At 44.6% G+C, this 71249-nt stretch overlaps 4 protein-coding genes and 2 pseudogenes across 6 annotated transcripts; 5 read left to right on the top strand and 1 right to left on the bottom strand.

Moving 5' to 3' along the window:
- The first annotated feature begins 5849 nt into the window (after nt 1-5849).
- Nucleotides 5850-7517, top strand: LOC103640385 (scarecrow-like protein 6; annotated as a pseudogene).
- A 4066-nt stretch (nt 7518-11583) lies between these two features.
- LOC103640384 (uncharacterized) lies at nt 11584-13132 on the top strand. 2 transcript variants are annotated; one of them, XM_008662976.3, is made up of 4 exons: nt 11584-11879; nt 11971-12080; nt 12171-12258; nt 12339-13132. In XM_008662976.3, exons 1-4 carry the CDS (start codon nt 11871-11873, stop codon nt 13128-13130), a joined length of 999 nt encoding a protein of 332 aa, XP_008661198.1. In that variant the 5' UTR covers nt 11584-11870; the 3' UTR covers nt 13131-13132. The 2 variants fall into 2 exon arrangements, 1 of the variants encoding a protein (XP_008661198.1); XR_004852813.1 differs by having other exon boundaries at nt 11833-12063.
- A 333-nt stretch (nt 13133-13465) lies between these two features.
- Nucleotides 13466-19475, top strand: LOC103639374 (uncharacterized; annotated as a pseudogene).
- A 4410-nt stretch (nt 19476-23885) lies between these two features.
- On the top strand, nt 23886-26883 carry LOC100276436 (uncharacterized). Of its 2 annotated transcripts, NM_001150227.2 has the most exons (3): nt 23898-24162; nt 25308-25620; nt 25722-26882. In NM_001150227.2, exons 1-3 carry the CDS (start codon nt 24082-24084, stop codon nt 26672-26674), a joined length of 1347 nt encoding a protein of 448 aa, NP_001143699.2. In that variant the 5' UTR covers nt 23898-24081; the 3' UTR covers nt 26675-26882. The 2 variants fall into 2 exon arrangements, 1 of the variants encoding a protein (NP_001143699.2); NR_158546.1 differs by having other exon boundaries at nt 23886-25620; nt 25722-26883.
- Nucleotides 26884-34512: 7629 nt separating this feature from the next.
- On the top strand, nt 34513-35028 carry LOC109942659 (RING-H2 finger protein ATL67). The gene has a single exon (XM_020544791.1). The coding sequence runs from the start codon at nt 34513-34515 to the stop codon at nt 35026-35028; it is 516 nt and encodes a 171-aa protein (XP_020400380.1).
- A 23643-nt stretch (nt 35029-58671) lies between these two features.
- Nucleotides 58672-62684, bottom strand: LOC100191434 (Senescence/dehydration-associated protein-related). The gene is made up of 4 exons (NM_001136867.1): nt 61356-62684; nt 60152-60318; nt 59835-59919; nt 58672-59033 (listed from the first exon to the last, which is right to left on the bottom strand). Exons 1-4 carry the CDS (start codon nt 62375-62377, stop codon nt 58844-58846), a joined length of 1464 nt encoding a protein of 487 aa, NP_001130339.1. The 5' UTR covers nt 62378-62684; the 3' UTR covers nt 58672-58843.
- Between the last annotated feature and the right edge of the window lie 8565 nt (nt 62685-71249).

The following is a 71249-nucleotide window of genomic DNA, read 5'->3' as shown; positions in this document are numbered from 1 at the left end:
TCGCTTAACTTGGGTGTTCTTTTTATAGGAAAAATCTCATACCCAAGAGACCATAAAGGGATTCTTAAGACGAGCTCAAAACGAGTTCGACTTAAGGATCAAGGAAATTAGAAGCGACAACGGGACGGAGTTCAAGAACTCACAAATCAAAGGCTTCCTTGAGGAGGAGGGCATCAAGCATGAGTTCTCTTCTCCCTACACGCCACAACAAAATGGTGTAGTGGAGAGGAAGAATCAAACTCTACTGGACATGGCAAGAACCATGCTTGATGAGTACAAGACTTCGGAGGCCGAGGCGGTCAACACCGCCTGCTACGCCATCAACCGGTTGTATCTACACCGAATCCTCAAGAAGACATCATACGAACTCCTAACCGGTAAAAAGCCCAATATTTCATATTTTAGAGTCTTTGGTAGCAAATGCTTTATTCTTGTTAAAAGAGGTAGAAAATCTAAATTTGCTCCTAAGACTGTAGAAGGCTTTTTACTAGGATATGATTCAAACACAAGGGCATATAGAGTCTTTAACAAGTCCTCAATACTAGTTGAAGTTTCTTGTGACGTTGTGTTTGATGAGACTAACGGCTCTCAAGTATAGCAAGTTGATCTTGATGAGATAGGTGATGAAGAGGTTTCGTGCGTCGCACTAAGGAACATGTCCATTGGGGATGTGTGTCCTAAGGAATCCGAAGAGCCTCCAAATGCACAAGATCAACCATCCTCCTCCACGCAAGCATCTCCACCAACTCAAAATGAGGATGAGGCTCAAGTTGATGAAGGGGAAGATCAAAAAGATGAGCCACCTCAAGATGACGGCAATGATCAAGGTGGAGATGCAAATGATCAAGACAAGGAGGATGAAGAACCAAGACCGCCACACCCAAGAGTCCACCAAGCAATCCAATGAGATCACCCCGTCGACACCATCCTCGGCGACATTCATATGGGGGTAACCACTAGATCTCGTGTTGCACATTTTTGTGAGCATTACTCTTTTGTTTCCTCTATTGAGCCACACAGGGTAGAGGAAGCACTTCAAGATTCGGATTGGGTGGTGGCAATGCAAGAGGAGCTCAACAACTTCACTAGGAACGAGGTATGGCATTTGGTTCCACGTCCTAATCCAAATGTTGTAGGAACCAAGTGGGTGTTCCGCAACAAGCAAGACGAGCATGGTGTGGTGACAAGGAACAAAGCCCGACTTGTGGCCAAAGGATATTCACAAGTTGAAGGTTTGGATTTCGGTAAAACCTATGCACCCGTAGCTAGGCTTGAGTCAATTTGTATATTACTTGCCTATGCTACTTACCATGGCTTTAAGCTTTACCAAATGGACGTGAAAAGTGTCTTCCTCAACGAACCAATCAAGGAAGAGGTCTATGTTGAGCAACCTCCCGGCTTTGAAGATAGTGAGTACCCTAATCACGTATATAAACTCTCTAAGGCGCTTTATGGGCTCAAGCAAGCCCCAAGAGCATGGTATGAATGCCTAAGAGATTTCCTTATCACTAATGGTTTCAAAGTCGGAAAGGCCGATCCTACTTTATTTACTAAAACTCTTAACAATGATTTGTTTGTATGCCAAATTTATGTTGATGATATTATATTTGGGTCTACTAACGAATCTACATGTGAAGAATTTAGTAGGATCATGACACAAAAATTCGAGATGTCTATGATGGGGGAGTTGAAGTGCTTCTTGGGATTTCAAGTGAAGCAACTCCAAGAGGGCACCTTCATTAGCCAAACGAAGTATATTCAAGACATTCTAACCAAGTTTGGGATGAAGGATGCCAAGCCCATCAAGACACCCATGGGAACCAATGGGCATCTCGACCTCGACACGGGAGGTAAATCCGTAGATCAAAAGGTATACCGGTCGATGATAGGCTCTTTACTCTATTTATGTGCATCTCGACCGGATATAATGCTTTCCGTATGCATGTGTGCAAGATTCCAAGCCGACCCTGAGGAAGCTCACCTTACGGCCGTAAAGAATCTTGAGATATTTAGTTCATACTCCTAAGTTTGGGATTTGGTATACTAGGGGATCCACATTTGATTTAATTGGTTATTCGGATGCCGATTGGGCGGGGTGTAAAATTAATAGAAAGAGCACATCGGGGACTTGCCAGTTCTTGGGAAGATCCTTGGTGTCTTGGGCTTGAAAGAAGCAAAATTCCGTAGCTCTTTCTACTGCCGAAGCCGAGTATATTGCCGCAGGTCATTGTTGCGCCCAATTACTTTGGATGAGGCAAACCCTTAGGGACTATGGTTACAAATTAACCAAAGTTTCTCTTCTATGTGATAATGAGAGTGCAATCCGCATGGCGGATAATCCCGTTGAGCATAGCCGCACTAAACACATAGCCATTCGGTATCATTTCTTAAGGGATCACCAACAAAAGGGAGATATCGAGATTGCATATAGGTATCATTTCTTAAGGGATCACCAACAAAAGGGAGATATCGAGATTGCATATATTAACACTAAGGAACAATTAGCCGATATCTTTACCAAGCCACTTGATGAACAAACTTTTAACAAACTTAGGCATGAGCTAAATATTCTTGATTCTAGGAATTTCTTTTGATGTCTTGCATACATAGCTCATAAGTATACCTTTGATCATATCTTTATATGCTACGACTAATGTGTTTTCAAGTATATCTCAAAACAAGTCATAGGTGTATTGAAAGGGAAATGGAGTCTTCGGCGAAGACAAAGGCTTCCACTCCACTCCATAACTCATCCTTCGCCGTCACTCTGAGCCAATTCTCCATCTTTGGTATAATCTTCACTCATGTTTTATTTGCCAAAGGGGAGAAAGTAGTTAACAAGGGCTTATATTTCACTCAAAGTATCCGTTTTTGGCGATTCATGCCAAAGGGGGAGAAAGTATTAGCCCAAAGCAAAAGGATCGCACCACCACCTTAGTTTAAAATAAGTTTTTCAAATTGGTATCTTATTCTATTCAAAAAGGGTCTTGAAATGATTGTATCTTTCAATTGATATCTTATTTTCTCAATTGGTATCTTATTTTCGAGAAAATAGCTCCTTCAAAAATTGGTATCTTAAAACCCTCTTGAATACTAAGAGGAGAAATTTATTGAAGGGGAGTTTTGTTCTAGTCGAAGGAAAAGCATTTGAAACAGGGGGAGAAAATTTCAAATCTTGAAAATGCTTCTCAAACTATTATTCATTTACCTTTGACTATTTGCAAAAGGACTTTGAAAAGAATTTACAAAAGAATTTGCAAAAACAAAACATGTGGTGCAAGCGTGGTCCAAAATGTTAAAAATATAAAGAAACAATCCATGCATATCTTATGAGTATTTATATTGGCTCAATTCTAAGTAACCTTTGCACTTACAACTATGCAAACTAGTTCAATTATTCATTTCTATATTTGCTTTGGTTTGTGTTGGCATCAATCACCAAAAAGGGGGAGATTGAAAGGGAATTAGGCTTACACCGAATTCCTAATTGATTTTGGTGGTTGAATTGCCCAACACAAATAATTGGACTAACTAGTTTGCTCTAGTCTATAAGTTCTACAGGTGCCAAAGGTTCACAGTTAGCCAATAAAAAGACCAAGAAAAGAGTTCAAACAAGAGAGCAAAAGACAACCCGAAAGGCACCCTGGTCTGGCGCACCGGACTGTCCGGTGTGCCACCGGACAGTGTCCGGTGCACCAGGAGACTCGAAGCCAAACTTGCTACCTTCGAGAATTTCCAAGTGCGCTCCGCTATAATTCATCGGACTGTCCGGTGCACACCAGACTGTCTGGTGTGCCAGCGGAGCAACGACTACTTCGTGAAGCAACGGTAGACTGCAACGCATTAAATGCGCGCCTGCGCGCACAGAGAACAGAGCAGCGCCAGAAGGCGCACCGGACAGTCTACAGTACCTGTCTGGTGCACCACCGGACAGCCCAGAGGCCCCACAAGTCAGAGCTCCAACGGTCGAACCCCAACGGTCCGCTGACGTGGCTGGCGCACCGAACAGTGTCCGGTGCGCCATGCGACTGCAGCCTTCCAACGACCATTTTTGGTGGTTGGGGCTATAAATACCCCAACCACCCCACATTTAATGGCATCTAAGTTTCCACTCTTCTACACCTTACAAGAGCTAGCATTCAATACAAGACACACCAAAGAGATCAAATCCTCTCCCAACTCCACACAAAGCATTAGTGATTAGAGAGAGTGATTTGTCGTGTTCATTTGAGCTCTTGCGCTTGGATTGCTTCTTTTCTTTCTCATTCTTTCTTGTGAAAACTCAATTGTAACCGAGGCAAGAGACACCAATTGTGTGGTGGTCCTTGCGGGGACTTTGTGTCCCGTTTGATTGAGAAGAGAAGCTCACTCGGTCCGAGGGACCGTTTGAGAGAGGGAAAGGGTTGAACACTACAACACATATAGCCTTCTATGACGAATACCTTGTGACAATAGATCAAAATGTCATAAGCCTCTCCTACTTATGACGTTTTGTAGGGGATGATTGACTTTAGTGATGAAAAGTAAAACTTTGTCATTAAGACCAATGCAAAATCGTTATAAATATGAAAGTGTCACATTTGTGACGAACACTCTTTCAATCTTATGACAATTAGGTAGTGTCACTATTTCATGACAATGTTGGTCGTCATAATTCTCATGTGAATTTCCTAAAAAGCAAAAATGTAGACGCCACTACATATAATGAAATAAATCAAAATGACTATGAAATAAGTTTGAATATGAAATTGTAAAGCCCAAAATTGATAGGAGAAATAAAATAAAATAAATAAATAAGTAAATTTATATGTGGATGTTTTGGGGATTCCTTGAATTCCTTTTTATTTCTCTTTGCATACTCAACTAATGGCATTCAATTATGCAAATAACAAATAAATAAATAAATAAATATGCATTTCATTCTGAACTATTTTGGTTTGTATAATCACTTTAAGATTGAAATTTTGAAACTAGATTTAAATTTATAAATAATATGAAGTGAAACTAGAAAACATAAAAGAAAAAGGGAAGAGATGACTCACATGCGCATGGGCCAATTCCTCCTCATCACGGCCCAAAAGCCCACTTCACCTGGCACCCCCTCCGCCTCCTGTGCGTGGATGCACTGCGCCACCGATCGCCAATGACCCGTGGGCCCAGGTCGTCAGGATCACCTTCCTCGCCAAAGCACGCTCACCGGCTCACCGCTATCCTCGTAACAGATTTTCACCGCAACAAACTCCGCTGGCTCCGCGCGATTTCCCAGATCCCATCCTCCTTGGACTCGCGACTTCGGAGTATAAAGCTGGGCACCACCCTCCTCTCTCTTCTCATCTTCTTGCGCTACCGTGGGGAGCAGAGGGATTAAGCAGAACGTTGCCGTCGTGTGGAGACCCAGCCGCCGCGCCTGGGATATCTTCGCGTTACCAGCCCTGAAGTTCTGTTGGACCGCGCCAGTACTCGCGGTACTCTCTCCGTGCTCACCCCGTGGTCTGGGCAACCAGAATTTCTCGCCGGGGGTCGAACTTCGTCGCGGATCCGCCTGCTCCCGTGGCCAGCCTGCTATATACATGATCAACGCCGGTACGTGACTACTACGAGTTCATTACACACTGCTATAGGCCTAGGACGAATCGGTTATGGGTAGGGCGCGCCAACTCGCCGGATCTATGCGTCGGTGAACTACAACGCCGCCGTGGGGAGCTCGGCTGCAGGCGTGAGGTAGATGACGGGTCGATGGCCGTTGATCCCATATCAAACGGCTAGGATTAGATCTAGACGAAATCAATCCTGAGCGACGGATTTAGATATGGGTGGCCACGATTTGCTTTGGCGTTCCTTTCGTCTCAATGAATCGTGGTCGTGTGTCGTGGATCTGGTGGATCCAGGGGGATCTCGACTTCTTTAAATCCCTGCCCTTGATTGTAGATCCAAGTGTTCCTGCTGCGTACCGGTTCGGGAGCGTAGGATTCTAATCTGAGCCGTGTATTGCTGATCGGATGGCTCAAAACATACGATACCCCTTCGCGGCTGCAGCTTTTCAAAAGAGTCCCTGTGCTTTTATAAAATAAACCCGCCGTCCTCGCGGAGAGTAGTCTGAGTCTGGTAGAGTTTTATATGTTTAACCCTAGGCTCTCTGATATTAGCGTCCTCGGTCCAGAACACTTAGGATATTCAGAAATTAATAAAGAAATAGGTTTTTAGTATAAAAATAAATCCAGCAACTTGTTTAATCCGTATTTAATCTCTACTACTCTATATGTTGTTAGTGTAGGCGTCCACAGACGTTGTTCTGCCCGCCGTGATTTCTCCACGCGCAATCCTCCGCGCCCCTGCGCCAAATCTGCGCGCAATCCGCCGCCTGCCATCCGCGCGTGCAATCCGCCCAAATCCGCCGCCACGCCCCTGCTCACCGATGGAAGGTCTCCACGTGCAATCCTTTCCATCCCTTTCCTCACGGTCTCCGCCCTAATCCTCTCCCTCCTAGCCTCTCACTCTCCCGACTGCCTGGCCGCCTCCCTCCCTGTCCATGCCACACATGCTCTAACGCACCAACGATGAGGGGAGCGCCGCCCTCCGTCGCAGATTGGGATCTCCCTCGCCCGCCCGACGACATGCTCTAACGCGGCGACGCAGCCGAAGCGACCCCACCGGATGGCCGGCACACCGGCGCCGAAGCTGCCGTCTTTCCCTGGACCTGTCGCCTAGGCGGGCGGCGGGTTCGCGTCCGCCTTGAAGCCCAAGGGGGAGGCGGGTAACGACGAGGCAGCCGCTGCGGTGGACCATCTTGCCGAGGCGGCCAGACTTGCCGAGGCCGGCGATGCCTTCGACGCCCGCGAGATATTGGCGCAGCTCAATTATCGGCTCCCCACCGTCCCCACGACCGGGACTCCGCTGCTCCGCTCAGCCTTCTACTTCAAGGAGGCCCTGCGCGTTGCGCTCTCCCCGACCGGCGAGGCCCTGGCGCCCCCGGTGGTGTCAACGTCGTACGACGTGGTCCTAAAGCTCGGCGCGTACAAGGCCTTCTCCGAGGTGTCCCCCGTGCTCCAGTTCGCGAACCTCACCTGCGTGCAGGCGATGCTGGATGAGCTTAGGGCCGCCGGCCGCATCCACGTGCTGGACCTGGACATCGGCATGTGCTAGGAGTGGTGTCGCTGATGCAGGAGCTGGCGCAGCGCTGCCCCGCGGCGACGCTTAAGGTGACCGCATTGGTGTCACCGGCGTCGCACCACTCGCTGGAGCTAAACCTCATCCACGAGAACCTGTCGGGCTTCGCCCGTGAGCTCGGCGTGTTCCTCCAGTTCGTGGCGTACAACGTGGACGCCCTGGACCCCGCGGAGCTGGTGGCCATCACCAGCGACAACGCCGTGGCCGTCCACCTCCGCGTGGGGTCGGCCCACGTGACAGCATTGTCGACCGTGCTCCGCCTTGTGAAGCGGCTCGGCGTCAAGGTGGTGGTTTCTGTGGACCGCGGCTGCGACCTCTCTGCACTTGGCGGCGAGATATATACAGGTTAGGACTAGGACGCTCCGGTTGCTTAGCCTCCTAAGCAAGTTGTGGCCGCGGGTGGCTTCAGCGAGGCTCTAAATCTACCTGTCCATTATCTCCCCCCACTCCCTCCCCCGTTGATTGTTCCAGTATCATCAGTCAGCTGTTCGCTAATGCTCCAGGCTGACAGAAGTGTTTATGACCATTATCTTGTTCCATCAGATGCTGCTGGTACCAAAAAAAACAAAACAAAAAGAAGAAGAAGCTAGGATCATTCACACCGCTAGGATGAAAGTTCTAATCCCTTGGGGTTACTGGATCCGTCCAATTTTTTTGCTTAAGTGAACTAGAGTACCTTTTGTTAAGTTGTATGATCTCACAAAAAGAGAGAAATAAGCTAGACTTGTGCAGTTAACGGACCCTCTGCCTTGGTGTGTGCACTGCACTGCACCCACCGCGAAGCTCAAAAGTGGGCGCATTACAGGCGAAGCAAAGTTGCTAAACCAAGCAAACTATGGGTTTCAGCAAGGATGGTTCAGGTTCAGGTCCCACCATCCCAAGTGTCCAGCCCTTCCCCCTCAAAAAAGCACTTATGCTTCCAGCTCCTATGTGGATTGACGTAGGATTCTACATGAACAAAGCTGCAGCAGGAGCCTCGACTTTAGCACACAGTACGTTCGCATGAGAGAGAACGGCGGCCACAGGGAGAGAACTCGACGCCGGAAGCCAGGCAGAAGATCCCACACCGGGCCGCTGAACCAAGAGAGCGTGGAGCCGTCCCTGTGCGGCCGGACCGCGCTGTGTTGTCTGTCCTTCACAGGTCAATATTCTTCAAGAAATAGATGATGGTGAACAAAATATGATGTTCCTCTCACTAATTTTCCGCTCTGCATTGTTTGGATGAATTTTAATCTAAGAGGAGGTGAAAAGGAGGTGAAAAGGTAAAACTGTCATGTTAAAGTAAGGGGTACAATTTTATTTCTATTTTTCATCTTGTGTCAGTTCAGCAGCTGCACAATCAGCTACTACTACCATTTGGGGGTATGGGGTAACTTCAGTTGCTTTTTGATTTGACTCATGGAGGATCATTTATTACGGTTGTAACAGTTGAAGGTGACGACACAACCTTTTTTTAGGAGATGACCTATTTCTGGTACAATATGTTTTCGTGTGTTAAGTCACAGTAATAATCTATTTTTGTGAAACATGACATGAATATGATATCATTAGCGTTCTCCTACGCATCATGTCTACCCTAACCAAACTTGCTTGAGGCCAAAGGCTTTGTTGTTCTTGTATTTCATTGATAACAAGATATCTCAGTTACATCTAACATACAAGTTTAATACAACAGGGACTTATCGATATCTCTAAAAAAATTAGATTAGTGTACAAGATGTCGACATTTGCTTATGATTAAACATTCTATATTTACTTTTTAGAAATAATTTATACGATATTGATAATGTTTGTTCGACATAAATTCAATTTATAATAATATTACGTATTTATATCATTCCATAACTATGTTTAACCACGGATTTTATCGTCAACATTGTACTCACGTTGTCCGTCGCCAAGGTCCTGAGTTGTTAGAGGCTCATCAATTTGTGTTTCGTAGCATCGCACGGGTACATACCTAGTAATTCATTTTAAGTCTAAATTGATCCATTCCAGTTCCTATAATTATATTTAAATATTATTAATCACTCAGTAATACTGTTTTAGCATGAAACCCATGATGAAATTCATCTCTTAATTAATTAAGTATTAAAGACATAAAACATTTAGAAATTCATCCATAACTCCAAATTGATTTATTACAGATGCATTAATTTTGTTTAAATAATGTTTATTACTTAGTACCTTTGTCTAACCATGAAACTTGTTTTAAAATTATTCACATGAATAACTCTATTTTAGGCATTAAATAACTTTAGAAAATCATGACTTAATAACTCTATTTTAGGCATTAAACATTTTTAAAATAAAAACTTTGGAATGTCGAATGAGTTTTAAATTTTTTCAGCACTAGTAATTTACTATGTTATATTTTATTTCAATGTTCTGCAGATGGATAGATCTTGGATCAAAGAAAGACTATTTAGCGATGCACATTTGGATGGGGTCAAAGAGTTCATGAATTTGGTTTCACAAAGATTTGATAAGAATGAGGAGGTACTATGTCCATGTCGAAGGTGTCTGAATCGAGTTCATCAACATAAGGGGGAGGTGTATGATCATTTACTAATTCATGGGATGACTAGCACATACACTAGATGGGTACATCATGGAGAATCATTTGAGGCTGAAATTAATGAAAATTATGATCATGTAGATGAATATATTGGTATCAATGAGGATGATAGTATGAACGAGAATGAAGAAGATGAGCCTGATAATAGAACTCATGATATGATTCGGGAGTTGTACCCAACTAATGACCAAAGTAGAGGGAAATCTATGTTTGCAGCTTTATTAGAAGAAATGAAGCATGAACTTTACCTTGGAGCACCTTACACGCGTTTTTTCTTTTTTGGTGAAGTTACTTCATATCAAGTCATTTTATCGAATCAGCAACGTTGCATTCACTGCAATACTAAAACTATTATCAGCAGCATTCCCAGATTGCTCTCTTCCTGCATCTTACCATGAAGCAAAGAATGTTATTAATGTGTTAGGACTTGGATATGACTCAATCCATGTGTGCCCAAACAAATGTGTTCTATTTCGAAAAGAATATGCAAAACATGATGAATGTATGGTTTGTGGTGCATCAAGATGGAAAGATAGTTCAGATGGAAAAAACATATTCCTGAGAAAGTACTACGACATTTTCCAATTATTCCAAGGTTGAAAAGGTTCTTTGCTTCCAAAAAAATATCAGAGGAGACACAATGGCATTTATTGAAGAGGAAGGCAGTGGAGAATGAACTAAGCCATCCAGTTGATGGTGAGGCATGGAAAGATTTTGATAGAAAATATGAGTGGTTTGCAAAAGATGGAAGGAACATTAGACTTGGTCTTGCTACGGATGGTTTCAATCCATTTGGCAAAATGAACTCTTCATACAACATGTGGCCTATATTTATTATTCCTTACAACTTTCCTCCATGGGAGTGTGTGGAGCAATCCAACTTCATGATGGGACTACTAATTCCTGGTCCATCATGTCCAGGAAAGGATTTAGATGTTTTTTTGGAGCCACTCATTGAAGAGTTGCAAGAGCTTTGGAAAGGTGTCTCTACTTTTGATGCGTTGGCAGGAAAAGATTTTGATCTACATGCTGTTGTTATATGGTGCATTCATGATTACCCAGCTTTGAGTACATTGTCAGGTCGAGTCACTAAAGGTTATTATGCTTGTGTGCATTGTGACAAAAAACCATGCTCTAGAAGAATAAAAAATAAGATATGCTATATTGGCCATCGACGTTTCCTTCCAGGGGACCATATATGGAGGACAAAGAAATGGTTTGATGGTAAGGAGGACCATCTTGAAAAACCAGAGGAATTTAGTACAGACGAGTTGATGCAGCAGTTGGAGAGGGTCAAGGATGTTAGGCCGGGACAACACCCTCAAAGTAAAAAGAGAAAGCGAGAAGTAGATGGTCAATGTTGGAAACGAAGATCATCATTGTGGGATTTGCCTTATTGGTCAAATTTGAAGCTACGCCATAACCTTGATGTGATGCACATTGAAAAGAATATTTGTGAGTCCATTATTGGTACATTTCTTGGCATTATTGGGAAGACAAAGGACACTATTAATGCTAGGCTTGACTTGGAAGAAATGAGCATAAGGAAACATTTGCATTTGAAGCGTGATGGAAATTCCTACACTGTTCCTCATGCCCCCTATGTAATGAATAGGAGCCAAAAGTTAGTTTTTTGTGACTTCTTGAGAAGAGTAAAATTTCCTGATGGGTATGCTTATAACTTAGCAAAATCTATTACTAGTGATGGATGTAACCTTCAAGGATTGAAAACTCATGACTGTCATATCCTACTCCAAAGAATTTTACCTGTTGCTATCCGAGGAATTATGCATAGGGATATATACGAAGCAATTGTCGAATTAGGTCAATTCTTTCAACAATTATGTGCTAAGACTCTAAAGTTAGATGTTTTGCATACAATGAAAGCTAAAATCCCAGTCATTTTGTGCAAACTTGAGAAAATATTTCCTCCTGCTTTCTTTGATGTAATGTTACACCTAGTTGTTCATTTGCCTGATGAGGCAATCCTTAGAGGCCCAGTACAATATGGATGGATGTACCCAGTAGAAAGACGATTGTTGACATTGAAACGGTTTGTGAGGAACATGGCAAGACCTAAAGGATCCATTGCAGAAGCATATGTCGCTAATGAGTGTTTGACAGCATGCTCAAGGTACTTTGATGATATTGACACACGACACAATCGTGAAGGAAGGAACAAAGAGCGTGTTGATTTGAGAAAAGGTGATTTTTCTGTGTTCCAGCATGGAGTTGATCTACTTGGAGCACCAAGGCTTACATATCTTGAAGATAATTATGACAGAATGGTTTGGTTTGTGCTAAACAATTGTCCGGAGGTTGAGCAATATTTGAAGTATAACACCCTGATATAATTCTAATTTATCTGTGTGACTTGCTAATTATTAGATTCGATGTTCGAATTAACTATGTTTCATAATTACAGGATATACAAGGAAGAGTTAGCGGATCAAGGAACTCCTTATGTTCAAAAATCCCATGATAAGCAATTTTCTTTCTGGTTTAAGAAGCATGTAAGTTTTATGCCAATATAATATTTATTAACAAATATAATTTGTGTTGATTTTCACCATATTATTATTCTATTGTTTAGATTGCAAAACTACGTTACGTGGATGGAGAAGACATTAGTGATGACCTATTTGCATTGTCATGTGAACCGGACCTTCGGGTTCGAATATTTTCAGCATGTCTTGTCGATGGGGTTCGATATCACACTATCGACCGTGAAATAAATAGAAGAACACAAAATAGTGGAGTCATGTGTGAGGGTTGCCATGGTGACGAAAATATCGAATTTTATGGTCGATTGAAAGAAATAATTGAGTTGCGTTATAACTCAGATATGTCCAAATGTCGCACAGTGGTTCTATTTCGTTGTGACTGGTTTGACACTTATAGCAAGAAGGTTAGAATGAAAGATGATGGATATTTTAGAAGCATCAACCATGGTAGTTGTTGGTACAAGGATGATCCTTTTATTCTATCAACACAAGCAACAAAAGTATTTTACTTGGATGACACTAAACACTGTGAAAGCTGGAGAATTGTTCAAAAGTTTACACATAGGCACTTATGGAATGTCACTGAAAATGAAAACGAGGAAACACCCATGGGCTTGGGACTATCATACCAAGATGAAACATGTGCAGGTTTTCATGTACAAGTGAATGAAGGCAATTTGAATGATGAAGTACTGGATAGTGAAGATTGTCACCACGTCGATACAAGTTTAGTTGACGAGTTTCGTAAACCAAGGCAAGACAATGTGCAAGGAGACGGGACAAGCGATGATGAAGATGAAACTATATGGCAATATGTTAGTGATGATGAAAGTCCAACAATTCTTGTCGAGGAGGATGATGATGATAGCGATGCCGAGTAAAGACTAGAGTAAGGTGTACCATTTTGTTTACATGTTTTAAATTGGCAAAATAATGCAAAAAGGATTGATATAAAAAATTCAATGAAACATACAAAATTTTGTTTACATGTTTTAAATTGGCAAAATAATGCAAAAAAGGGCAAAAACTATATCAAAGCAAGGATTCAAACCTGGCATCTATATTCTCTGGTAACCAAGGCATACCACTACACTACATGACACTTAGTGACGACGTAGCAAAGCGGACAATAGTTATTCGGTACGTTCGTCTGTTTATATGGATCAAAACCTGCATTTAGAACTTAGACGAACACATTCCCCATTCCCCACGACATCCCCAGGTAAATCGGAGCTCTAGGCTACAGCTCCCTCCCCACGCCGGCCACTCTCCTGCTCGCACATCGGCAAATCCGCTCGATCCACTCCCCCATCGATCCGTCTTCTGCTCGATCCACTCCGCCATCGATCACGCTCCTGCTCGCACATCGGCGAGTCTGCTGGATCCACTCCCTCGTCGGCTCAGCTGCTCGATCTGGAGATCACCATGACGCCTGGGCGTAAAACTACAGCAAAATCAACCAAACCAACAGGTAATTTCTTGACATCTTGCATTGGGATGATGAGGGAGAGGTCGTCCTTGTTGGGTGGTCATATACAGGCACCAGCGTCGTCTTCAAATTTCAGACCTAATTGCAGTGGCAAGCAAACTTAGTAACTCATTCTGAATGCTAGGGCCAAGATATTGAACATGAATTTCATCATTAGTGATGCGCTGAACATGTTGTTGTAGAATTGGGTCAAATTCAGCTAGCATTTCAATCAGTCCTAAAATATTCCCATTAGTATCTTGGTTCAATTTGCAAGTCATACCAAGTAGCCATATTTGTAAGATGTTTTGCATCACTTTCATGCTCTTTAAGTCTAATGCCAAGGTGATGCCAATCATTGAAACCCTCATTTGCTAGCTGACCCTTCACTTTTGAAATTATCCAGAGCACCCTTTTGAGATTGAGCTGCTGCTTCTAATTTTTGTTTCTTCTTTCGCTTTTGTGCACCAGAATCATATTTTCTATTCCTAGAATACATGATAATCAATATGATTTGGAGTCATGTTTGATAAATGAATTAATTAGGGCTTGGGCAAGATTAAAAAAACAAAATAGCCGCACTATGCACTTTGTAGATTAAATAAAAGGAACTTTCATCTAGTTGCCTACTTACACGTGGGGTGGGTGAGACTGAGAGCATAGAGCCAATTAAAAAAAATTGAAAGAACGTGCCTGGCGTCAGGCCAGTGGCGTGCTCGGTGCTTGCTAGTTAATTCAGACTCAGTACAAAGCAACTTGGACTTGGCGACTTCACACGGGATGGCAGGGCTCTGCTAAGCGACGGGGCTGCAGGCACACATGACATTCCCTGAACAAATCATATATAGAGGTTTCCATGGGGTCAATGATAATGCTGCATGTACATCTATTGACCATCATATTTAGTACACAAATAATTTTTATTTCATGTGCAGAAGTGCCACTAACAGAATATGAGAAATTGAGAGCTGAGAATTTGATGAGGAATAACCAAAAGTTGCAAAGACTTGGTGTCACTACACTAGCGTCAATACTTAACCATACTTCTGCAAAGAGCAAGGTTGACACTCGTGAAAAATCTGGATCTTTCTATGAGGTCCAGGAAGGTGAAGGTTCTGAAGATGAGGAAGTCAATCAGGTATTATTTTTCGTCGCATGTAGATATTTCTTCAATCTAATTTTCTTGTACATTTCAGCATACAAATTTGCTGATGTGGTTCATATTTTTTCCACAAGTGTGCAACAAACCGGAGAAACAGATTAAAGAGGGTCTTGGCACCTGCGCAACAAGATGAACCTACAAGATTTACTAGGCAGAATACAAGGGATTTGGCTTTAACTTTCAGTCCAGAACTGCAACAAGTCGAAACCTTAGGCCTCTCTACTATCACATCCACCCCTCAACAGGACCAAAACAACTCTAGTGATCAAGGCAAGTGATTATATCTAATTTGTGCAATGCAATCTATTTTCATTTTGTTTTCATACAATGATTAGTTACATACTATCATGTGTCCTATTACTCTGGTAATCAGTAAACATAATAATGAGTGTGGCTCAAAACTGGAGATAACTTTTCCATTTTTAACAAACCATTAAGCATCACACTTTGCAATTTTAGAGAAGCTTCTTAACCAGATACTACCTAATCGAATCCATGCTACAATACTTCCTAGCATCATAATATAGTAATAAAACTGTGGAAGCTAAATATAGTAATCGGAATGCACTAGTTTCAAGTAGGATTAGGAAAGACGATAGTAATCACATATATTATGCACTTCCTATCTGTTGTTCTAACCTAATATAGAGAAGATTAATTCAGAACCTGATTAATGTCCTTCTGGCTAGATTAGCAATATCATCTTTACAATTCCATGATTACAATTCTTCTGGCTTCATTATATACATAACCTGATTGTGTGTTGCAAACAACAACTTATAGATTGTCACTAACCGATTTATATGATTTCATTAGGTGCACTTGAGGCAACCATAGATCCAAATGGAAAAAGGAATAGAAGTATGGGCAGAGAACTGGATAGGATAAGTAGAGGTTTATGCACTAACATCCCCATACACATTGCTGAAGGAAAGATACGGCCAGAAGCACCTATGCAAGCTGCCAAACTTGCATCAGAGGGCGGGATTATACTTAGGCAGCAAATGTCGATCCTCCGGCATTGGAAAGAGTACAAGAAGGATAAGTCAATTGTTACAAACTATATCGGCAAAGTTGCTGTAAGTGAAATTCAATCATTCAATGTTACTCCATTCAAATATCATTCTACTTTTTTGCATTTTTGAAATTCTAACATTTATGCTCTTTACTAGGCCCAATTCACCATGGACACCAACAATAATGCAATCAAAGCCGCATGTGCCGATTTGCTCAAGGGTGGACAACGACAGATGAGGTACCAGCTGAAAAAAAATATTTCAATGGGATACCAGCAAATCAAGTGAGGACCACATCGCCAGTTAAACATATGACAGACGATCAATAGAAAGCATTGGTGGAGATGTGGTCAGACGCAAAGCACAAGGTATGCCAATTAAATTATAATATGTTTAAAATAATTAGATAAGGTATGCTACATTCTCCTTTTGAACATAGTCAGTTAGTGATGCTGGAATTTGTTACATATTTCCTCTGAGCTTCTAATGTTAATTGTGGACACCATACCAATATTGGTTGGTTGCTGAGTGTTCATTTATTCTTTTCAGTCAATAAAAATTTAACAAGCTTGAGTATTGTTGCTAGCTGAATTTGATCTATTAAAGCTTTATGTTCAGAGCCTCAGACACTCAGCCAGTGGCCAGGGAAAGGGACGTGCGCCAGTTATTTATTTATGGTTGAACTACTTACCTTTTGTGCGTCGCAGTACAATTATCTTCAAGATAGCTTGAAGTTTCTTATAGCCACGAACTGAATCTCTAGTAATTTGGTGCTTGATCATATATTTGAAATTACTAAATTTTGAGTAAGGTTCATACTTCAAGAAACAGAAATAGCTATACAGATCATCAATTTTGTTTTGTATAGGTGTTCCTGATAAGCACCATCTCCTTTGTGCCCTCAGTCCACAACAAGCTCTAGACACTTTAGTCCGGTAATTTTTTATTGTTTGAGCTTCATCAAGCACAACTCTGAACCATAGTACCATGGCAAGTGGGCCACCTTCTGAATTGCTAGGTTTGTTTTTCTTCTTTGGCTTGCTCTGCTTTTTCCTTTTGCTGCCGATGGAAATTTCTGGACATATTCCGTCCATTTCACATTTCTTTCGCTCATCATTAGAATTTTCTTTAGGTACTTCGTTTGCCACAGTCATATACGTGGTGACAACAACATCATATGTTGCCAACTCATTAGGATCTATAGTCCTTGAACTTCCATGATAAACCAAGACTGACAATTTATTGTCTTCCATAACCTTCACAAAGAGCTCATTAGCCCACTGCTTAAGAACACTAGCAGGGCAGACGACCACTGTTCCTGCAGCTGGTCTAGTCTTCAACCTCAAGTTTGATGCAGAGTACCTCACTCTGGCCTTCTTCTTAGGTTCAGCTTTATCAGTAGCAGTGTTTGGCTTACTATCACAGAGCTTAAGACTGCTGGCGACATGCAATCGTGCAGAACCATCTAGCTCATTCAAGGGTTCATCTTTCGGTTCTTTCTTGTCCATGCTAATCACAACATCACTGCCATTGTCATAATCACTGTTTGGGACAAACTTTGTACTGTATGAACCAGCAGTCATGAACCTAGACTGCTTAACCATCTCCTTCTGTATAAGGGCAATCGTTGAAATTGTCTTCCCAACACCCTGATCATCTGCCAAAATTCCACCTGGACAATGTGAACAATTCTCTTTCGAAAGCATCCACGCCAATGCTATTTTCTGATGCTTAAGCAGTAAAACTGACATAACACCTTTGGGCAGATATTCCTCCTTCGTTTCCTGAGTGATATGCTTCAGGGCTTCTTCATATACAGCTCTCTCATCAGAACTGAAAAGCTTTTGTTCTACGTCATATTCAACTTTTATATCACAGAAGATGGCATTGGGGGAGGGAAGATCCGATGTGGACGTGGACCTCCATATACAAAGATATCATCTATTGGCACTGTAGATGAAAGCATTCCCCTATAAGCTTAAATATTCTTAAATGTTTAAGAGCTTCCCCTATAAGCAATACAACTGTTTATTATCAAGGTTTTCTTGAAGACGCAACATCTCATCTTGTTGCATTCATGCTATCTTGCATTGAATCTTTTATATTATCCAGATACTTTCTTGTGTCATGTCACTCATGTATCATATGCAGAAAAAGTGTACCAAAAAACAACTAAATCGAGAGAATGTCCGGTTACATCAGCGCACTGGATCTCGATGCTACATTGCACAGGCCCATGTTGTGGTAAGAAATGAAACAATAATGTGTATGATCACTATTCTTGAGACCATGTTCTTGTTTCAAGATAATAGCTCGTTACTGTTTGCAATTATTTTAGAAGAAAGATATATTCAAAGATGTAGAGCCCACCTCAATTGATCTATTCAAGAACTTCCATTGTGGCAAAAAAATGGATTTACCGAGTCTGTACAGAAAGCAATTGTAAGTGATTTTTTACTTTTATTCCTTCTCTACATAAAGTATACATCAATAATACCATGTAAGAAACATCTACTATTGTCATTTTGCTAGGATGATATGGAAGGCATTATGAGTGAACCAGTACAAGATGGACAGGAATCAAAGTCAGCAACAGAAGCTGTTTCTCAGGTTGTCAAATCAACTACTTTTCTTCGTGTTGCAGGTGTTTGTTCAGCCTCCAAGAGTACCTCTAGAGGTGCAATATCATCACAGGTACAAGTGTTTCACATACCAGTCATGTTCCCTTCTTTCTTTGGATCATTTGTACATGCAACATGTACTTTTTCTAAAGGGTTTGACATAGAGAACATCTTGTTTGACTGCGAGAATTAGTGGCTGCGGCTGCTGCCACAACTTATTATGTTGTAGTAAGTACTGTAAATGGACAACGATAAGGGTATTAGGTGACGAATAAATGGTTCTAGGTTGCTGCTATGTACTCTCATACGTTACTATAGCATTACTGTACAATTGTACACACAACAAGAGCAGCTGAAAGTAGCTAGAATTAATGCTGACAGTATCTAGAAAATTTAAAACTATTTTGATAGCCCCTTTTTTTGCACAACTAGCAGATCATATTCCATTCTTGACTAGCAGCACAACTAGCTGAAAGTAGCTACAATTAATTATGTTCTTGTTCTTATTTCTCTATATGTGCATGTCTAGATATGAAGTAATAAGTTATGTTTATTTATAGGTCCACGATCTTCAGGTTGAGCTTGAGAATGAGAAGCAAGAAAAAGGAGAACTTCGACAAGAGTTGGATAATTTGAAGATGGAATCAGAAACTTCAAGGGTAAAACATTCTGAGGAAATAGAGGGTTTAAAGAAGACATCACAAGAAATGCATGGTCTCCTTCGCCAACTATTGAGCTTCAACCAGGGTTAACACAATCCAGGGTCATAAAGTTACTAAGCCACCAACAGTGAACTATTGTAGGATATATGTTTCTGTTCTGAAATTTGGTTTTTAGTTGAACTATGTCTAGTTTTATCAATAGTTGGTTGCTAGTTGTTTACATGTACAACTAAGTAGGTCCAAGTTTGTTGATTTTTGTTACTGTAGCTCCAAGTTGTGTTGAACATTGTTGCTTCTTATAAGACATATTGTGACCTATGAATTAGAAATTGTGTTTCCTATCATTTTGGTCTTTTGATATGTAAATTTTGTGAAATAAGACATGCGAACATCTGTACATTTGAATGTGATTGTTCAAAAAATAGGCTACAGATTTTGCTAATATAAAATTGTATTAATAGAAAATTACAAATTAGATTTAATGAGGCCACAATTTTGGCGTAGCACTAGGATGAGCCATTTTATAAATTATGACAACGAAGTTCGTCATTGAAAAGCGACATGTCATATTGATAAACGTCATAAGCATTTGCCACATCAGCTCCACATCACTAGTACGCATGATTTTATGACAAAATTTGGTCCACATGGCAAGCCTCTAGCTGATTATTAGTGACGTTCTTGTTTGGCGTAATGACAATATGCAAATGTCATAAAATCTATGACGAAGTAGAATTGTCACAATTTTAATGACAGAAAAACTTCAAATCGTCATAGAACATGTTTAGCCACGTCACATACACGACGAACCAAAAAACGTCACACAAGCGTCATAGATTTCAATATATTACATATATTCACTTATCAATGACACAAGGTGAATGTCATAGAAGGTAAGGTGTGTTGTAGTGGAAAGAGACCCGGTCTTTGTGACCACCTCATCGGGGAGTAGGTTTGCAAGAACCGAACCTCGGTAAAACAAATCCTTGTGTCACACTCTTTATTTGCTCGCGATTTGTTTTACACCCTCTCTCTCGGACTCGTTCTTATTTCTAACGCTAACCCGACTTGTAGTTGTGATTAAGTTTGTAAATTTCAGATTCGCCCTATTCACCCCCCTCTAGGCGACTTTCATCTACGCAAAGCAATCATTCATTCAACACACTTGGGGAATGAAAAAAGAACAGTACACCAAACATATGCAACAGAGTGAACAGATGTTCAATAAAAAGGTAAAGACACACATGTGCATTAAAGGTTTTGGGGTAGATTAATATGCCTAGTGGTCTATGGTTCTCCAACTAAGTCTATCTCAGTAAATTACTTACTTAAATGAACTTATTCCAGGGATGGAATTATACATTAAATGAGGTTAGGTCTACAAATTTAGGCATATGAATATTCACTAGGGTTTTATCTTTTATTTTACCTTTAATAAATATTTTGTAACCCTTAATTAACTTAGAGACTAACCACAAAATTGAGACATAGAAACAGTGGATGCACATAATTTAAGCAGATAGATAATAACATTATGAACATTTTGTAATTTGAACCACCCAATTTGTAGTTTGTATGCAAAAGTTATGAAATTTACAAGTTTTGGAATTCAAAACCCTAAATTAAACCTATCTAAGTGATTAAAATGAAGTCCAGGGGTCTCTATGCAATAAACCAGTGACTCAGGCGCAAGAAAATTGGAATGCGGGCTGATTCTCAGAAACCGGAGGGGTTTTTTAACAAAAGACCAAGCGAAGGGGTATGAGGCGCTCTCAGCCATCTGATCATAGATCAACGACCGAGATCAAATCTGCGGGTGAGCGCGTGCATGCGGGCGCGAGCGAGCGCTGACAGGTGGGCCAGGGCGGTCATCGTCTTGGGGTGAGGGCAGGTTGACTAGTTGGGCCCAGCGCCAGGGCGCATACGATATGACTCACGAGTGGGTAGGTTATGTAGTTTTTAGAAAAATAGACAAATGGTGAGAGTTTGCATTTGAGAGTTGCACTAGGAGTTTCAAATATGAATTGAGTTGTGAATACTCCCCTTATGTGTAGTAACACATGCATATCTTAAGAACCAATATTTGCACAATAAAGGGAATTTAAGTACTAAAAAGCTTAAAAGCTTGAACTTGTCAAGTTTGAGCCCGAGTTAAGCTTTTTCACTCGTTTTGTGGGCGGTTATCTTAACTAAGTGAGACAAGTCCTAGATGCAATACATAAATTTAAATATGCAATCCAAACTTGACACCACCATTTTAGGATTATGTGAAATTTCTGAGATCAAGAATGCTGAGCTCATTCCTCAACATACAAAAGCGGGTTTTGTCTAAAGGTTTCATGAAATTGTCCGCTAGTTGATCATCCGTCCTCACTCTTTCTAGCACAATATATCCTTTAGCAACATGGTCTCTAAGGAAATGCTGACGGATGTCAATGTGCTTGGTGTGCGAGTGTTGTACATGATTATAAGCAATTTTAATAACACTCTCATTATCACACAACAAAGGTACCTTTTCTAAAACTACACCATAGTCTAGAAGGGTTTGTTTCATATAAAGAATTTGTGTGCAACAAGCACCCGCGACAATGTATTCCGCGGTTGACAAGGCAACACAGTTTTGCTTTTTTTGAAGTCCATGAAACTAATGATCTCCCAAGCAAATGGCACCCTCCGGATGTACTTTTCCTATCAATTTTACAATCGGCGTAATTCGAATCGGAATAACCAAACTAATTCAAAAGTAACTCCTTTGGGATACCAAATGCCAATGCTTGGGGTGTGTGATAGAGGACGAGACTCGTCTTCTGTGAGGTACGATAACTTTATTGAGTGGAGATCTCGACGTTGATGGTCCAAGGCTCCGAGCAAATGACTCCTCGCAATCACTACACCACTGCTTCGTTGGTTATCAAAATAGAATCTAAATGCTGAATTGTTTTCGACGATTCCCATTGACTCTGGATAAATTTTAAGGTGGGACCAGTTGGGTTGGTTAGATAACCTCTTTACCATAAAATCCACAATATGATAGTGTTTCTTTCATTTCACTTTTACTTGTTGTGTGAATTACACGTGAAATCACTCTAATTATCCAAGTTCACTTTATCATTTTCATGTGGAGACTTGAGGTTATATTCTTATAGAATGTTTATTAGTTTTGGTAACTTATTTGCATTTTGATGATTTTATACAAAATAAATTAATAACACGCACACATGCTACAAATTCATGATTTTTTTTAAAAACGTGACATATGTACACATATAATACTTAAAAATGTTTGGATTCAAGGAGTGGATACATGATTACAATCATGATATGTGTGGAATGATGTCTTACACGATATCCGATAAAAAATTCGTTACCGATAATATTCGTGTCCGACTAGTTTCGTATTCGACACACACCTATTTGTATTTGTATCCGAGAACATCCGTATTCGTATTTGTATCTGAAGCTATCCGTATTCGAATTCGAGTCCGAATAAAAATATGAAAACAAATATGATTTCAGTGATATCCGTCCGCATTCGATCCGATTACATCCCTACTCTTTATAACGACAATGGCAAAGGTGTTCTGAATATAAAGTGACTATTAGGACTTGAAGACTGCGATTTAAGAACTTCTTCGGGAGTGAAGGAAAAAAAAAAAATCAAACCCTCAAATACGTTAAAGCTATCTTGAGCCGTTCTTGTATCTTATCTTTTTAAACTACACTCTAAAAAATATTATCTACAATACAAAATAATATTTTACACAACTACGTATACAATCTGTTAGACACAAAAATAGAACAACTGATTTAGAGTTAGTTTGAAAACTTCATTTTGCTAAGAGATTTTTATTTTCTTAGAGCTAGTTTGGAACCCCATTTTCCAAGTATTTTTTATTTTTTCAAAAGACATTAATTCATTTTTTCTTATAAAAAATAGAAATTAGAAAAATGGAATTCTCAAACTAGCCTTTAAGTGCCGATTTGGATGAGGATAAATTACCTTGCTATTCAGAGAAATCCTCCCCTATGGATTCTCTATGGATCTATTTCTATTATCACTAAATCAGTACTAAGAGTTAATTTGTTAACCGGGGAGAATGAGGGTGTTTATTTCTCCCCCAATTTTCTCTAATTCCTATGTGATCTCTAGTCATCAAATAAGCCCTAAAATCTTTCCCTTACAAAATAAAGTCTCAGACTAGTCCTTACACGATAAATTCCAAGTTTTCCATAGCACTACTACGCTGTGTCGCCTAGAAATAGCGATGTGGTACATTCCGCACCGCACATCGTCACGACGGACGCGCCTTACCCGGCTTGCGCTGGCAACGCGACCCACGTGCCGGTCCGTGATTGCGGGTTGCCGACGCTTCTAGGTCGGTTCCGGGTCGTGGGCCCTCATACACGTTGCGTGCGCCCCGGGAACACTCAAGTACTCAACCCCGGCTCCGAAGTCCGACTGCAAGCGGGGCCCACACGCTCTTAACCTAGCTGCACCCGCGACGCGTAGTTGCAGCGCATCGCCATCCACAGCACCCGCATATAGGTCTGTTGCACTGACATGGCGTCCCACCACGGGCCTGTGCCCAACTGTCAGCGAATCCGTTCCGGAAACAACGCGTAACCGAGACTGACGCGCTAGTTGCCCGCACGACTCGGCCTCCTCGCCCCCGGCTTTAAATAGTGGCGTACCCCCATCCCATAGAAGAGACTCTTTCATTTCCTTCTACCGCAGCCTCAGAATTCCCCCCTCCCCCGTAGCGAAACCCTAGCCGCCACGCCAAAACCAAATCCCGCCGAGCCCGAAAAATTCCGGCGGGTTCCTTGCCGCGAATCGATTGATTTCGAGCGATTCGATTCCTTGTGATCTCTCGGCGGGGTAGAGCGCGGTCGACCGTCGGCCATGTCGAGGTGCTTCCCCTACCCGCCACCGGGGTACGTGCGGAACCCAGTGGCCGTGGCCGAGCCGGAGTCGACCGCTAAGGTTTGTTGAACCTTCGGATTTACACACGCACGTGCCAGATCGTTTGTTCAATATGTAGGTTTTGCGCGGATCTGTGGTTTGCGCGTGCGTGATGTGGGTATTGCCCGTGCCTAAGCTAACCGAGCTGAGGAAGTGTATGGATCTTGTGTAGCTGAACGAGGTCCTCCAAATCGATTGAAAAATTTAAGTTGTATGGCCGGTAGGCCAAGATTGGGTTAGTCCGGTTTTCGAAAACTGGTAGCATGGTTATCGGGGACATTGAAAGAATGATAGAACATCAAATTCGATTCAAAACTGTGCTAGATTTGCATATTTAGTCGCCCTAAAATTACGTGGACGTGGGTGATCCGAATTGGTTGTTGTATGATGGTTGGAATATGAGCCATCTAGTGCTTCCGTGACTGGCCAATTTTTTTTGTTTCTCAAAGTTTTCTTTGAAAAACTGTTTGTCGAGCGTCAATTCGTATTTACCTGAATTTACTAATTCTTAATACAGTATGTCGTTATTTTGGGCTAAGCTTGTGTAAGAAGGGTCGTTTGACATTTTGTACTGTATTAATGCTGTTTTGTGTTTCTTTGTTCGGAGCAGCATTCAATGCTCCTTTTGTTGTTTGAGAGAATCTGATATTTGCCATCGTACCGAAAGTCCGAAACCAACTATTCAAATTGGGATTTCATTTCTTTTTTTTTCTACTGTTTTTAGAGTTCTCTTTTTCGCTGCTGTGCTCTTGTGGGTCAGTACGTGCATTTCTCTCTTTTTTTCTTTTTTTTTTCTGATGTTACTCTTCTGTTGACCAAAGGAGTTCAGAATTATTTTGGCCCTGTATATCAATTTGCAACCAACACCATTTATTGAGCCCATTTTTAGTTTTCTTGTTCTGTAGAGTTATGCATTGTTTCAGGTCTTAACTGTTGTCAGGGAAGTAACGTGTTCAACATGATTGTAAACGAATACAATTCTGTTGCTAACTGTGTAATGATGAGAAGGATAATTGAATAGTCTTTGTGAAGTATTACTGTCTGAACTGTACGCAAATGCTACATTCATTCTGTGTTCATGTAAATATCATTATACATAAAAATGCTGCATTGCATTCCCGTCGTCCGTTCTAAATCAGAACTGACGATTGCTCTGGTGGCTGAAGCTCCTGAAAGAAAAGGAAAAGGCCGAAAAGAAGAAAGAGAAAAGGAGTGACAGGAAAGATCCCAAGCAGTGTGAGACGTCCAAACACTCAAAGCACAGCCATAAGAAGAGAAAGCTTGAAGATGTCATCAAAGCTGAGCAGGGTCCCAAAAGAGTACCCAAAGAATCAGTTGAGCAGTTGGAGAAGAGTGGACTCTCAGAAGAGCATGGAGCTCCTTCTTTTGTACATACGATACGGGACTCTCCTGAGAGCTCACAGGACAGCGGCAAGAGACGAAAGGTTGTCCTGTCCAGTCCTAGCCAACCTAAGAATGGTGAGACTATTCTCTTGTTTTTGCTATTCTGATTGATTTATTATTATAGAAGAAATCAATCACTTGTTCAGGATTTTATTCATCCCAACTTGATTTTACAGGAAACATTCTTCGCTTCAAGATTAAAAGTAGTCAAGATCCCCAATCAGCTGTTCTGGAGAAACCAAGGGTTCTTGAGCAACCATTGGTCCAACAAATGGGATCAGGTTCATCCCTGTCTGGCAAGCAAAATTCAAGCCATCATAAGATGAATGTGAGATCTACCTCTGGTCAGCGGAGGGTCAATGGTGACTCCCAAGCAGTACAAAAATGTTTGATTACAGAATCCCCGGCAAAGACCATGCATAGACTTGTCCCCCAGCCTGCAGCTAAGGACACACATCCTGTTGATCCCCAGTCAGCTGTTAAGGTGCCAGTTGGAAGATCGGGCCTACCTCTGAAGTTTTCGGGAAGTGTGGACCCTTCGCCTGCTAGAGTTATGAGAAGATTTGATCCTCCACCTGTTAAGATGATGTCACAGAGAGTTCACCATCCAGCTTCCATGGTGTCGCAGAAAGTTGATCCTCCGTTACCGAAGGTATTACATAAGGAAACCGGATCTGTTGTTCGCCTACCAGAAGCTGCCCGGCCTACTGTTCTTCAAAAACCCAAGGACTTGCCTTCTATCAAGCAGCAGGAGATCAGGACCTCTTCCTCAAAAGAAGAGCCCTGCTTCTCTGGTAGGAATGCAGAAGCTGTTCAAGTGCAGGATACTAAGCTCTCCCGGTCAGATATGAAGAAAATCCGCAAAGCTGAGAAAAAAGATAAGAAGTTCAGAGATCTGTTTGTTACCTGGAATCCGGTATTGATAGAGAATGAAGGTTCAGATCTTGGTGATGAAGACTGGCTGTTCAGCAGTAAAAGGAACTCCGATGCTATCATGGTTCAAAGCAGAGCTACTGATAGTTCAGTGCCGATCCATCCAATGGTGCAGCAGAAGCCTTCTTTACAACCCAGGGCAACATTTTTGCCGGACCTTAATATGTACCAGCTGCCATATGTCGTACCATTTTAAACATCTGGCGAGGTAGATGAGAATTAGATGAGATGTTGGGAGAGAGCTGTGTGGATGTGGGAGATAATGGGTTCCCTGCCGCAGTTTTCCAGCTTTGTTCCATAGTGTTTCTTTGAGGCCAATAGAGTTCTGGCAGAACTTATAATGTAATATTGATTAATTATTTCGCTCATGTATGTAAGCAGTTGAACTGCAAAATCTTGTTTCTAGGATGTTACTGTTTTATGACACGCAGTATTTGTTATATTGACCTTTTGCCTCGTTTATTTCAGTTGCATTAATTTCGAGATAATGCGAAGAGGTATTTTGTTCTTATGATTCATGTAATATGCTACTAATACATTTAGTCTCTATAACTAAGACCATGTTTGGTTTCTTTAGTCTAGAGACTAAATTTAGTAAGAATATACTTAATGACTCATAAGAAGACTAAAATAGTCTTTAACATTCTCTTGCTATTAGTATAATTGAACTAAATTGAACTAAATGAGGTGCAAACGTGGAATTAATATGATTTAGTTTCTTTTAGCCACATCTTGAGGGACTAGGGACTAAAGCAGTTTAGTCCCTGTTTTAGTCCTACCGTTTGACAATTTAAGAACTAAATGAGACTAAAATGGAGGGACTAATCTTTAGTCCCTCAAACCAAACATGGCTTAAATAGGGTAGGGACTAAATTTTAGTCGTCTAGCTAAACTTTAATCTTTGACTAAAGGAACCGGATAGGATCTAAGGAATTGAGCCATAGAATTAGCTCGGCTAATTTGTGAGTTCGAGCCCGCTCGTTTAACTCGCGCCAAAAAAATATATACACAATAATATAATCAATTGCTAATTAATCTAGACCAATTTAACACTAGAAAGTAATAATAGACAGTCACAATTTCACGGACCACATTAATTTAACATTAAATTAATATAACTCCTCATTTATTAATTTATTTAACACAAGTGTAGGATTTATTTTGATGACAAATGCTAGCTTGCTAACTGGTTCGAGCCAGCGAGCTGGCGCTGGCTCGAGCTTGACTCGTTAATAAATTGAGCTGAGAAGCTAGCTTAGTTCGCGACGAAATCAAAATAAGACGAGTCGAGCCGAGTTAAAATGACCACCAGCCAAATAAGCTAGCAAGCTATAAGTATTTTGTTCAGCCCTAAGTTCAGCAGTATTACTGGGTTAGTATATGAACAACCTTACAACCAATAACCATGAACAACTGCATACAGGGGCGGACCCAGCGGGTGGTCCATATGGTCCACGGCACACCCTAAGATCACATAAGTGTAGTTAGCATAGTGGTGTATATGCTATATTTTAAACTTGGTGGTCAAGGTTTGAGTCTTGTTGATCCTTATTTTTTGTTTTTTTATTTTTTTTCTTGACACACCCTAAACATAGCAGCCAACTTTTTTTTTTGCAAATTGGCCCTTTTCGGGTTTTTTTTTGCATAATTATGCCTCTGGCAGTTTCTTTTCAAAAAATGGACCCTTAGCTCGGCACCGTCATCATTGGCGCCGAGCTTGTGTGTGCCGGCACCAATATTATTGACGTCTGTACGTGGAATCCTGGCTGGCCGTGATGTGTCAGGGGTCGGCACCATAGATCTTGGCGCCGACCCCCCTGGCGTCAGCAATACACGTGTCAGGGGGTCGGCGCCATAGATCTTGGCGCCGACCCCCTATATTCAACGCGGACCAAAGTCTAAACCTAATTTTTGACCCGCCGCCACGCCCTGTTCGCCAGCCACGCCCGCGCGCCCGCCGACACCGCACCGCCCGGCCGCGCCACCCTCTCCCGTTCGCCCATTCGCCCGCGCCGCCCTCGCCCCGTTCGCCCGCGCTGCCCCGCCGCGCTCCTCCTCCGGCCGGCGCCCCACAAACGCCGCCGCCCCGCCCCGGCCGCACCCCTCCCACGACCGCCGCCCCACAAGCCCCGCCGCCCCGTCCCGGCTGCGCCCCTCCCACGGCCGGCGTCCCGTCCCGACCAACCCGCCCCCACGGCCGCGCCCCGTCCCGGCCAACCCCGCCAAGCCCCGCCCCCTCCCGGCGCCCGCGGCCCGCCACCGGCCGGCGACACGCCGCCCCGCCCCGACGCCCGCTCCTCGCCCGCGTCGTCGTCGTCCAACCCCGACCGTCTAGGTAAATTTTATATTATTTTTGTTATTGTGTAAGCATTTTGTGTTAAATATGTTAGATTGTTTTGCTATAATTTGTTGTTTTTTGAATGTGATGAATGTTAGTTATTGTGATAAATGCTAATTTGATTGAATATTATGAATGTGAGTCAAATTTGATAAATGCTAATTTGATTGGATATTTGATCTAGAGAGGGAAGTAAGCAACAGAAATGACGAGGAAGAAAGAGATAACAACAATGGTGGTGCTTCACAGGTGCAAGTATGCCCAGATCCATATTGTTGCTGCCCTTGTCACAACAAGAATGTTGGTCCTCCGACGTCTCCACCGCACCCACAGCAGACAACAACAATGAGAGGATACTATGGAGAAGGGTCCACACAATTTGGAATGTGGTAGCACTACTAGAAAACTCTTCTGTATCAATTGCTTTCAGCGTGTTGATTATCTTTATCAATTGCTTGAAGTCGCCTTCAACAATTTCTTTAAATGTAGTTTTCATCAATTGCGTATTTATGTCGTTTTCATCAATTTTAAGGTAATTCATTACCAAATACCATTGTTCAACAATACATAATACCGAATAATAAGTTTATTATTACATAACTTCAAATAAAACACCTAGACTACTAAGTGCAACGGGGCCATTTGCCCTTGCGAAATGCATCAGGGTTCTCCTCCATTGCTTCCTTTGCACGACGTGCACGCTCAAGCTTCTTCTCCTTCTCTTCCCTGCATTCAGCAACACGCCTCATTTCCTGCTCGTCTTCACGTTGTTGCTCAGCAGCAAGCTCCTCTCGTCTTTTCTCCATTTTCTCTTTGTCCTCTGCATCCCACTTTTTAAGATTCTCCAACCACTTCTTGTCTTTCCCTGATATTTCTGTGTCAATCCACTGCTCAAAATCACATAGTGGTGGAGGAGTCTACAAAACATGCAATTATTAGTAGGCAAAAAAGCATTCACCACTCCGAGTCTTCAAATTGTTAACATATTACAAGACTATTCTCACCATTAAATTCATCCGACGTTGAACAATAGTTGGCTCAAATGCAAAGTTAGCACACATCCAATACCTCTGTCGATAGGTGTCATGATCCTCAGACTTATCAACCTTACAAGGATCACCACAAAAACACATAGGCACTGGAACACCACTTGGCAAAGGCAGCGGGTCGAAGGCAGTTCCGGTCAAAGGACCCTTCCTAAATTTCCATAAGCTCTATAACAATCACAAATATAATAGACTCACAAAATAAGAGGCGGATCCAACACTTACCTTTGTTTAGCAGATTTACCACGCCTAGACATCCTATAAATCAGGCTGATATCTCTAGTTTCGAAGAATAGGAATGAGCACACAAACCAGTCAGACGTAGGGTTCTATTTATAGGCACGTACCTCGGCGCCATAGATCTTGGCGCCGAGGTAGGCGTCAATGACCGGCGGCACATACCTGAGAGCACCTAGAGGGGGGGGGGGGTGAATAGGTGATCCTGTAAAACTTAAAACTTAAGCCACAAAACTTGATTAGGTGTTAGCACGATAATCACCAAGTGGCTAGAGAGAAGTCTTAGAAATACACAATAACCACAAGAGAGCAACCACAGAGATGACACAGTGGTTTATCCCGTGGTTCGGCCAAGACCAATGCTTGCCTACTCCACGTTGTGGCGTCCCAACGGACGAGAGTTGCACTCAACTCCTCTCAAGTGATCCAATGATCAACTTGAATACCACGGTGTTTTGCTTTTCTTTTCTTATCCCGTTCGCGAGGAATCTCCACAACTTGGAGCCTCTCGCCCTTACACTTTTGATGTTCACAAAGAATCACGGAGTAAGGGAGGGATGAGCAACTCACACAAGACTCAAAAATCAGAGCAACAACACGCACACAAGTCGCAACAAGAGCTCGCAACACAACCCAATGAGTTCACAACTCCACAAGAGCTCTATATGCTATCACAAAGAAACAAATGCGCGGAATCGATGTCTTGGTGCTTAGGAATGTTGTAAGTATGCTTGGTGTTCTCCTCCATGCGCCTAGGGGTCCCTTTTATAGCCCCAAGGCAGCTAGGAGCCGTTGAGAGCAATCTAGGAAGGCTGATCTTGCCTTCTGTCGACTGGCGCACCGGACAGTCCGGTGCACACCGGACACTGTCCGGTGCCCGATTTCTTTCCTTAAATGGCACAGCCGACCGTTGGCAGCCAGAGAGCCGTTGGCGCACCGGACATGTCCGGTGCCCCCTTCTAGCCGTTGGCTCGGCCACGTGTCCTGCGCAGATCGCGCGGCCGACCGTTGGCTCACCGGACAGTCCGGTGCACACCGGACAGTCCGGTGAATTATAGTCGTACGTCGCCGGTGAATTCCCGAGAGCGGCCAGTTTGCTCGAGCCAGCCTGGCGCACCGGACACTGTCCGGTGCACCACCGGACAGTCCGGTGCACCACCGGACAGTCCGGTGCTCCCAGACTAAGCAGACTTTGGCTGAACAAAGCCATCTCATTTCCAATTCGATTTTTCCTATTTCCAGCACTTAGACACAACACATTAGTCCGTAAAATAATGTACTAAGTATAGAAACATACCTTTTGACATGATTTGCACTTTGTCCACCACATTGCATAGATCAACACAAAAGCACTTGTGTTAGCACTCAATCACCAAAATACTTAGAAATGGTCCAAGGGCACATTTCCCTTTCAATACCTCGGCGCCAAGATCTATGGCGCCAAGGTATGTGCCACGTAGATTCCAAGTCATCCCTCCATCTGACGTATGCACGCCAATAATATTGGCGCCGGCACACACAAGCTCGGCGCCAATGATGACGGCGCCGAGCTAAGGGTCCATTTTTTGAAAAGAAACTGCCAAGGGCATAATTGTGCAAAAAATACCCGAAAAGGGCCAATTTGCAAAAAAGTTGGACATAGCAGCTGGGTCCGCCACTGACTGCATATAAAATAACCTTCTACTCTGACAATTTTTTACTGGATGCATTACCTAGATGCTAATATTTAAAATGAAAACATGAAAAGATAATGATAATACCTCTAAAAACGTTCATAAAAATAGAAAATTTTAAATGGACCATAAGTCACATAATTTACAACTAGCAAGCGGGGCTTGGGCCACAATTCTCACCTCAGCCTGGAACATTCTTTTCTTATAATAAAGAGCAGGGAGCAAAGCTGAATCCAGGTGCAGCCATGTCACCTGTTTAATATGAGCCGCAGGATCGTTGTCGGACGGCCAGAAATACGTATTCTCACGCGCCCCCTCTAAGTGATGGGATAGTTCCAGAAAACTTTTGTGTCATCTTTGCTGCTCCACCCCTTAGTCCGCCGCTACTCCCACTCCCCGATGGTGTCATCCCTTCTCCACACCGCCTCCATGTGGACAATCTGATCGAGCGAACCGACGCCATCCTCCTCCTCGCCGTGTCCTTCTCACCCATCTTCTCTATCATTTGCCTAGTCTCCGGCGCACGCATATCAGCTGTTGTGGAGCTTTTCGCCCCCTCCGCTGACGAATCTTTCGGTTCGCCGCTCCGCACCACTCCGCCGCCGCTCCCACTCCCACTCTCCGAGGGCGTCATCCCTTCTCCACGCCACCTCCATGGGGTTGCCTCCATGGAACCCGATGCTGAACGAGTATGGATGTGCAGGTCACCGCACCGCTGCTGGCAGGAGGCGTTTCTGTACGACGCCGGTAGTGACGCAACGGCCGATACAGATGGCGGCCATGCAGACGAGAAGCACAACAACGATGAGTGTGGGTGTGACGACAAGCATCTACTGCTGTCTCCGATCCTACAAGTAAAGCTGTTGTCGTGACTCTATGAAGAAGCGTTGTTGAAATCAAACACTGATGATGATATAATTTCTCACCATTGTTTTTGTTAGGAGTAGGCTTTGGACATCGTTGTCTTTTTTTTTGCATTGATTGACTAGTAAGGTAAAGGTAGACGTGTCCTAAGTAGACGTGTCATCAGTGTGGTATTTGATGGATTGGTAGGATGGCTTTCAAGGTTCTTATAGGCGTATAAAACTTTTCCTATTACAGTGTACCCTGCTTTGGGTGGGCTAGGAGCTGCTACCATAGCTCTAAAATATTCAGTGATTTTATACTAGGGTTTCACAAATGTTGAGGACATATTGCATACTAACGAAAGCGCTTCTGCTCCTACTACCTAATAGCTAACTCAAGTAGCAGATGCAAAAGGTAGTTACAATTGCCCTCTGCAAGGACTCTGGCCTTTTAGACAGGCTATATGCTCTAAGTCTTATGATTGGAGCTGCTACTGGAACTATTTTGGAGGGTGTCAGTAGCTTATTTAATAATTTCAACTTTACTGAGGGTAATGTTGTCGTTGCACTGCCACAAGCCTAGGCTCTGGTAAGTTGCTTTGCAACTCACTTTTCCTGATGCGATAAGTAATGATGTGCACTATATCTATTTTTCTGTAGGTCAGAATGGCTGCTACACTAGCTTCAGTCTATTCATTCCCATTGACTTCAATATTGCTTCTCTTTGAGTTCACGAAAGATTACATGATTTTGCTTTCTTTCATAGTAAGTGTTAAATGTCAGTGCAACCTTACTATATTTTTGTGCAGCTGCTATTCATGTGTTGTCCTTGTATATATATGCATTTCTTAAAGACACCATTAATTTTGTTTATAGATATTATCATGCAATTAGCAATCTATGCCCTACCTAAATCTCCATGTTAATTTCAGTGCAGAAGATATAGATAACTAACACATGTATTTTTCCCCATTTTCTATTAATTGTACACTGATTTATGTGGATATTAACCTATTTTTTTTACTGATTCCACATATCGGTCCATTACATGGAGACATCACAAGTTCACTTTCCAAAAGTCATCACTCCGAGGAAAACATGTATGCTTAACACATTTCCTGTTTGCTTTTCTAAATATGCACCTTTTAATTTATATATTTGCTAGCTATGATGTAAATAATAGTAAATTAACCTTAAATTCATCTAATACACACAATAGAGTTATCAACCTGTAATACTCAAAATTGTATACAAGGAAAATATAGTGATCTTCTCATTTTATGTGCCTCATTTGCATCATAAAAAGAGCATACACAAAATTTAGAGTTTAATTCAAACAAATGACAAAAAAATGCATCATGTTGGAGTTTATATGTTTGTGCATTAAATAAAATAATAATATTAATGGTAATAAGATAATAATTGCTAGAAGTTGAATTAAGCCCTAAATTAAACCTAGGGTTTTTGAAAAGGAGAAGAAGAGAAATGATATATAAATATATATATATATATAAATCTCTACTACTTATTAAGTAAGCAATAGTAGTCTGCCATTGACTTGTTCTGCCTTTGACCTGTTCTGCCATGGCTCTGGTTCTGCCCCCACAGGTCGTACACGCAGGTGTCCAGCAAAAATTCTTATGCCTGCGCGAGTTGAAACTGACCACCAATTCAGCCACCATTTGAAACTGATCAGTTCAGCCACCGCGCCAAAGCTTATAAGCCGCTCCATGTCTCCTTTACTAGCCAATATGGTACTAAAGTTTTGCAAGACAATACAACAATACAGCAGTGCAGACGTTTTGGGCTGCTTTTTTGGTGCGGCCCATACTCCAATTAGGTTTGGGCGGCCCATGGTCGCGCGCACAGCAGCCGTTTCTTCCTCCGTCCGCACGATGGAGCGCCCAACCGTCCGTTCCGGCCGCCCCTCGGTCAACTCCACGATGGCACGACCTCAGCTCTCCAACCTGGGCCTCGGCTACTCCATCGCCATCGCGCTCGGCTTCCTCATCCTGTTCGCCTCCTTCCTGCTGGCTTTCTACTTCTGCTTCGGCCGCGGCGGGGACTACTGGGTCGGGGAAGCAGTCACCACGGCGTCCAGCTCCGGCCACCTCTCCATCACCGTCCCGTGCGTGCTCTTCGTCGCGGAGGGGTCCGAGTCCCCCGAAGACGACGCTTACCCCTCCTCCTCCGCCGCCGCGGCCTGCTCCCCCGTCGGGCTCGACGCGGCCGCCATCGCTTCCTACCCCAAGGTCGCCTTCTCCAGCAGGGCCGCCGAGGCCGACACCATGTGCTCCATCTGCCTCAGCGAGTACAGGGACGGCGAGACGCTGCGCGTGATGCCCGAGTGCAGGCACGGCTTCCACGTCGCGTGCCTCGACGCCTGGCAAATGTTCTTGCAAATGTTTTGAGAATTGGATAAAATCCTGGCTAGGCCACTGATTACATGCATATATATGTACCATCCATGCTAACTCTGATCTTTTTTTATTCTGCAAAAGTTATCCTATACTGGACCTGCCCTTGCTTGGATGAGATGATTTTAGAGAAGCCAAGCTGGATTCGCCATGAGGGGCTGCAGATCTTCTCCATTGACATCCAGACCGGCGGCCTCCGCTTCGCCACAGGTGGCGGTTATCAGAAGGTATCCTCTGTTTTTCCCCTTCAACTTGCTTTGAGTCTTAGTGTAAATCTTCAACTACTCTTTTAGCATGTCGGGAATGAAAAAACTACATATTTGGCTTCTGGTTTCATGCTTTACCCTTTTTGGATTTTGTGTGATAATTTGGTTTTGGAAATAATGAGGTCGGGACTACACCATCGTGATCAGCCACAACCCTGATAACGGCACCTCAAGGTCTGAACGCGATCTGCATCCCTCCTTTCTCCATTTCATTTGTACGATGAGACATGATGCGGTCGTGCGAGTACTTATATCACTATCGGATATGTTAGGATCCATGTAGCATGCTAAAAATGATTTAGCTCTGTTATTGTAGATTTAAAAAGTACGAGAGCTACATTTAGTATTTTTACAACTTTACAACAAGATGCTTTGAACTGTGTTGTAGTATAGTAGACATCATCTGAATTTGACATCACATTCTGTATCGGTTGAAGGAAATCAGCAGTCAACATTCCAAATTCCATTGTATGTTTATATCACTATCTGGTATGTTAGGATCCATGTAGCATGCTAAAAATGATTTAGTTCACCGGATCAAGATTGCCAATAAACAGATTTGCTCCAACATCCAAACTATTATTATCCTGTGAAGCCCGGAATATGAAAACATAATCATATTTGTTTGGAAAACTAAACATGCATGCATAAGGATATGTATTCATTGAATGCACAAAAAAACCTGGGCCACTTCTCTGTGTAATAAAATAATTATATTTGTTTGGAACTATGCTTTGTTAGAAGTCTGGATCAGGTTGATGTAGGTAAGCTGTAAAGCAGGGCACAAGATAAATGTAATGCAGTTAACAAGAAAGAATAGCAAGATATTTGGTTCTCCTGATTTTCTTTTACTATGGACACATCCATTTACAAAATGCAATCATCAGAAATGTTTTAGTTAATCTTTATCTAGGACGTTTATAACTAGATCCTAGCAAAGCATCAAACATAAATATAACCATTTCATATATTACATTAGGATTTTGTGATATGCACACTTCAAATTTGAATTTCTACTTTCCACAACAGGAAGAAGAAGCCACTGAGGAGGATGAGGATGAAAAGGAGATAACACAATGGGAGGCCATCTGCTGGCTTTTTATGTTGACTATTTGGATTTCAATACTCAGGGTACCTGGTTGATGCCATTCAGGTAGCCTTGTGTTTTCCAAAGCCATAGTTAGTTTTGTTAAAACTGTACTCTTTTTGTTATAGAAACTCCTCTCTTGACCTCTTTTTTCTAAACCATGGTTTTTGTATGTCTTTGGATTATAAAACCACAGTTTCATAATGCCACAATTTTATAAAACTTCATCATCCAAACAACCTTTATAATCTACTAAAATGTGAACAACCAAAAACTACAGTTATATCAATTTGTTGATAGCATGTCATTGTTTTCAGTGGATGCTTCAAACTCCTGTTGCAACAAGTTACATGGTATGCGTCGGAAAGGACAAGTTTGGTGAGGAAATGAAGAAAAATGCTCAAGCTGCAGGCGTTACTATTTCTAATCTCATTATTTTCATGCTACTTTAGACAGTAATGTTGCAATTTAGTGGTTAATTGACTCATATGGCCTTGATGTTGTTGCATACTCACACAGGCTCATTACTACAAGGATGAGACTGCTTCTACTGGCTCATGTGGTGTATGTGTTGTTGGTGAAAGGTTTGTTGTATAAATATCAGTTTTGTTGCATGACTTCTGTCGTTGACATTGTTTTTACATTACTATTCAGTGACTATTAAATAGGTCTTTTGGATGTGAAAATGTATTTTCATGTCATTTTATATGCTCTTTGATCCTCTGTAAGCTCAATGCTTAAGTTGCTAAGGATCATCTTCGATTGCATCATCACTAGCATGTGTAGTTTGAAGTTTATAATTTTGCCTATGGAACAACTTTGGCATAGTAATTGCATTCTCTACCTTTGAAGATCATGCTAAACAAGTTGATAACTACTTCCTGTTGTTTTCTCTTGTTAATTCTATCGCTAATTACCACATCAAAACTAGATTGTACCGGACCTAGCCCGTCGTGCCGAACCTAAGACCCAGGCACGACATGGGTGATTGGGCTGAGCCGGCACGGTCTCGATGGCCAATGGGTCGGGCTAAACCGTGCTGGGCCACAGACCGGTCTAGAATGTGTTTAAACATTTATTATCCCATTAAAACAAAGTCTACCTATATAATAATTAGAAACATACCAACGCACGGGGATGTTTTAGAGGTCTCTACGGTTCATGCCCAGTGGATCGACCTCATTATCCACTGCTGGCAGTAGATTTCTAATGGTCACCACTACTGGCGGAGTCTAACAGCGACAACCTCATTATTCACCGGGTGGAGTACCGGATCATAAGGGCAGACATAATTGAAGAACCTATGTTGTATGATTAACCACATAGGTGGGCACTAACAAACTACTCTATGTTTAACTTAACATCCAGAAAAAGGTATAAAAAATCAAAATTCTGTTCATTGGAAAGAGATCGCAAGACAAGACAGTTTCAAATCCTAAAGAGAACACACCTGGTGTGTAAAAGCTAAGCATTCTGCTGACATGGTACCTGCATGATCAAGATGCAATCAATATGAGTATCCTTGAGCATGGTACATTCTTGATTATTAATTGAGAATTTGGGAGATAAGCATCAAACACATACTTAATATAAGTAAAACACTTCTTGTATGTAAAGAGAGAAGCTAATGTTAATACTTAGCACAAGTATTGTCAAGTGTATATGATTGTGTTCTGTACTTCTGTGTTAATTCATTATTTAAGTCCCCGAATTGGTTGTTTGGGCTAGAGATGGTAGATAGTTCCAGGTTTATGCAATTTGACTTATGTATGATTTTGAGAATATTATGATGTAATAGACTGTTGTTATATGAAGATGATAAAACTCAGGATTCTGGAGGGTAAAATGAGCGTGTAGTATGAACAAGTAGCTGTGTAGACATGCTTGCCAACGACCTGGTCTGCCCCTGCTGTAGGACGTCGCAACATCCATGGCCAGGCCCGGCTCCCTACTGCCGCTCGACTTAGGTGAAGGTCAAGGTTAATGAGTGCCATGGCAAGCTGCATAAGATGGGGCCGCGGATGAGCTCACCGAGCAGCAGGCCAGGCAGCTCAACTTCAACCTCAATTCACCATTACACCGCCTTGTTCGCTGCGCAGCCCGCTGCTGGTCTGTAACGGGCAAGAATCTACCAGCTTCGTTTTTATTTGGTTGGTACGTTCTATTATGCTTCTAACATTGGAGCACCACTCTTCACTACACTGTAGATATCTGTAATTTCGGTACTGTTGTTTTGTTGTAAATAAGAAAGTCCTAATTTTCTTTGTATACAGGAAATATGCTTATTGCATGATATGTGCTCACATTACAATGCTTGCAAATGGCCTGTTTATTTGGGTACGTTTATTCTATTCTCTATGGAACATATGAATGCTTTTGCCAGTGAGTCTTTCTTGTACTTGTATTTCTACTTCTTGAACAAGTAGAGGCTTATTAGGTCCACTTTATCATTTGATTTAATCTGTGTGGAGTAATCCTTTTAACCTTTTGCCATATCCGTGTGTTCTGTGGGCTACTAAGACTCATTTTGGTGTTTGAACTGCCATGGCAAAGTATTTTGTTGTGTCCAAGAGTGATGTCAATTACACACTCTGACGTGTGAATCTATCGACTGTAAAGTGTTGGAGCATTGAGACAATTGTCCTAGCTTTGTTCTTGGCAGTTTGCATTTTTTTTGTTTCTTTTGTTTTCTTATTTGAATTTGTTTGAATTAATCATATGTATCTTGAACCCGTGATGACGAATCGATGGCTCGATGATGATTATTCTTGCTTTAACCACACCGAACCAAAGGCCATTGGAAGGGTGCTTTCTTTCTCCCCTTTGCGCCAGTCTCCTCTTTCTTGTCGTTTCCTTGTGAAATCTTGATCTCTTGTTGAAGAATGCATTTCCTGTTTTCTTCGCGAGAGGGTGAGGTAGAAGGATTCGGTAAGATTTTGGAGCGCAGCAAGGGGAAGCTACAGGCCTCCTCCGATGGTTCTTGGCTTGTAGAAAACACTGGCCTTTCACTGAGAGCCTTTGCCCTGTTTTGAAGAATATTTCCCCTTTAATTTTTTCGAGCCAATATGCACGTTTTGTTCGGCTGATCGATTATTTCTATGACTTCATGACAGATAATCTGGAAGAGGAGGATGCGTAACTAAATTTGTAGCTAAATTTACAGATAATGAAAGTGATTCATAATCTGAGATGCATATATAACCAACGTATTAGCATTTTCTAAATTAACTGAGGAGTGTTTTGCCTCGCCGGGATGCTCCGATCTTTAAAAAAATTGTATGATCCTTGAAGTACTGTCTCATCTCCTGTGATTTCTGTAAAAAATCGTAACAATTGTTTGAGCGAACGAGCTAACCACCTTCACTTACTTTGCAGGCTACTGGAGGAAGAGGATGAGGTAGGCTTGTGATGGGTGGAATTCACTACAGTTTTGCTTTAGCAAACACTGAGTAGAACCTAATCTTTAGCATGCTTAATAGTTGTGTTCTATTTTTTGAATTATATGGTTTTCATGTCATTTAGTCGGAACATGATCTCATATGGATATTGATTCCTTTTTCTGGTTCATCTGCAGCTCGCTGAGTGGATAAAAACAAGCTCCATAGAATCAGAAAATGTAAGCAAGGCCCTTTGTGAAGATATTAGCAAACTGTCAAACAAGGTATGCCATACCTGATAATGGCCCTTTGTGGCTGCATATGAAGAATTTCAGTGAACATGCGTGTCACTGTGGTGTTTCAAAAAACACTCCTTTCAGCCGAAACATAATCTATTGTCCATGCCAGCTATTAAATTCTTGAATGAACACACTTGTAAAATAACAACGCAGACATGTTTAACATTCACAGATCAGGCAACACTTTCACAGACCAAGGCGTGCGACATCCATACGAGAAGAAGCGCAGGCGCGCGCAATAGGCCGCGCATTCTTCGACAAGCTCGTCTGTTGCTGCCTGCGGGAGCGGGAGCAAGAGCGGCATGGCTGCAGCTGCTGCTCAGGCTGGAGGGAGTAGCGCTACACCGAGCACTACTTGAGAGTATAGTAGACCTGTATATCTTTGTTTAATTATCATCTCTATATCGCAAGATTAATTTGAGCTTCCATTCTACATTTGCTCCACATATGCTTCTTGTTTCTTTTTCTCTCTCGATAGTTTCATCTTTTTAGCTTGTTTTTAGATCTTTTTTCTTTCCAATCTATTAGATAGGTCAGTATATATGGCTAGAATTTGTAGTAGGCGATGTGTGAGAGGTGGAATGGGTTGATTAATCGGTCTGGATTGGATTGAGTCTGCATTTGTTTAGCCATATTAGGAATGGGGTAAAAATGGTAGTGTATAAAACGAAACTTTTTTTATTCACTTTTGCAAAGTTCACCAAAATTTGGCTCGAAGGTAGCGGTAGCAGTCCGTTGTTGTCTCGTAATTTTTAGTTATGTTTCTGATTGCTCATGGACGATATTCGAGGCTTGAGAGACACCAAATTGGGATGATGTCCACAGGTAATTTAGACATCAACATAGTTCCAGTTCCAACCAGTGTAGTAAACTAATTTGATTAGTAAAATAATTTGTTTAGTCTACTCTCTTATAAAATGGTGTAAATCTTGATGGTTTGAAGCTATGGTTTCAGGACATCTATTTTATTCTAGCCTTTTTCATGACTTGGTGTGCACTGTGCATGCAAGAGGAGGGCTCTAATCCCTCCTGAAGCAGGCTACATTAGTGAGACATTGAAGCCCATACCAGAAGAGGTGCACAATCTCGATGAACAAACGCTTTGTATTTGCAAAATCTGGCACATCACTGCAAATACCCTTCAATGCAGTAATGGAGCGCTCAACTTTTTTGTGATTCCTGTGCAAGTGTAGCTCAAAGACTCAATCAAATATATCTATGGAGATGCAAGAATGTGCTGCTCAAATGTCATAAGAAAAATCTAGATGGGAACTACGCGTAAACGGAACTGAGATTCAGTTTAGGAGTGGTTGTGCATTTACATGAAAATATTCTAGATAAACACAGCACGGACTGACCATGTTTTTTACTCGTACCAATTTGTATATATGTATTTGGCAAAGAATTTGTGAGATATTGAGGTCGATGATAGTATATGTGATTCGTTTCCATGTAATTGTTGTATACTAGCGTTTTATCAAATTTTATCAAATGTTTGTTCGACATCAGTTCAATCTATTTGGGTCGACGTATTTATAAAAATACTACATATTTATATCGTCAATATAATATTAGTGTTACAGTGATATTTTGCCAATGGATTTTGCATATCATAGTGATGTTTGTCGTTACGTATGTATATTTTATATTAATTTTTTACTTCCGTGGCAACGCACGGGCATGTACCTAGTAATATAATTATATCTCTAAAAACTTGTATTTTAACTTCACCATATGATTTGGGAATAAATTTGGCCTAAGTCTGATTCGAAATTTGAATTCAAATTGGATTTGAAAATAGAGAGGAAAAGGAATAGAAAATAAAAAGAATAAAGCAAAACCAACTTAAATGGGCCGCCCACCTCCATTTCGGCCCACCAGCTTGCCCCGCGTGACCCAACTTCTGCTGTTTGCGCCGACAGCTGGCCCCCGCTCGTCTGTCTCTTGCGTGCGCGCTCGTCTCATACACCGCTGACGTGTGGGACCCACATGTCGGGTTCGTCTCCTTCGCGTAACAGAACCCGCGCGGGAGCTCCGGCAGCCGTTGCGGACCTCGCTGACCGAGCGCGACCGGGGTATAAAACCCGAATCAAGCCTCGCCTCCTCCATCAATCCATCGCGCTGCACTCCTCTACCCCAAACGCGTGTTCAGATCAACGCTGGTCGCCCTACCGCGGCAAGCCGTGTCACTGCAGGCGAGTTCCGCCTCTCCCCGTGGGCGAGCGTCGTCCGCCCTCGGCCGTCCGTTGGTGAGTCCCCACCGTATCCGTCCTCCCTTCCTCCAAGTTATTCACTAGCGAATTGCAGAAATGGAGTAGCCAAGCCCTTAGGTCCGCTGCCCGACCATGGTGCCTCCGCTGCGCGCTGTGTACCGGGTCCTGAGCTTGCTATCGGCCAAAATTGGTTGGGGGATTAGGTTTAGGGAGGCATCAATTGTATGTGTGGCGAGTTAATTGGTTATAGGTGCTCGGGTTGGCCGGAATTGCAACTCCGGCGGTCTTGCCGCCGTGCGGTGGGCTACGCCGCCGTGCTGTGAGTCGAAGGGTAGGAGGAGGTTTGTGTGCCGTTGATCATAGGATGAACGGTTGAGATTAGAAACCAGGGATACCTTTTCGGATTTTGATCGTGCGCCGTTGGATGAAATCGGACGGACCCGATCCGATCTCGCTCTCATAAGATATTGACCGTTAGATTCGGATCTAGGGGCGCTTGTTGAATACCGGTTCAGATTTTAACAGCGGCTAATCTGGCGCGTCCAATTCCGATCGGACGGCCAGAACGGCCCGATACCCCTTCACGGGTCTAAATTGCATTTGGGCCCCTCGGTTTATGTCAAAACAACCCGCAGTCCACCTGGTGGGTTTTCTGAGTCTCAGTAACATTTGCGACAGAGCCCTCGCGCTTTCTGCAATTTTGTCGCACAGTCCAGAGGGGAATAAAATAGAGAAATACATATAGAAATTCATTTTTAACACAAAAACAAATCTAGAAACTTGTAAAATTCATAGAAATTTCATTTTTGGTCCAAATTGAACCATTCCAGTTTCTAAAATTTTGTAATAATGTTCTCTATCACATAGCGGCTCTGTTTTGACATGAAAACAGTAAGAAAAATTATTTATCATTTAATCCTATTTTAATCACATTAAACCTTAGGAAATTCATAACTTGAAACCTATAACTCCAAATTTAGTGATTCCAGTTCCTATGATTTCATTTTAATGTGTAGATTTTTACTGTATATTTTATTCATCTGTTTGGTGTGATGTTGATTTTGGCTATACTATGTATGTATTGTGTTGATGCGAGTAGACGAGCAAGCCACTGTGGATTCTGAGGTTCAGCAAGTAGAGATAGCTGAGCAGGAGCTCGTTGAAGACAAGTTGTACCCTTGATCACTTCTTTTACCCATTCATGTTCTTATTAATCATAATGATCTGCATATGTTAATTTTGATGGGACCCAATAGGATACCCTAGATTTGACTATCTTTATACCTTGCTTCACCATTGGTTTTACTACTAAGTTTTTGGGTAGTACATGCTATTGCTTTATGTGGATTTGGGTATAGAGATATTCATCACTCATTTTTACACTTGTTATTATCTGTTCATTATTTTATGTTCATGATAAGATCATTATGTTAATGGGAACATGGAGAACCACCCGGGAAAACAGTGCTACCACAAGGGTATAATGGGACGCCCTTGGCTGATTAACTAGGAAAGCTAGTGGAGGGCTACCTTACCCGAAAGGGGCAAGGGCAGTAGGGGAGTGGTCAGTGTAGGGAGGTCCTTGGGTTGATTTTGCTGCGATGGCGGTCAGGCAAGAACCCTGCACTGGAGCTTCCTATAAACTGTAGCGGGTAGTCTGAAGCTAGTGGAACTTTGTAAAGGCCTCGTAGTGGTACCCTGCCTCGCTTCCTCGGTAGAGGTGTATGGAGTCTGATCAACTCCGTGGCAAATGGGTAACACGACTTGTGGGTAAAGATGCGCAACCTCTGCAGAGTGTAAAACTGGTATACTAGCCGTGCTCACGGTCATGAGCGGCTCGGACACTCACATGATTAATTTATGGAACTTAAACTTAATCTGTCATTTCATTGCATCTGGGATTATTTTACTATTACTTTTATTTATTATTACTATGGGTTGGTATTCACTTACACTTAGTAACTGCTAATAAAATTTTGACCAACTTTTAAAAGCAATGCTCAACTTCAGCCTTATATTATTGATCAGCCTTACACTTCATGAACTCCCGCCTTTGGTGAGTTCATGCCACATTATTCCCCACGACTTGTTGAGCTATGAACGTATGTGAGCTCACTCTTGCTGTCTCACACCCCCCACAGGAGAAGAACATGTGGTTCAGGAGGAGTCACAAGGCGAGGAGTATGATCTGATCTAGGTGGCGTTTCTCAGTTGACATTGGCGCTGACGATCCTTAGTTCATTTTATGTTTATTCTTTTATTTTGTATTAAGTCTTCCGCTATGTAATAAATACTCTGATGTTTTATGACATTTATCTCTATACACTCTGTTATTATATATGTTGTCTTCTTGGCGCATGTATGAGATGCACCTGGCTTTGTTCCTTAAAGCCGGGTGTGACAGAAGTGGTATCAGAGGAATGTTGACTGTAGGACGAAACCTAGATATAAATGGACAGGCCCTTTCCTACTTACCTTACTCTGACTCATTCTATACTCATCTTATCTTGATCCTGTCTCACCTTCTACTGTTCTACTCTGATCATTCTTACCTTTTTCTACTCTAAGACAAGATGGATTTCACACTTTGGAATCCCTACCCCTATGACATTTTTAAGAGTTAGGAAACCTAAGACAAAATTAAAATTATTTTCTCTATTAAAAATGTTGGTTGATTGTTCTGATGATCAATGCCTGATTTGCTTCTTTGATTGATTGAAATATTATATGGACATCTTAGCATGTGCCAGCATAATGTAATAAATTAGCTATGGTAGGTAAAACATTAAACTGCTTAGCTAATAAATCCCCCAAAGTAACCTGATTTGTAAATACCTGCCTTGTCTACTATTCTCTTACCATATGGATCTAACTCAGATGGTCAATACCAGGCGGGGTGGTGGAATTGATTTGCCTCCTAACCGACACACTCGAAGGATATACAGACAACCTCAGCCACAGCCAGCAGAGATGAATCCTCCTAATCCTCCACCAGCAGGAGTTGACCCACTGGTTGCAGCTCAGATGAGGATGATGCAACAGATGGCGGACACTATGGCAGATATGCGAGCTCAGATGCAGCAGGAACGCCAGGAGATGCGCCAAGAGCGGGAGGATATACGTCGAGAGCTGCGCCAAGAACGAGAGGAGATACGCCAGGAGAGAAGGGCGCAACAACAGCAGCTGCAACAACAACTTCAACAACAGCAACAACAGCAACAAGTGCCACTACCTCCACCACCACCACCAGTTCCACCTCGTGATAAGCACCGGGAGTTTATGAGTCATAAGCCACCGACCTTCGCCAGTTCGCCAGACCCACTTGATGCAGATGATTGGTTGAAGTCAATTGAGAAGATGCTCAACATCGCCCAATGCTCAGACCGGAAGAAAGTTCTTTATGCCTCAGGTCGTCTGACAGGTCCTGCTGCTGACTGGTGGGATTCTTATACTGCTGCCCACGATGCTGCTGATACTATTACTTGGGCAGAGTTCAGTACACAATTCAGGAACTACCATATTCCAGCTGGTATGATAAAGATCAAGAAGAAGGAGTTTCTGTCATTGAAGCAAGGCAACATGTCGGTCAGCGAGTACAGAGACAAATTTATTCAGCTGTCGAGATATGCTCCGGAGGAAGTTGCTGAGGATGAGAGGAAGCAGGAGCACTTTATTGAAGGACTTAATGGACCCTTGCAGTATGCACTGGTTGCACACACCTTTTCATCATTTCAGAGGCTACTGGATAAGGCTCTTGCTATTGAACACAAGCGTGTTCAACTAGGTGATTTGAAGAGGAAGGCTATCTCACAAGGACAGGGTAGCAGCAGTGTTCGTCCTCGCTACAGTTCACCACAGGGTACACCGACTCGACCAGGAGGACCGCGCCCAGTTCAGCAATCACCACTGAGGACTCCACCTCCTCGACAGGCTACCCCCACTGGCACCCCGACAAAGTTTGCAGGACAGAGTCCAGGCACTACGTGTTTCAAGTGTGGGAAGACTGGTCATTATGCAAATGTCTGCCCACAGAGGATTGCTACTACTCCAGTTCAAAACAAGCAACAGACTCCTGGCAAGGGATATTCTATAGCCAGGGTGAATCAAGTCAGCGTTGATGATACTCCTGATGGTGGTGACCTCGTACTTGGTATGTTTTATGTTAATGCAATTCCTGCAACCATATTATTTGATTCTGGTGCTACACATTCATTCATGTCTGCTCGTTATGCCAACACAAATGAAATACCACTGCTAAATATGAGAAAACCCATGATAGTAATTACACCTAAAGGGTCTGTTGAGGCGAATCAAATGACACGTAGATTGACATTAACCATTATGGGTAGAGAATTTGGAGCTACTGCTATAATATTAGAGTCAAGCAGTATAGATCTGATCCTTGGTATGTCATGGCTAAGAAAGGCAAAGGCCGTTATAGCATGTGGTAGAGGTACCGTAGAACTCACTACCACTAAAGGAGAAAGATTTCAAGTTAATATTGCAGTAACCTCCTCATCCATGCGTGCAATGTTCTTTATGCCTGAGGAGTTTGTTGGTAACAACATCCGGGTGGTTAGAGATTTTCCGGATGTCTTTCCAGAGGAGTTACCAGGGATGCCACCTGATAGAGAAGTTGAGTTTGTTATTGATCTCTTACCTGGAACCGCCCCTATTTCTAAACGGCCATATAGGATGTCCGTAGAGGAGTTGAAGGAACTGAAGAAGCAGTTGACGGAGTTACAAGAGGCTGGTTACATTCGTCCGAGTTCCTCACCTTGGGGAGCACCGGTTCTATTTGTACAGAAGAAGGATGGATCCCAAAGGATGTGTGTGGACTATAGATCACTTAATGATGTTACTGTGAAGAACAAGTATCTGTTGCCCCGTATTGAGGATTTGTTTGATCAAATGAGAGGAGCCAGGGTATTCTCGAAGATTGATCTCCGATCGGGATACCATCAGATGAGGATTAGACCATCGGATATTCCCAAGACGGCTTTCTTGACTCGATATGGATTATACGAGTTCACTGTTATGTCATTTGGATTAACCAATGCACCGGCTTATTTCATGAATTTGATGAACAAAGTGTTTATGGAGTATTTGGACAGATTTGTCGTGGTGTTTATCGACGATATTCTGATCTATTCTGGGAATAAAAGTGATCATGAACAACATCTAAGGTTGGTGCTACAGAAGTTACGAGATAATCAACTCTATGCTAAGTTCAGCAAATGCGAGTTTTGGATTGACAAAGTGCCATTCCTTGGTCATATTATTTCTAATGGAGGAATAGCAGTGGATCCTGCTAAAGTGAAGGAGATAATGGAGTGGAGAGTGCCCACTACAGTTACTGAGATTCGGAGTTTCTTAGGGCTTGCAGGGTATTATCGGAGATTCATTGAGGGATTCTCTAAGATTGCCAAGCCTATGACATCGCTTTTGGAGAAAGGAAGAGAATTCGAGTGGGATGAGAAATGTCAAGAGAGCTTTGATCAATTGAAGGAGAGATTGATGTCACCTCCAGTGTTGGTAATGCCAGACTTACAGAAGGGATTTGACATTTATTGTGATGCATGTGGCCAAGGATTGGGATGTGTGCTCATGCAAGAAGGACATGTGATCGCCTACGCGTCTCGTCAGTTGCGGAAGCATGAATTGAACTACCCCACTCATGATTTAGAGCTGGCAGCAGTTGTGCATGCACTGAAGATTTGGAGACACTACATTATGGGAACTAAGTGTCAAGTGTACACGGATCATAAGAGTTTGAAGTATATATTCACTCAGAAGGATCTCAACCTTAGACAACGTCGTTGGTTGGAGCTCATCAAGGATTATGATTTGGAGATTCACTATCACCCGGGCAAGGCGAATTTGGTTGCAGATGCCTTGAGTCGGAAGGAGCATGTTCACTCCGCTTTCGTTGTCCAGCTACCTGATGAATTAGCAAAAGACTTTGAGAGACTCAATTTGGGAATTGTTACTCACACTGAAGGAGTCACCATTGAATTGGAACCTACCTTGGAGCAAGAGATTCGTAAAGGTCAGGTTGGTGATGCTAAGATTCAAGAGATCAAGGATCTTATTACCGAAGGAAGAGTTCCGGAATTCACGGAGGATGAGCAAGGTACTATATGGTTCAAAGATCGGATATGTGTTCCAGAGATTGATAGCCTCCGTGAGACTATATTGGAAGAGGCCCATGATTCTGATTATTCTATCCACCCTGGTAGCACTAAGATGTATCAAGATTTGAAGCAAAAGTATTGGTGGTATGGACTGAAAAGATATGTTGCTGCACATGTGGCTAAGTGTGATGTATGTCAAAGAGTCAAGGCCGAACATCAACGACCCGCTGGATTATTGCACCCATTGAAGATACCCGAGTGGAAATGGGAAGAAATTGGTATGGATTTTATTGTTGGACTACCCCGCACTCCAGCAGGATATGACTCTATTTGGGTAATTGTGGACAGATTGACCAAAGTGGCTCATTTTATACCTGTGAGGACTAATTACACGGGAGCCAAGCTAGCAGAATTGTATATGACTCGGATAGTTTGCCTACATGGAGTGCCTAAGAAGATCGTGTCTGATCGAGGATCACAGTTTACTTCTCGATTTTGGAAGAAGTTGCATGAGAGCTTGGATACAAAGTTGAATTTTAGCTCAGCCTACCATCCCCAGACTGATGGACAGACAGAGAGGACTAATCAAGTGCTGGAAGATATGTTAAGAGCTTGTGCTCTCAAGCATGGTGGCAGTTGGGAGAAGAGCTTACCCTATGCTGAGTTTTCTTATAATAATAGCTACCAGGCCAGTTTGAAGATGTCACCATTCGAGGCTTTGTATGGCAGGAAATGCAGGACTCCACTGTATTGGGATCAAACTGGAGAAAGACAGTTCTTTGGGCCTGAGCTTATTCAAGAGGCAGAAGAACAAGTCCGAATGATAAGAGAAAATTTGAGAATTGCACAATTAAGGCAAAAGAGCTATGCTGATAATAGGAGAAGACTACTGGAGTTTAAGGAGGTGATCATGTCTATTTGAAGGTGTCACCACTCCGGGGTATGAGGAGATTTAAAGTTAAAGGAAAGTTGTCCCCTCGCTTTATTGGACCCTTCTTGATCTTAAAGCGAGTGGGAGAAGTTGCATATCAACTGGAGTTACCCAATCATCTGTCAGATGTACATGATGTATTTCATGTGTCTCAGCTAAAGAAATGCCTCAGGGTACCTGAGGAGCAACTACCAACGGAGGACCTTAGTGTTCAAGAGGATCTAACTTATGCTGAGTACCCCATCAAGATTTTGGATACTTTGACTCGAGTTACGAGGAATAAGGTTATAAAGATGTGCAAAGTTCAGTGGAGCCACCACGGTGAAGATGAAGCAACTTGGGAAAGAGAAGAAGAGCTTCGTATAGATTTTCCTCACCTTTTCCCTAGATCTTCTTAAATCTCGAGGACGAGATTATTTTTAAGGGGGGTAGGATTTGTAATACTCAAAATTGTATACAAGGAAAATATAGTGATCTTCTCATTTTATGTGCCTCATTTGCATCATAAAAAGAGCATACACAAAATTTAGAGTTTAATTCAAACAAATGACAAAAAAATGCATCATGTTGGAGTTTATATGTTTGTGCATTAAATAAAATAATAATATTAATGGTAATAAGATAATAATTGCTAGAAGTTGAATTAAGCCCTAAATTAAACCTAGGGTTTTTGAAAAGGAGAAGAAGAGAAATGATATATAAAAAAATATATAAATAATATAATTATATCTCTAAAAACTTGTATTTTAACTTCACCATATGATTTGGGAATAAATTTGGCCTAAGTCTGATTCGAAATTTGAATTCAAATTGGATTTGAAAATAGAGAGGAAAAGGAATAGAAAATAAAAAGAATAAAGCAAAACCAACTTAAATGGGCCGCCCACCTCCATTTCGGCCCACCAGCTTGCCCCGCGTGACCCAACTTCTGCTGTTTGCGCCGACAGCTGGCCCCCGCTCGTCTGTCTCTCGCGTGCGCGCTCGTCTCATACACCGCTGACGTGTGGGACCCACATGTCGGGTTCGTCTCCTTCGCGTAACAGAACCCGCGCGGGAGCTCCGGCAGCCGTTGCGGACCTCGCTGACCGAGCGCGACCGGGGTATAAAACCCGAATCAAGCCTCGCCTCCTCCATCAATCCATCGCGCCGCACTCCTCTACCCCAAACGCGTGTTCAGATCAACGCTGGTCGCCCTACCGCGGCAAGCCGTGTCACTGCAGGCGAGTTCCGCCTCTCCCCGTGGGCGAGCGTCGTCCGCCCTCGGCCGTCCGTTGGTGAGTCCCCACCGTATCCGTCCTCCCTTCCTCCAAGTTATTCACTAGCGAATTGCAGAAATGGAGTAGCCAAGCCCTTAGGTCCGCTGCCCGACCATGGTGCCTCCGCTGCGCGCCGTGTACCGGGTCCTGAGCTTGCTGTCGGCCAAAATTGGTTGGGGGATTAGGTTTAGGGAGGCATCAATTGTATGTGTGGCGAGTTAATTGGTTATAGGTGCTCGGGTTGGCCGGAATTGCAACTCCGGCGGTCTTGCCGCCGTGCGGTGGGCTACGCCGCCGTGCTGTGAGTCGAAGGGTAGGAGGAGGTTTGTGTGTCGTTGATCATAGGATGAACGGTTGAGATTAGAAACCAGGGATACCTTTTCGGATTTTGATCGTGCGCCGTTGAATGAAACCGGACGGACCCGATCCGATCTCGCTCTCATAAGATATTGACCGTTAGATTCGGATCTAGGGGCGCTTGTTGAATACCGGTTCAGATTTTAACAGCGGCTAATCTGGCGCGTCTAATTCCGATCGGACGGCCAGAACGGCCCGATACCCCTTCGCGGGTCTAAATTGCATTTGGACCCCTCGGTTTATGTCAAAACAACCCGCAGTCCACCTGGTGGGTTTTCTGAGTCTCAGTAACATTTGCGACAGAGCCCTCGCGCTTTCTGCAATTTTGTCGCCCAGTCCAGAGGGGAATAAAATAGAGAAATACATATAGAAATTCATTTTTAACACAAAAACAAATCTAGAAACTTGTAAAATTCATAGAAATTTCATTTTTGGTCCAAATTGAACCATTCCAGTTTCTAAAATTTTGTAATAATGTTCTCTATCACATAGTGGCTCTGTTTTGACATGAAAACAGTAAGAAAGATTATTTATCATTTAATCCTATTTTAATCACATTAAACCTTAGGAAATTCATAACTTGAAACCTATAACTCCAAATTTAGTGATTCCAGTTCCTATGATTTCATTTTAATGTGTAGATTTTTACTGTATATTTTATTCATTTGTTTGGTGTGATGTTGATTTTGGCTATACTATGTATGTATTGTGTTGATGCGAGTAGACGAGCAAGCCACTGTGGATTCTGAGGTTCAGCAAGTAGAGATAGTTGAGGAGGAGCTCGTTGAAGGCAAGTTGTGCCCTTGATCACTTCTTTTACCCATTCATGTTCTTATTAATCATAATGATCTGCATAGGTTAATTTTGATGGGACCCAATAGGATACCCTAGATTTTACTATCTTTATACCTTGCTTCACCATTGGTTTTACTACTAAGTTTTTGGGTAGTACATGCTATTGCTTTATGTGGATTTGGGTATAGAGATATTCATCACTCATTTTTACACTTGTTATTATCTGTTCATTATTTTATGTTCATGATAAGATCATTATGTTAATGGGAACATGGAGAACCACCCGGGAAAACAGTGCTACTACAAGGGTATAATGGGACGCCCTTGGCTGATTAACTAGGAAAGCTAGTGGAGGGCTACCTTACCCGAAAGGGGCAAGGGCAGTAGGGGAGTGGTCAGTGTAGGGAGGTCCTTGGGTTGATTTTGCTGCGATGGCGGTCAGGCAAGAACCCTGCACTGGAGCTTCCTATAAACTGTAGCGGGTAGTCTGAAGCTAGTGGAACTTTGTAAAGGCCTCGTAGTGGTACACTGCCTCGCTTCCTTGGTAGAGGTGTATGGAGTCTGATCAACTCCGTGGCAAATGGGTAACACAACTTGTGGGTAAAGATGCGCAACCTCTGCAGAGTGTAAAACTGGTATACTAGCCGTGCTCACGGTCATGAGCGGCTCGGACACTCACATGATTAATTTATGGAACTTAAACTTAATCTGTCATTTCATTGCATCTGGGATTATTTTACTATTACTTTTATTTATTATTACTATGGGTTGGTATTCACTTACACTTAGTAACTGCTAATAAAATTTTGACCAACTTTTAAAAGCAATGCTCAGCTTCAGCCTTATATTATTGATCAGCCTTACACTTCATGAACTCCCGCCTTTGGTGAGTTCATGCCACATTATTCCCCACGACTTGTTGAGCTATGAACGTATGTGAGCTCACTTTTGCTGTCTCACACCCCCCACAGGAGAAGAACAGGTGGTTCAGGAGGAGTCAAAAGGCGAGGAGCCGAGGAGTATGATCTGATCTAGGTGGCGTTTCTCAGTTGACATTGGCGCCGACGATCCTTAGTTCATTTTATGTTTATTCTTTTATTTTGTATTAAGTCTTCCGCTATGTAATAAATACTCTGATGTTTTATGACATTTATCTCTATACACTCTGTTATTATATATATTGTCTTCTTGGCGCATGTATGAGATGCACCTAGCTTTGTTCCTTAAAGCCGGGTGTGACACAACCTCTATTATGTTGTCCTTAAAATCATTAATCTGAAACTTAGAATGTTGACATCTAGATTGCTGATGCTGCTACATTTGTAGACTAAATTATTCTACTACTGTGGATAATTGTTTGTTTAGATATATCCACATATGTTATTTCTCCATATATCTAAAACAACACGCTTTTAAATGTGTTCAGCATTGATGGAAGACTCACGCTAGGCGCGAGCAAGCTAAAGTCTATAATCAGCAGCAGTCACCAGGCCCACGAGGAGACAGATTACCAAGCATGTGGATGGCACTCTTACCCACATGACGAGACTCGCTCGAACTCTTCTGCGAGGAGGATGTTGGACGACTTGACGTGCCTGTGATCACCGGCCGCGAGCTGCCTGAGTGCAGTGCAGGTAGCTCAGGGTCTCCGCGATCCCCAGCGCCGGCTTTGACCTTTCCCATGCAGACCACAGCATCAAGACCTCAGACTTTCAGAGTGAAGAACTCAACTGCTCCCGCACCTTCCAACTGTTCTGAACACGACCCGTTTCCGTTTCCTGAGAAAAAAAACTAGTCCCTTGTACGAATCGCTGTCTGCCGAATTCCAGGTTCCTTAGAAGCAAATCCGTCCTACAGAGACGAATTCTTCTGGGGGTGCCTTGACATGAACACAACCGAATATGTAACTGTCATGCGCTGCGCTGGTACAGTGCAGGTTGTCCTCGAGGCTGGACGATCCGGTGGTGCTGCAGCTTGGTGACGATGTCCACCTCCCGGAGGAAGTCCTTGGACAGTTGGACGCCTCCGCCGACGCCCTAGACAGCTTGATCGCCATCTGCTGTCCGCAGGGGTGACGACGACGACAGACAGATCGTGTGAGCTGAAACATGAGAGGCGCGAGATCGGCGATCAGGAAAGGAACAAGGACCCACCCATAAAACCCGCTAGCTAAGTATACGTAGGTCGCTACGATTTCTATTTATGCTTACGTTTAGAATATAAAACAAAGATACGTGTGTTTTATTGGCTAATTAGACGTAAATATGAGTTTAGAGTCAACAACTATGGTTGAAATTCTATTTATACATAATTTTAGCATTTTTTACTATTTAAATTAGGGACACAACGACGATGGAAACTGCTGAATCAGAAAATTTATAGCGTGTTTTGTTTGAGGAATGAGCTAGTCCATCATCTTCTCACTCCTCACTTTTTTGTTTGGTTTGTGGAATGGAATGGGTTAATCCATCACCACCTCATTCCTAATAGTTAGTTAGTTAATACTAATATGAGGAATGAGGTCATCCCACAAAATTTAAGGAATGGACCCATGATGCACCACCTCATTTTGGATGGAGTAATTCCTCAAATCAAACACCATATTAATGTTTTAATATAGTACAGATAGAGATAGAGATTATAACCCAATCCATTAGCAGTTCCATGGTGCGAAAAAAAGGACATTCCACTAGATGCATCCAAATTCGAAGGAGGCCTAAGCAGACTAATGCAGTCCATTAAAGCAAAGCCATGAGTCCACGATGGGCCAATTAAGTATCCATGAGACCATGACGGGTCGAACTGCCGTTTCGCACACGTCGTTGACAACATGCAGACCGGAATAGATGGCCAACAATAGGTCCGTCGACTGCATTAGGCGTCAAGCACATTCGTCGAATGCAATTGCAACGACAAAGCTTTGTTCCACTCTCTCCTACTACTCCTGCTGGGTCTGTTATCTATCTTCGTCAGGGGCGAGGATCCCTGATGGAGATTTTCCTCTCTGCAGTCCTAGGCGAGCTCGCCTCTAGATCCATAAATCTACTCATCAGCAGAAGGTCGGCCAGGCCAACGGCGCTGGATGTGGGAGACAGCCTGCAAAGCGCTCTCCTCCGAGCGCAGGTCATCGTTGATGAGGCTATGGGACGGCACATCGCAAACCAAGCCATGCTCCAGCAGCTAGACATGCTGAGAGACGCCATGCACCGGGCCTGCTACGTCCTCGACACCTCCAGGTGCCAGTCCCACGACGAGGAGGACGCCGAAGATCAGGTTGTGAATCATTCTCTGTCGCTGCAAAAACTAACTTCTCTTAAAGGAATAAGCTTTGCTTCCAATAGAAAGACGCCGCCGCTTCTGGAACAGCTGCAAGAGTCGCTTCAGAACTTGAGCTCTATGATCCTTGACGCGAGAGAGCTAGTGGTGTTCTTCAGAAGCTACCCTCCTCGCCTTTACTCTCAGCCCTACAGCATGCATCTCCTGCTAGGTAACTGCATGTTTGGCTTCCAGATGGAAACTGAGCTCGTCATCAACTTCCTACTGCACGCGGAACCACCTCCTGGTTCTGAAGAACTAGACGTCCTACCGATCATTGGCCCTAGCAAAGTTGGCAAAACAACCCTTGTTGCTCATGTCTGTAGGAACCAGAGAGTGCGCGACCATTTCTCGGGAATCCTGTTGCTGCACGATCACGATTTTGCGGACGACGGCGACGACGACATCTCAACGACGTTCGGACAGCGATGTGCAACGAAGCTTCAACTTCGCATGCCAGATTCAAACAAGGATGGGAGACTGCTAGTCGTCGTCGACTTGGTTGGTGACCTTGGCGAAGCTGCATGGAATGTGCTGTACTCCACGTGTAAACAGCGCAGCATGGCAAGCAGAAGCAAGATCATCCTCACAAGCCGGTCAGACAAGATCGTCAAGTTCGGAACAAGGCCAGCTCTGCGTCTCAGCTACGTGTCCAGCGAAGCGTTCTGGTATTTCTTCAAGACTATCACATTTGGCAGCACGGATCCCAAGGTGCACCCAAGGCTCCTGCACCTTGCCATGGACATAGCCAAGATGCTGGACAGGTCTCTCATCGGAGCAAACATCACCGCTTGTTTGCTGAGGGAGAACTTCGACGTCCACTACTGGTCCAAAGTTCGGACCTTCTTGAGAGGCCTCGTCCAGAAGCACATCTCCAAATTCGGTGTTCATCCAGCTCATCTTTTAGAGCAAGACAGACCTCTGCAGGTCGGGAGAATGGCTACAACTTTGGAAGACCTCGTGTTCTTCTATGAGTGCCAACGGTCATCGCAAGAGGAGGTTCCGGAAATGAGATTCCAAGATGTGATGTATGGAAATGTTAAGGCGGTTGGGAAATTCAAGGCCTTGGGATGGAGGTCTCAAATACCGCCCTATTACAGTTATGTTATTAGTTGCCAGATTATTGGGCAAGAAACAGCTAGAGCTACCAAAAGGAAACGTTCAGTAAGAAACAGAACCAACAGTTTTGCATAAGCTGTCACTGTTACTGGCCACATCAGCTAGGGAAAACATTTGTGCATGTACGTAGTCTTTTGTAGTTTGTCACCATCACATGTTTCGACATAGTCAAGATAGGATGTATCAGGTTGTGAAAACTGTGCTACTAGTGCTAGTGCTAGCTTCTGCGTTTAATATTATTAACACAATACTTTATGATTACATAGCTGATGTTATATATTCTTTTGACTTTACATTTATGAGTCTTATATTACATATTTAATGTTCTAAACAATCTCAAAAAAATGTTAGCTATAAAGTTATATAATATTACAACCCTAATATAAGATCTTTCTTTATCTCATATTGTATTAAAAACAACGTTTTTTATTAAAATCTCTAAGCCAAGTTTTAGTACCGATAACTATGCAAAACTCGTGAGTGGAAGATAAAGCACCGGAGCAAACGCAAAAAAAAGCCTACTTTGTAAACTACAATTTTCTAAAAAATTTCTATTTTTCTAAGAGAAAATAAACTAATTTTTCTTCGAAAAATAGGGTTCCTAAACTAGCCCTAACTAGATGCACGCAATTGCGAGTGAAAGGCACCAACAATTCATGGTAGCAAGACACCAGAAACATAAAAAACAGAAATGCACCTCCCGTTTGTTGTTCTTTAAGATAGCTGTTATTGTCTTGCTGATTTCTTCAACTGGTTCATAGACACGAAGTGATGTCAGAAATGATTGACAAAAGCACAATTTTTCTGCACAATAAATGTTGCATTGATTTCTGCGTTCATCTTCAACCAGGATCATAAATTTGATAGAGACATTAATTCAAGCTTTCGATTTTGTTGAAGCAATTACTGTAGGGAGTTCCTAGTTCCAACATTATTTTTTATTAAATATGGATATGTACAAGTGTGAGTATTCTATTACAAGGAAATCAATTGTAATCATGATCTAATTTTAGCTGCTATTTGGGGTTTTACTCTATGACAAAGCAAAATCATTCCTTTTACAAACATTTCTTTGCATGTTGTCTTTGTGGGTGGTTTGTTCTCAAAGATCCCTGCATTTCCATATGCACCAAACCATGATGATGATAATCTCCATCCTCCAAGTTTGCGTTAGTTGCACACGCATATGTTGCACAGCTAGGAATTGATTGGAAGTGCGCGGTGGTACAACCCCTATCAATTGCCAACATCTTTTTGCATAATTGCATTTCAGGAAGAGATGCGAGAGAGTTTCTTCCTTCCGGCGAATACAATTTTCACATGTATACGAGTCAAATTCCATGTTCCTTCTTTTGATCATAGATCTTGTGTTCAATCTGTTTTTCAGAAAAAAGCTAGAAAAATATCTTGTGTTTCGGTTGACATTTTATTTTCCACAACCAGCCATAGGCGGGGTGGACTGCCTCATTCCCAGCCACCTGGTTATAAGCTTTCAACACTGAGTATTGGTCTGTCCCCCCCCCCCCACCCCCCACACACACACCCACCAAGTGTATACCTATTTTGGTCTGTCCCCTAAGTGTATACCTATTTGTCATGATGATCATATAGTTGTTGTCTTTGTAAAGATTCAATCAGGATTTGGTATTGCTCATAAGCTATTTGACATTGGGTTGTGAAACAAATTGTGGGGGTATTCCACATCTTTGGCGTGTCTTATTATAATATCTTTGTTCGTGACAAAAGAAAAAAAAAAACTCATGGAAAGCATATGTCCCACTGATCCAACAGTAGTTCTGCCATCCTCTATCATCACCCTAGAGAACCCCTTGAAAGTGTTCATTGTCTTTAATATATCTTACCTCCTTCGAGAAAGGTATTGTTCCACCCAAGTAATGCTTTCGATTATTTTTCGTATCACAGTTTGTGGTGCGGTAAACGTATAGTATTTTTCTACCCCTGATAGATAGCAAAGTAGGTTTGAAAATTTGTTGAACGATGGAAAGGTTATGATGCACTGAAGTAGCAGATAAAACCAAGCAGCCAGCTATAGAAGATCCTAGTATAGTGTTATTTAGTGGCTACTACAGAACAAAGAGTGTGGGAGCTGACAAGGCTGTACCATGCTCAATTCCTTCCCTAATATTTTTTAGATAAAAACCATCCTGTCTCATTATTTCATATGGAAGGTGCAGGTGTCCAAAATTTAGTTCAATAATTGGAATGCACAGGTGGAATTAAGAAATTGTTAGTAACAGACCAAACGTAAGGATTTTACACGTACGTAGAACATCACTGTTTAAAAAAACGAACACGGCCCAAAAAAAGAAGTAAAGAAGATCAAAATCTAATGACGACACCACAAACTCACTAAGACCTAGCTTCCTAGGTGTCGTTTGGTTCCCAAAATGTAACGTAAATGGTAACGGTAATGATTTGCATTCGATTACCAGCGGTAACAAATTTGAATAGGCTGGTAACAATTTCTAGTGTGGTATCCGATTACGGTTAGACTTAAACAAACATGATCAAACGTTATTTGTTATCTATTACATTACAAACATATAAACCAAACAGCAACTTAGTTCCTATATTGCTAACATACTGCAACATCAAACATATCAAATTACAGGTACAATGGAACCACCGACCAGGCCAGTTCACTTCTTCTTTTGCCTCGCAACTGATTCTTTAGCTACGGCGTGCGCTGCTTGGCTGACAAAAGACTTCTTCATATTACCCTTAGGGTCGAGGGCTTTTCTAATCTTGAATACAGCCCACGCAGCTCCGAGAACATTTCCTGTAGCGTGGAGGTAATTGTGTGTGGCTTCACCTGCTTGTTCACCGTATCTGCATCAATCGAACCATTAAACTCTTCTAGAGGGAAAAATTAAGTGGGTGGCAAAATTTTTGCCGTTAGTGACTTATGTGTTAGTGACACACGAAGGACGGCAAATAGCTAAATGCCCCCTTCTAGAGTTCTAGTATCAACCATATAGTTCACTGGAACTTAGTTTTTCATTGACTAATAGCCAGGTGGCAACCAGACAAGAGCCGAGCCGTTTCTACGCATAAGTAGGTGTAAAATCATGTTATGGAACAAGGTTTTCTAAAGAAACAGAAGAAACATTTCCCGCATGCTGTTATCTCATAAGAGCAGTACTTCCTAGTTCATGGGTCCATTGCCATTTTTCTAAAAGAACATTTTTTCTTGGATCTCTTGCATTTCTAATCTCTTCTGGTTATTGAATTATTATTTGAATTTGATCTAAATTGTTTTTAAAGTCCTGTTTCATTCTTATATGTATGATACACCATATGGACTTTGCTGCTAAAATGCCAAAATGGCATGGAAAGTTTGCCAACCAAAAAGAGTTACATTCACATAGTTCAGAAAATTGGAGGACTCCTAACCAAAAAAATGTTACAGTGGATACCCAAAAATAATACTCCATCCGTCCCAAAATAGTATTCATTTTAGCTATTGGTTTTTATGTGTATATTCAAATGTTTGATGATGAATCTGACACATAAAAAACATGTACATCAAGTATTCTATGAATCTATTAATTTCTTAAACGAATTTTAATTTAGGATAGAGGGAGTACAAAGCAGTTGATTCGACGAAGTATCCATTGCATTGTATGTTACCTGTGTGTTACAACAGAAGTGGTCACAACTGAGGATGTCTGCATCACATTTTTGCCAGACACTTCCACAGCATCCCATATTTTCCCTGTATCATTGAATAAGGGGTAAATCAACCGATCATACATGCAATGCAGACATGCAGCAGAAGTTAAACATTGTGGAGTGGGTAGAATCAGAAGCCATATTATGATTTCAATTATATCTTCTGGTTTTACAAACCTATCATTTTAGATTCAATCACCCCAAAAACATATAAACTAGCCTGAATGAACCTATATTTCTCAAGCAAATCTTAAAGAAATGTAAATCAGACATACCAAATCCATCAAGTGAAGCAAGAATAACTTCGCCAGGCATTAACTTGAAAAACTTTTGTGCTGGTTTGGAGTTCAACACGGTGCTTGTGACAAAGCCAGTGACTTTCAGAACACCAGACAGGATTGAGTTTGCCACCCTGTTGGACATCTTTGTAACCCTCCTAGCCCTAAAAAAATAGACAGAAAACCATAAGCAGCAGGAAGAGGGACACAAATTGGTCATCATACATTAATTTAATAGCAATGGACGCCAACCAACCGAAAGGGACATGAATAACAGTCGGTGGTGTAAAAGTTCTACTTCAGACACTGATACGCATGGTTGATAACAAGTAGGCTACTTGACTAAACTGATTGGCAGTTTAGAACTGAGTAATCTAGAACACTAGATAGATGCTCAAACAAATCATGTTTTGCACCTCAGTCACAAATCTTCGCTAACACTTGTCATTACCATCATAAGGTAAAATCACTACATCAGGCAGGAAAATATCAGTGGTAGTCATTATCAAGAGATCCTAGGTGCTTTATATATATATATATATATATATATATATATATATATATATATATATATATATATATATATATATATATATATATATATATATATATATATATATATATATATATATATATATATATATATATATATATATATATATATATATATATATATATACTACATGGTGACTCTAAAGCAGGCAATGGATAAGTTCAGGATCATTTCGCACCAATCAACTAATAAAGATGGATGGCAACACTCTGAAGGAATAGTTGACATGATCATACATGAATGGGACATCTGCTTTGCATTCAGAAAGAAAAACATGGCTGCTCAAGCAAAAGATCCCCTGCTCTGATAAATTAAAATCTATCAAAACATGAAATGCAAAGGGAGTTCCAATTAAGAAACATTTACTAAGTAAGAGCTACCAGTAAGTTGTCTGACTCTACGAGTTACCATGACATACAATATTAACAGCACGGTGATTTAACTCCTATCTATGATTAGTGTCTAAAATACTGCAATCCGAAAGGAACGATCGCACTAAATTAACAAGATAATAATCTAATTCGCGGTAAATAGATTTCCTATCCATCTGCAAATTTTCTAATTTTTGGAGCAACCGACTTAAAACGAAATTAACAGTTACAATAGCCATAATAAATGCGAGTAGTAGTAACATGTCCACCATCCTACCTCTTCATCCTTCTGAGAGTGCTGGGCTTCACCTGGGTCGGCTTCGTGCTGGGACCCACGCTCTTCTTCATCACTTCTTCCCCACGCCGCAGGCCCCCCGCCGTGATGTCACCGCACCAGATGATGCCCCTCACTAGCTGCCCCGATCCCCGGGCGATCAGCCGCGCCACCGACGAGCTGTAATCGTCCACGTTCGGCGCTATTGTCGTCCAGAACGCCGCGGACTTCTCCTCAACAACCTCCTTCTTATCCCCGACAGCTTCTTCCGGCGTGATCTCGGCCACTGCCCTCGCGTCCATGACCTCTGACTTCTCCTTCGCCGCCGTCTCCACCTGCTTCACCGAGAAGGTGGTGTACTCCTCGAGGACCCTGTCCAGCTCCGCCAATACTTCCTCCTGCCCCTTCCCAACGACCGTGAGGCCGTAGCTCAGCGCCGCCTCCGCGTCCGCTTCGGCACCGTCCGCGTCATCCTTGTCGTCCGGGTGGTCCGTGTGTGGGACATGGAGCGAGAAGAAGTAGTGCGCGGGGTCGAGCTTGACCGCCGCGACATCGCGGGCCAGCGGCCACTGGACGGGCTCCTGCTCGGCGCCAGCGTCAGACCGCCCGCTGCTGAACAAGCGGAAGAGGCCGCGGCGGTGGTGGGGCTTCTCGTGGATCAGGCGCGCGAGGACGGCGACGGAGTGGTCCCCCTGGCGGAGGCGCACGATGGAGAGCGTGCCAGCGCCGAGATCGACGCTGCGGTCGGGGTCGATGAGGTGGAGCTGCGCCCCAGGGACAGCGATGATGGTCTCCTCTGTGGTGGGCGGTGGCGGTGCCGCGTCCTCTTCGACCGTCTCGGGGAAGAGGTTCTGTGCGAGCTCGTTGGGGTCGACGGTGGGGTAGAGGGAGTTGCCCGTGGCGGCGCCGGCGCCGGCGCAGGTGGAGGTGGTGGGTGCGGAGAAGAAAGGGGTATTGAGATCAGGGTGGGACTGGTCCACATCCGGGTAGAGGCTCTGCTTGGCATTCGAGGAAGCGAAAGCCATGGTTGCGTAGCTGGTCGGTTGCGCTTAGCTTGCTGCGGATCGAGTCGAGCGAGGGGAAGTGGGGAAACAGAAATGGGAGAGGTGGGATTTTATTACGGAAAGAACCAAGTGGTGAAGGCGACGGTTGCTGTGGCGCTCAGGGACGCGGAGACTTCTGCCCGTTGGCCGTCGGCAGGCTGGTACCGTTTCTCAAACCGAACCACACCTGGGGCACAGATGTGGGTGCGGAGATGGTGGTGGCAGCGGATCCGGCAAGCCGATAAGACGAGAAGACTTTGGGAGGAAGGAAGGGGGCGAACGACGCGTAGATGTCGCGGCGAAAGGCGTGGCGGTGGGGGCGAGACAACTCATCGGACACGGAGGCGCGAGAAGAAACGATCAGGAACCTTAGCTGGAGACGAGGCAAAGACGAATAGACACTGGCCTATAAAATTTAGCATGTTTCGTACAGGATGTTTAATCTAATTACAAAACCAATTATATAACTAAAGACTAAATGATGAGATAAATTTTTTAAACCTAATTAATCAATGATTAACAAAAGTTATGTGAATTACCTAATAATTAGGTTTAATATATTTTTTAGAGCTTGTTTGGAAACAAGAACATCGAAAGTAAATCGATGGGCTAAAATCATTTTGCTATAAAAATTAGTTGCTTTTATGAAATTAGGTTATCTCCAGCTAGGAGCCGACCCGATCCAAATTCTGAGTGAGGGGCTAAGGGCATGTTTGGTTTGTGGCTAAATGTGTCACACTTTGTCTAAGGTTAGTCGTCCGAGTTGAGGGGCTGTTTGATTTGTGGCTAAATGTGCCATACTTTGCCTAAGGTTAGTCGTTCGAATTGAAGAACTAACCTTAGGCAGAAAAGTTAGGCAAAGTGTAGCAAATTAGCATCAAACCAAACAGGCTCTAACTAACCTTAGGCAGAAAAGTTAGGCAAAATGTGACAACTTAGGTAGTGAACCAAACATACCTTAAGTATGAGTGGGGGACTAAGTGAATGTTTGTTAACTAATACACTAAATAACATAAAAAGTTCATTGAAACAAAAAATGAGTGGGGTCGTAAGGAAAATGGACCCCGGACCATTTGACTCAAAAGGTTTTGGTGTTTGATGATCAACATAATCTGTAGATTAATGAGTTTGCTAGTGTTTATGTTTGTAGTTCACATGATACTAAAAGTGACTTGGACTAATGTATTGAGGAAAGCAACACCTCAAAAGAAGACATTGTGAAGATCACAAGTGAAGATCAAAAAATATCAAGCAAAGTCCAAAAAAAACGAAGAAATGTGTTGCCACTCGCGGACTGTCCCGTAAGGGAAACCAGACTGTTCGGTGGCACACTAGACTGTCCGGTGCACCAGGGAACAGTAGCCCAACGGCTAGTTCCTGGTGGCACTGTGGAGGAGGGCTCATATTGTTTGTGCAAAGTCTGACAACGCCAATGGTCGACTGACAGATCCAACGACTAGTGGCGCACCGGACAGGGCACCAGATTGTTCGGTGCCCACCACCGGTGTCGGCGTTTCGAGACCGGGGGGTCCCTGGGCCGACGAGTGAAATGTCGCCGCGTGCCCCAGCCCAGATGGGTCGGCGCGAGACGGAGCGCGAAGGGGGGAACAAAGGGCAGCCGGAGCGAGAGAGAGAGGTGGAAATCCCGCGGCCTTCGTGTTTGTCCCGCGCCCAGGTCGGGTGCGCTTGCAGTAGGGGGTTACAAGCATCCACGCGGGAGAGGGAGCGAGCGGCCTCACGCGAACGCCTGTCCCGTCCTCTTCCCCGCGCGGCCAACCCTCTGTAAGAGGGCCCTGGTCCTTCCTTTTATAGGCGTAAGGAGAGGATCCAGGTGTACAATGGGGGGTGTAGCAGAGTGCTAACGTGTCTAGCGGAGGAGAGCTAGCGCCCTAAGTACATGCCATCGTGGCAGCCGGAGAGGTTTTGGCACCCGGTTCGTGTGGTGTCGTGGCCGTCGGAGGAGCGCTGGAGCCTGGCGGAAGGACAGCTGTCGGGGCTGTCAAGTCCTTGCTGACGTCCTCTTGCTTCCGTAAGGGGGCTGAGAGCCGCCGTCGTCATAGAGCGTGCGGGGCGCCATCATTACTTGTCTGACGGAGCGAGCCAGATGGGACGCCGGTCTTGTTCCCCGTAGCCTGAGTCAGCTTGGGGTAGGGTAATGATGGCGCCTCCTGTTGACATGGTCGGTCCGCACCCTAGGTTGGGTGATGTGGAGGCTCCTCCGAGGTCGAGGTCGAGTCTGTCTTCCGTGGCCGAGGTCGAGTCCGAGTCCCTGGGTCGGGCGAGGCAGAGACCGTCGGCTGAGGCCAGGGCTGAGTCTGAGCCCTGGGGTCGGGCGGAGCGGAGTTTGCCGTCTTCCGGGGCTGTGCCCGAGTCCAAGCCCTGAGGTCGGGCGGATCGGAGTTTGCCGTCTTCCGGGGCTGAGCCCAAGTCCGAGCCCTGGGTCGGGCGGAGCGGAGTTCGCCGTCTTCCGGGGCTGAGCCCGAGTCCGAGCCCTGGGTCGGGCGGAGCGGAGTTCGCCGTCTTCCGGGGCTGAGCCCGAGTCCGAGCCCTAGGTCGGGCGGAGCGGAGTTCGCCGTCTTCCGGGGCTGAGCCCGAGTCCGAGCCCTGGGTCGGGCGAAGCGGAGTTTCCTATGGTGCCTGAGGCCGGGCCTGACTGCCTGTCAGCCTCACTCTGTCGAGTGGCACAGCAGTCGGAGCGGCGCAGGCAGCGCCGTCCTTCTGTCAGGCCGGTCAGTGGAGCGGCGAAGTGACTGTGGTCACTTCGGCTCTGTCGACTGGAGGACGCGCGTCAGGATAAAGGTGTCAGGCCACCTTTGCATTAAATGCCCCCGCGATTTGGTCGGTTGGCATGGCGATTTGGCCAGGGTTGCTTCTTGGCGAAGACTGGGCCTCGGGCGAGCCAGAAGTATGTTCGTCGCTGGAGGGGGGCCTCGGGCGAGACGTAGATCCTCCGGGGTCGGCTGCCCTTGCCCGAGGCTGGGCTCGGGCGAGGCGTGATCGAGTCCCTCGAATGGACCGATTCCTGACTTAGTCGCACCCATCAGGCCTTTGCAGCTTTGTGCTGATGGGGGTTACCAGCTGAGAATTAGGAGACTTGAGGGTACCCCTAATTATGGCCCCCGACAGTAGCCCCCGAGCCTCGAAGGGAGTGTTAACACTCGCTTGGAGGCTTTTGTCGCACTTTTTTGCAAGGGGACCAGCCTTTCTCGGTTGCGTTTTGTTCCGGTGGGTGCGCGCGAGCGCACCCACCGGGTGTAGCCCCCGAGGCCTCGGAGGAGTGGTTTGACTCCTCCGAGGTCTTAATGCCTAGCGCAATGCTTCGGCTGGTCTGGTCGTTCCCTCATGCGAGCTGGCCGTAGCCCGGGTGCACGGTCGGGTTCCAAGTTCTCGGGCTGGTATGTTGACGCTGTCAACGTTTGGCCGGAGTCGGGTTTGCAAGAGCAGCCCCCGAGCCTCTGCAAAGGGCGAGACGACGGTCAGGGACAGACTCGACTTTTTTACATACGCCCCTGCGTCGCCTTTCCGCAAGGAGGAGGGGGGGAAAGCGCCATGTTGCCCTCGGAGGGCGCCGAACATGATGTCTCCGGTGAGCTGCTGGCGGGTAATCCGAGTGGACGCCCGTGCCCCATTTGCTAGGGGTCAGCTAGAGGCCTGGAGGCGCGCCCAAAAGTACCTGCGGGTGATCTGCCGGACCCGGTCCCCTGTCGACGGGGTCCGAGGGCTCGATGCCTCCCTCTGATGGGATTCCGTTACAAGATCGTTCCCGCTGGTCTCGGAAATGTCCTAGGGTACCTCGGGAGCGTAGCCCGAGCCTCGGTTATGTATCGAACGTACCCAAGGTCATCCCTCGCTCTGTGTCTGAGGCGGCTGTGAACCCTTCGAGGGCCAACCTACGAACCCCTGATCAGTAGTGGGCGCGGAGCCCGAGTAGCCTGAGGCGGCCGTTGAACCCTTCCGAGGGGCCGGCCTTCGAACCTCTGACCAGTAGTGGGTGTGGAGCCCACGCGCTCTGAGGCGGCTGTTAAACCCCTCCGAGGGGCCAGCCTTTGAACCTCTGATCAGTAGGGAGGCTCGGAGCCTGTTTCCTTCACGGAGAAGGATCCTTTTCGGGGTATCCCCCTTTCCCGGTCCCTGTTGTAAGAGAGAGAAAGAGGAAAAGAAAAAGGATACGAAATCGAATGACGTGGCGTACCTTTTTTGACGCGGTCATCATGGCGAAGGCGAAGCGTCGCTCGCTTCCCCTGCCAGAGGCGCCGCCTGTCCCGCCGCGGAGTTAATGCGACAGGGCGAGTAGTTCGCGGGGCGGCCGTTGCGCGTGCGCGAGCCGTTCGAGGAACGGAACACAGGCGCGCCGTCTTCACGCCGTGAGAGAGGGTTCTCTCACTGCCCCAGGATGGGACGTAGGCTTGGCTGATGACGTGACCGCTGCTCCCGCCCGCCTGCCACCGCCATTACTGCCGGCCCATTTTTGGCCGTATTGACCGTCGCGCCTGGCTGGCACTGCTAGGTCGTACGCAGGGTTGCCTCGAGTCGTGGTACTGGTTCCGCAGTCGAGGAGGCGTGGCAGTGGTGCGAGTGGCGGTGCAGTTGCTTGCACGTAGCGACCGGCGCGCCGGTTGCATGACGCGTGGGCGTGGGGCCCCATGCTAGGTGCGTTGGAAGTCGGAGGGGCGCGCCCACTTGGCGTGGTTGCATGCCGCCTGCATGGCTGCCCGCCCTTTCGCCCGCTGGTCTGGGCGAAAGTGGAGGAATGCCCGTATCCGCTGGGCGGTTGCATGCACCGCGCGCGGCGGTTTGGCTTCTTCTGCTCTGGGCCGGTTTGCAAGACGTGTGGGACCCAGCCCCCGCGCCGTAGGGGGAGGACCTTGGAGCGTGTTGGAGAAGACTCAGCCCACGACGGCTGGGGACGCAGGTAGGGAGAGTCGCCTTTAAAAGGAGGGTGACCCCCTTGAAAGGCGACCATGTCTTCGCGCTCCCTTATGCATCGTGTCTTTCCACCTTCCGAGCCCCCGGATGGGGGACACCCGCAATCCTTCCGCCTTGTCGTTGGAGGAACGCAACTCCGTGGGAGTTGGTACCTTTCAGCCATCGTTCGGCTTCAAGGATTTTCATCATGCAGCCCGGCTGCACCCCTCCGCCGGCGGTCACCCAGGACGGTGACCTCCAGTTCGATGGCGGGGGAAAGCAAGCCGGGCTGCAGCCTCTGCCCCTCCTTCAGCCTCAAGGATTTTCATCATCAGCGCTGGGGAGGGGAGTGTGCCGAGTTGGGGTCGGCCCCTGCGCGGGCGGCGGCCCACTCCTTCCCTCAGTGATCGGGGGGAAGGGCGTTCGCCGTTCGTGGCGCTGGCAGCTGCCGCGTGCCTGGCTCTCTGACCCGAGTGGCTTCGGAGCCGCTCCCGGCGCTGCCTTCCGCCACGGCAGCTGGAAGAGGTTCTTCCGCCGACGAGATAGCCGGGGCCGCCCACGGACCGACCTCCAACTCTACGGCCTTCTGTCCGTCCTTGCCTCACGAGTTTTGGCACGGACAAGGGCCTCACGGCAGCAGCATCCGCCCTAAGGTCATCGCTGCTGCTGTTCGTCCCCCCAGAGCAGAAGTCGTCGTCGTCGCTGCCGGAGCGGGTGACGGCGAGCCGTTCGTCGGTCTTCTGTTGCTCCGTAGGCCCCCCAATCGTGTGGGGTTGTTCGTACCTGCAGAGGTGGAACCGGGGTTCCGCTTGTAATGACACCTTGGATGCCGGTGTTCTGTTCATTGTGGCTGTCGGGGCCTGAACGTGTATGTATTTCTGGCGCGGAGCCGTGTTTTTTCCTCATTTTTGAGCACTAAGTCTCGCCTGTTGGTTATCTGAACCGCTTCACCAAGCGTGAGTCGCCCCGTGCAAAGGTGACGAGTGAGGTATCCGTATCCCGGAGGCGTAGGAGTCCCTCGGCTCGGTCGGCCTTGCTAACCGACGCTTCTCTTGCTTAGTTAAAGGAACCCCTCGGCCGCTCTTCAATGAGCCGAAGCCAGGGGTAGCGGTGTCAGCATGGACAGAGGCAGAGTTGGCTCGAAAAGAAGACTTGGTCGGCCGGAGCCTGGCCGGGTCGTCCGTTAGCGGGACCGACGCCGGAGTTGATCTGCCGAGGCCTCGGGCCGGGCTGATGTCTTCGGGAGACAGCTGGCCGAGGCCTCGGGGTGACCAGCCGAGCCGCCTGCTCGAGCCGGATTCTTGGAGAAGACCCTGGCGGCGATGGCCCGGGCGTGATGATGATGTCATCCTTCAGAGTGGAGATCCTCGGACTACGTCGCCGTCCGAGGCTAGGTCGGACCTCGCCGAAGGTGTGGTCGACGCCGAGGGTGCTGCTGCTCCCTTCAACTGTCAAGATCCGAGCCTGCAGGATCGGACTATCTTGTAGTGTGTGTTTTCTGCGGCCGCCGAGGCCCAAACACACCCTCGCCGTGTTGTAAAGTTGCGCTTCTTTTCCTCTTGTTTCGAGTATCTGGACTTTTTCGTCGATAACAGAATTGTCTGTGCGAGCGAGAGTTGCTTTTCATGGAAGGTGATGAGTGAGGTATCCGTATCCCGGAGGTGTAGGAATCCCTCGGCTCGGTCGGCCTTGCCGCTTACGCGCACTCTTGCCCGTCCATAGGGTTCTGCCACCGACACAGTCGAGAAGGCCCGAAGGATCGCTTCGGCAGAGGAGCTTTTGAGCGTGAAGACTTGTTCGGTCCGCAGAATCGCTTATCCGAACGCGAGTTACTTATCGCAGAAGGTGATGAGTGAGGTATCCGTATCCCGGAGGCGTAGGAGTCCCTCGGCTCGGTCAGCCTTGGCTGCTTACCTGTACTCCATCGTTTTCAGGATCCACTTTCGAAGTAGTCGAAAAGCACGAAAGACATTCTGGCAGAAAGGATCTTTTTTCGAGGAAAATTTCGACGCAGAGGGGGTTCCCCCCTTTTAGCCCCCGAGGGAGGGTCGGGCTTTGCCGAGGCAAGGCTGACCCTTCCTTGATGACTAAACTTTGTGTGGGAGCGAGGTATATGAACAACTTGAAAGCATCTTAAGGGTAGAAACGACGTAGCTGTTGGATGTTCCAAGCGTTGCTGTAGACCTTGCCTTGACTGTTGGCCAGCTTGTACGTTCCGGGCTTCAGAACTTTGGCAATGATGAACGGCCCTTCCCAGGGAGGCGTGAGCTTGTGCCGCCCTCGGGCGTCCTGTCGCAGCCGAAGCACCAGGTCGCCCACCTGGAGGTCTCGGGACCGGACCCCTCGGGCGTGGTAGCGTCGCAGGGACTGCTGGTACCGCGCCGAGTGTAGTAAGGCCATGTCTCGAGCCTCTTCCAGCTGGTTCAGCGAGTCTTCTCGACTAGCTTGGTTGCTTTGGTCGGCGTAGGCCCTCGTCCTCGGGGAACCGTGTTCTAAGTCTGTGGGCAAGATGGCCTCGGCCCCATAGACTAGAAAGAACGGCGTGAAGCCCGTGGCTCGGCTCGGCGTTGTCTTCAGGCTCTAGACCACCGAGGGGAGTTCCTTCATCCATCGCTTGCCGAACTTGTTGAGGTCGTTGTAGATCCAAGGCTTGAGTCCTTGTAGAATCATGCCGTTGGCACGCTCTACTTGCCCATTCGTCATGGGGTGAGCCACGGCTGCCCAGTCCACCCGGATGTGGTGATCCTCGCAGAAGTCCAGGAACTTTCTGCCGGTGAACTGGGTGCCGTTGTCGGTGATGATGGAGTTCGGGACCCCAAAACGATGGATGATGTTGGTGAAGAACGCCACCGCCTGTTCGGACCTGATGCTGTTTAGGGGTCGGACCTCGATCCACTTGGAGAATTTGTCGATGGCGACCAACAGGTGCGTGTAGCCCCCGGGTGCCTTCTGCAAGGGGCCGACGAGGTCCAGACCCCACACAGCAAAAGGCCAGGTGATGGGTATCGTCTGCAGAGCCTGAGCGGGCAGGTGGGTCTGCCTCGCGTAGAACTGACACCCTTCGCAGGTGCGGACAATTCTAGTGGCGTCGGCCACCACCGTCGGCCAGTAGAAACCTTGTCGGAAGGCGTTTCCAACAAGGGCTCGAGGTGCTGCGTGATGGCCGCAAGCCCCCGAGTGTATCTCTTGTAGGAGCTCCTGACCTTCGGCGATGGAAATGCATCGCTGGAGGATGCCTGAGGGGATGCGGTGGTAGAGCTCCTTCCCATCCCCCAGCAAGACGAACGACTTGGCGCGTCGCGCCAACCGCCGAGCTTTGGCTCGGTCGAGGGGTAGCTCTCCTCGGTGGAGATATCGCAGGTACGGGGTCTGCCAGTTTCGATTAGGCGTGACCCCACTTCGCTCCTCCTCGACGCGCAGTGCCTCACCCTCGGGGGCTGAGGGTACCTCGGGCTGAACCGAGGGTGCCTCGGGCCGAGCCGAGGGTGCCTCGGGCTCGGGCGTGTCGTCGATCTTGACGGAGGGTTGATGCAGGTCTCGAGAGAAGACGTCCGGGGGAACCGTTGTTCGCCCCAAGGCTATTTTAGCCAGCTCGTCCGCAGTGTCGTTGTAGCGTCAAGCGATGTGGTTGAGCTCGAGCCCGTAGAACTTGTCTTCCAGGCGCCGAACCTCATCGCAGTAGGCCTCCATCTTCGGGTCGCGGCAGTGGGACTTCTTCATGACTTGGTCGATGACGAGCTGCGAGTCACCGCGAGCGTCGAGGCGTCGGACCCCTAGCTCGATGGCAATCCGCAACCCGTTGACCAGAGCCTCGTACTCAGCCACATTGTTGGACGCCGGGAAATGGAGGCGTAGCACGTAGCGTAGGTGATTTCTGAGGGGCGAGATGAAGAGTAGGCCTGCGCTAGCTTCTGTCTTCATCAGCGACCCGTCGAAGAACATGGTCCAG

The sequence above is a fragment of the Zea mays genome, chromosome 9, assembly GCF_902167145.1.
Source record: "Zea mays cultivar B73 chromosome 9, Zm-B73-REFERENCE-NAM-5.0, whole genome shotgun sequence".
NCBI classification, from domain to species: Eukaryota; Viridiplantae; Streptophyta; class Magnoliopsida; order Poales; family Poaceae; genus Zea; species Zea mays.
This window is presented reverse-complemented; position numbering and strand designations above follow the sequence as displayed.

Bases quoted from the DNA above. Each gene is read 5' to 3' on its own strand.
- LOC103640384 (XM_008662976.3), top strand. The intron at 12,081-12,170 runs GTATAACACCCT...TCATAATTACAG, and splicing joins GAGGTTGAGCAATATTTGAA to GATATACAAGGAAGAGTTAG. The intron at 12,259-12,338 runs GTAAGTTTTATG...TCTATTGTTTAG, and splicing joins CTTTCTGGTTTAAGAAGCAT to ATTGCAAAACTACGTTACGT.
- LOC100276436 (NM_001150227.2), top strand. From the start codon at position 24,082: ATGTCGAGGTGCTTCCCCTACCCGCCACCGGGGTACGTGCGGAACCCA. The intron at 24,163-25,307 runs GTTTGTTGAACC...TGGTGGCTGAAG, and splicing joins AGCCGGAGTCGACCGCTAAG to CTCCTGAAAGAAAAGGAAAA. The intron at 25,621-25,721 runs GTGAGACTATTC...TTGATTTTACAG, and splicing joins TCCTAGCCAACCTAAGAATG to GAAACATTCTTCGCTTCAAG.
- LOC109942659 (XM_020544791.1), top strand. From the start codon at position 34,513: ATGGAGCGCCCAACCGTCCGTTCCGGCCGCCCCTCGGTCAACTCCACG.
- LOC100191434 (NM_001136867.1), bottom strand. From the start codon at position 62,377: ATGGCTTTCGCTTCCTCGAATGCCAAGCAGAGCCTCTACCCGGATGTG. The intron at 60,319-61,355 runs GTAGGATGGTGG...CTATTTTTTTAG, and splicing joins ACTCTCAGAAGGATGAAGAG to GGCTAGGAGGGTTACAAAGA. The intron at 59,920-60,151 runs GTATGTCTGATT...TCAATGATACAG, and splicing joins TGCTTCACTTGATGGATTTG to GGAAAATATGGGATGCTGTG.